A 72089-nucleotide genomic window follows, 5' to 3' on the forward strand; every position below is an offset into this window, starting at 1 on the left:
CAAATGTAACTACTAGATTGTGATAAAATACACTATTGGGTGAAGTTTGGTTGACTTCTGCGCAGCGGTTTGGGAGTTAACATCAAAATTACATTTCTCGGCCATATCGCATAGATCTCACTGTGAAAAGGCTTAAATGGCTTTTTTGACCTAAGTTTGAGGATTGCGCTCAAATCAAATGTCCTAAAACCAAATTTCCACATGTAACTACTAGATTGTGATACAATACACTAATGGGTGAAGTTTGGTTGACTTCTGCGCAGCGGTTTGGGAGTGAACATCAAAATTACATTTCTCGGCCATATCGCATAGATCTCACTGTGAAAAGGCTTAAATGGCTTTTTTGACCTAAGTTTGAGAATTGCGCTCAAATCAAATGTCCTAGAACCAAATTTCCACATGTAAATACTAGATTGTGATACAATACACTATTGGGTGAAGTTTGGTTGACTTCTGCGCAGCGGTTTGGGAGTTAACATCAAAATTACATTTCTCGGCCATATCGCATAGATCTCACTGTGAAAAGGCTTAAATGGCTTTTTTGACCTAAGTTTGATGATTGCGCTCAAACCAAATGTCCTAGAACTAAATTTCCAAATGTAACTACTAGATTGTGATAAAATACACTATTGGGTGAAGTTTGGTTGACTTCTGCGCAGCGGTTTGGGAGTTAACATCAAAATTACATTTCTCGGCCATATCGCATAGATCTCACTGTGAAAAGGCTTAAATGGCTTTTTTGACCTAAGTTTGAGAATTGCGCTCAAATCAAATGTCCTAGAACCAAATTTCCACATGTAACTACTAGATTGTGATACAATACACTATTGGGTGAAGTTTGGTTGACTTCTGCGCAGCGGTTTGGGAGTTAACATCAAAATTACATTTCTCGGCCATATCGCATAGATCTCACTGTGAAAAGGCTTAATAAATGGCTTTTTTGACCTAAGTTTGAAGATTGCGCTCAAACCAAATGTCCTAGAACTAAATTTCCAAATGTAACTACTAGATTGTGATAAAATACACTATTGGGTGAAGTTTGGTTGACTTCTGCGCAGCGGTTTGGGAGTTAACATCAAAATTACATTTCTCGGCCATATCGCATAGATCTCACTGTGAAAAGGCTTAAATGGCTTTTTTGACCTAAGTTTGAGAATTGCGCTCAAATCAAATGTCCTAGAACCAAATTTCCACATGTAACTACTAGATTGTGATACAATACACTATTGGGTGAAGTTTGGTTGACTTCTGCGCAGCGGTTTGGGAGTTAACATCAAAATTACATTTCTCGGCCATATCGCATAGATCTCACTGTGAAAAGGCTTAAATGACTTTTTTTAATTAAGTTTGAAGATTGCGCTCAAACCAAATGTCCTAGAACTAAATTTCCAAATGTAACTACTAGATTATGATCAAATACACTATTGGGTGAAGTTTGGTTGACTTCTGCGCAGCGGTTTGGGAGTTAAAATCAAAATTACATTTCTCAGCCATATCGCATAGATCTCACTGTGAAAAGGCTTAAATGGCTTTTTTGACCTAAGTTTGAGGATTGCGCTCAAATCAAATGTCCTAGACCCAAATTTCTACATGTAACTACTAGATTGTGATACAGTACACTAATGGGTGAAGTTTGGTTGACTTCTCCGCAGCGGTTTGGGAGTGAACATCAAAATTACATTTCTCGGCCATATCGCATAGATCTCACTGTGAAAAGGCTTAAATGGCTTTTTTGACCTAAGTTTGAAAATTGCGCTCAAACCAAATGTCCTAGAACCAAATTTCCACATGTAACTACTAGATTGTGATACAATACACTACTGGGTGAAGTTTGGTTGACTTCTGCGCAGCGGTTTGGGAGTTAACATCAAAATTACATTTCTCGGCCATTTCGCATAGATTTCACTGTGAAAAGGCTTAAATGACTTTTTTTAATTAAGTTTGAAGATTGCGCTCAAACCAAATGTCCTAGAACTAAATTTCCAAATGTAACTACTAGATTGTGATATAATACACTATTGGGTGAAGTTTGGTTGACTTCTGCGCAGCGGTTTGGGAGTTAACATCAAAATTACATTTCTCGGCCATATCGCATAGATCTCACTGTGAAAAGGCTTAAATGGCTTTTTTGACCTAAGTTTGAGGATTGCGCTCAAATCAAATGTCCTAAAACCAAATTTCCACATGTAACTACTAGATTGTGATACAATACACTAATGGGTGAAGTTTGGTTGACTTCTGCGCAGCGGTTTGGGAGTGAACATCAAAATTACATTTCTCGGCCATATCGCATAGATCTCACTGTGAAAAGGCTTAAATGACTTTTTTTAATTAAGTTTGAAAATTGCGCTCAAACCAAATGTCCTAAAACTAAATTTCCATATGTAACTACTAGATTGTGATAAAATACACTATTGGGTGAAGTTTGGTTGACTTCTGCGCAGCGGTTTGGGAGTTAACATCAAAATTACATTTCTCGGCCATATCGCATAGATCTCACTGTGAAAAGGCTTAAATGGCTTTTTTGACCTAAGTTTGAGAATTGCGCTCAAATCAAATGTCCTAGAACCAAATTTCCACATGTAACTACTAAATTGTGATACAATACACTATTGGGTGAAGTTTGGTTGACTTCTGCGCAGCGGTTTGGGAGTTAACATCAAAATTACATTTCTCGGCCATATCGCATAGATCTCACTGTGAAAAGGCTTAAATGGCTTTTTTGACCTAAGTTTGATGATTGCGCTCAAACCAAATGTCCTAGAACTAAATTTCCAAATGTAACTACTAGATTGTGATAAAATACACTATTGGGTGAAGTTTGGTTGACTTCTGCGCAGCGGTTTGGGAGTTAACATCAAAATTACATTTCTCGGCCATATCGCATAGATCTCACTGTGAAAAGGCTTAAATGACTTTTTTTAATTAAGTTTGAAGATTGCGCTCAAACCAAATGTCCTAGAACTAAATTTCCAAATGTAACTACTAGATTATGATAAAATACACTATTGGGTGAAGTTTGGTTGACTTCTGCGCAGCGGTTTGGGAGTTAAAATCAAAATTACATTTCTCGGCCATATCGCATAGATCTCACTGTGAAAAGGCTTAAATGGCTTTTTTGACCTAAGTTTGAGGATTTCGCTCAAATCAAATGTCCTAGACCCAAATTTCCACATGTAACTACTAGATTGTGATACAATACACTAATGGGTGAAGTTTGGTTGACTTCTCCGCAGCGGTTTGGGAGTGAACATCAAAATTACATTTCTCGGCCATATCGCATAGATCTCACTGTGAAAAGGCTTAAATGACTTTTTTTAATTAAGTTTGAAGAATGCGCTCAAATCAAATGTCCTAGACCCAAATTTCTACATGTAACTACTAGATTGTGATACAATACACTAATGGGTGAAGTTTGGTTGACTTCTCCGCAGCGGTTTGGGAGTGAACATCAAAATTACATTTCTCGGCCATATCGCATAGATCTCACTGTGAAAAGGCTTAAATGACTTTTTTTAATTAAGTTTGAAGAATGCGCTCAAACCAAATGTCCTAAAACTAAATTTCCAAATGTAACTACTAGATTGTGATAAAATACACTATTGGGTGAAGTTTGGTTGACTTCTGCGCAGCGGTTTGGGAGTTAACATAAAAATTACATTTCTCGGGCATATCGCATAGATCTCACTGTGAAAAGGCTTAAATGGCTTTTTTGACCTAAGTTTGAGGATTGCGCTCAAATCAAATGTCCTAGAACCAAATTTCCACATGTAACTACTAGATTGTGATACAATACACTATTGGGTGAAGTTTGGTTTACTTCTGCGCAGCGGTTTGGGAGTTAACATCAAAATTACATTTCTCGGCCATATCGCATAGATCTCACTGTGAAAAGGCTTAAATGGCTTTTTTGACCTAAGCTTGATGATTGCGCTCAAACCAAATGTCCTAACACTAAATTTCCAAATGTAACTACTAGATTGTGATAAAATACACTATTGGGTGAAGTTTGGTTGACTTCTGCGCAGCGGTTTGGGAGTTAACATCAAAATTACATTTCTCGGCCATATCGCATAGATCTCACTGTGAAAAGGCTTAAATGGCTTTTTTGACCTAAGTTTGAGAATTGCGCTCAAATCAAATGTCCTAGAACCAAATTTCCACATGTAACTACTAGATTGTGATACAATACACTACTGGGTGAAGTTTGGTTGACTTCTGCGCAGCGGTTTGGGAGTTAACATCAAAATTACATTTCTCGGCCATTTCGCATAGATCTCACTGTGAAAAGGCTTAAATGACTTTTTTTAATTAAGTTTGAAGATTGCGCTCAAACCAAATGTCCTAGAACTAAATTTCCAAATGTAACTACTAGATTGTGATATAATACACTATTGGGTGAAGTTTGGTTGACTTCTGCGCAGCGGTTTGGGAGTTAACATCAAAATTACATTTCTCGGCCATATCGCATAGATCTCACTGTGAAAAGGCTTAAATGGCTTTTTTGACCTAAGTTTGAGGATTGCGCTCAAATCAAATGTCCTAAAACCAAATTTCCACATGTAACTACTAGATTGTGATACAATACACTAATGGGTGAAGTTTGGTTGACTTCTGCGCAGCGGTTTGGGAGTGAACATCAAAATTACATTTCTCGGCCATATCGCATAGATCTCACTGTGAAAAGGCTTAAATGACTTTTTTTAATTAAGTTTGAAAATTGCGCTCAAACCAAATGTCCTAAAACTAAATTTCCATATGTAACTACTAGATTGTGATAAAATACACTATATGGTGAAGTTTGGTTGACTTCTGCGCAGCGGTTTGGGAGTTAACATCAAAATTACATTTCTCGGCCATATCGCATAGATCTCACTGTGAAAAGGCTTAAATGGCTTTTTTGACCTAAGTTTGAGAATTGCGCTCAAATCAAATGTCCTAGAACCAAATTTCCACATGTAACTACTAAATTGTGATACAATACACTATTGGGTGAAGTTTGGTTGACTTCTGCGCAGCGGTTTGGGAGTTAACATCAAAATTACATTTCTCGGCCATATCGCATAGATCTCACTGTGAAAAGGCTTAAATGGCTTTTTTGACCTAAGTTTGATGATTGCGCTCAAACCAAATGTCCTAGAACTAAATTTCCAAATGTAACTACTAGATTGTGATAAAATACACTATTGGGTGAAGTTTGGTTGACTTCTGCGCAGCGGTTTGGGAGTTAACATCAAAATTACATTTCTCGGCCATATCGCATAGATCTCACTGTGAAAAGGCTTAAATGGCTTTTTTGACCTAAGTTTGAGAATTGCGCTCAAATCAAATGTCCTAGAACCAAATTTCCACATGTAACTACTAGATTGTGATACAATACACTATTGGGTGAAGTTTGGTTGACTTCTGCGCAGCGGTTTGGGAGTTAACATCAAAATTACATTTCTCGGCCATATCGCATAGATCTCACTGTGAAAAGGCTTAATAAATGGCTTTTTTGACCTAAGTTTGAAGATTGCGCTCAAACCAAATGTCCTAGAACTAAATTTCCAAATGTAACTACTAGATTGTGATAAAATACACTATTGGGTGAAGTTTGGTTGACTTCTGCGCAGCGGTTTGGGAGTTAACATCAAAATTACATTTCTCGGCCATATCGCATAGATCTCACTGTGAAAAGGCTTAAATGGCTTTTTTGACCTAAGTTTGAGAATTGCGCTCAAATCAAATGTCCTAGAACCAAATTTCCACATGTAACTACTAGATTGTGATACAATACACTATTGGGTGAAGTTTGGTTGACTTCTGCGCAGCGGTTTGGGAGTTAACATCAAAATTACATTTCTCGGCCATATCGCATAGATCTCACTGTGAAAAGGCTTAAATGACTTTTTTTAATTAAGTTTGAAGATTGCGCTCAAACCAAATGTCCTAGAACTAAATTTCCAAATGTAACTACTAGATTATGATCAAATACACTATTGGGTGAAGTTTGGTTGACTTCTGCGCAGCGGTTTGGGAGTTAAAATCAAAATTACATTTCTCAGCCATATCGCATAGATCTCACTGTGAAAAGGCTTAAATGGCTTTTTTGACCTAAGTTTGAGGATTGCGCTCAAATCAAATGTCCTAGACCCAAATTTCTACATGTAACTACTAGATTGTGATACAGTACACTAATGGGTGAAGTTTGGTTGACTTCTCCGCAGCGGTTTGGGAGTGAACATCAAAATTACATTTCTCGGCCATATCGCATAGATCTCACTGTGAAAAGGCTTAAATGGCTTTTTTGACCTAAGTTTGAAAATTGCGCTCAAACCAAATGTCCTAGAACCAAATTTCCACATGTAACTACTAGATTGTGATACAATACACTACTGGGTGAAGTTTGGTTGACTTCTGCGCAGCGGTTTGGGAGTTAACATCAAAATTACATTTCTCGGCCATTTCGCATAGATTTCACTGTGAAAAGGCTTAAATGACTTTTTTTAATTAAGTTTGAAGATTGCGCTCAAACCAAATGTCCTAGAACTAAATTTCCAAATGTAACTACTAGATTGTGATATAATACACTATTGGGTGAAGTTTGGTTGACTTCTGCGCAGCGGTTTGGGAGTTAACATCAAAATTACATTTCTCGGCCATATCGCATAGATCTCACTGTGAAAAGGCTTAAATGGCTTTTTTGACCTAAGTTTGAGGATTGCGCTCAAATCAAATGTCCTAAAACCAAATTTCCACATGTAACTACTAGATTGTGATACAATACACTAATGGGTGAAGTTTGGTTGACTTCTGCGCAGCGGTTTGGGAGTGAACATCAAAATTACATTTCTCGGCCATATCGCATAGATCTCACTGTGAAAAGGCTTAAATGACTTTTTTTAATTAAGTTTGAAAATTGCGCTCAAACCAAATGTCCTAAAACTAAATTTCCATATGTAACTACTAGATTGTGATAAAATACACTATTGGGTGAAGTTTGGTTGACTTCTGCGCAGCGGTTTGGGAGTTAACATCAAAATTACATTTCTCGGCCATATCGCATAGATCTCACTGTGAAAAGGCTTAAATGGCTTTTTTGACCTAAGTTTGAGAATTGCGCTCAAATCAAATGTCCTAGAACCAAATTTCCACATGTAACTACTAAATTGTGATACAATACACTATTGGGTGAAGTTTGGTTGACTTCTGCGCAGCGGTTTGGGAGTTAACATCAAAATTACATTTCTCGGCCATATCGCATAGATCTCACTGTGAAAAGGCTTAAATGGCTTTTTTGACCTAAGTTTGATGATTGCGCTCAAACCAAATGTCCTAGAACTAAATTTCCAAATGTAACTACTAGATTGTGATAAAATACACTATTGGGTGAAGTTTGGTTGACTTCTGCGCAGCGGTTTGGGAGTTAACATCAAAATTACATTTCTCGGCCATATCGCATAGATCTCACTGTGAAAAGGCTTAAATGACTTTTTTTAATTAAGTTTGAAGATTGCGCTCAAACCAAATGTCCTAGAACTAAATTTCCAAATGTAACTACTAGATTATGATAAAATACACTATTGGGTGAAGTTTGGTTGACTTCTGCGCAGCGGTTTGGGAGTTAAAATCAAAATTACATTTCTCGGCCATATCGCATAGATCTCACTGTGAAAAGGCTTAAATGGCTTTTTTGACCTAAGTTTGAGGATTTCGCTCAAATCAAATGTCCTAGACCCAAATTTCCACATGTAACTACTAGATTGTGATACAATACACTAATGGGTGAAGTTTGGTTGACTTCTCCGCAGCGGTTTGGGAGTGAACATCAAAATTACATTTCTCGGCCATATCGCATAGATCTCACTGTGAAAAGGCTTAAATGACTTTTTTTAATTAAGTTTGAAGAATGCGCTCAAATCAAATGTCCTAGACCCAAATTTCTACATGTAACTACTAGATTGTGATACAATACACTAATGGGTGAAGTTTGGTTGACTTCTCCGCAGCGGTTTGGGAGTGAACATCAAAATTACATTTCTCGGCCATATCGCATAGATCTCACTGTGAAAAGGCTTAAATGACTTTTTTTAATTAAGTTTGAAGAATGCGCTCAAACCAAATGTCCTAAAACTAAATTTCCAAATGTAACTACTAGATTGTGATAAAATACACTATTGGGTGAAGTTTGGTTGACTTCTGCGCAGCGGTTTGGGAGTTAACATAAAAATTACATTTCTCGGGCATATCGCATAGATCTCACTGTGAAAAGGCTTAAATGGCTTTTTTGACCTAAGTTTGAGGATTGCGCTCAAATCAAATGTCCTAGAACCAAATTTCCACATGTAACTACTAGATTGTGATACAATACACTATTGGGTGAAGTTTGGTTTACTTCTGCGCAGCGGTTTGGGAGTTAACATCAAAATTACATTTCTCGGCCATATCGCATAGATCTCACTGTGAAAAGGCTTAAATGGCTTTTTTGACCTAAGCTTGATGATTGCGCTCAAACCAAATGTCCTAACACTAAATTTCCAAATGTAACTACTAGATTGTGATAAAATACACTATTGGGTGAAGTTTGGTTGACTTCTGCGCAGCGGTTTGGGAGTTAACATCAAAATTACATTTCTCGGCCATATCGCATAGATCTCACTGTGAAAAGGCTTAAATGGCTTTTTTGACCTAAGTTTGAGAATTGCGCTCAAATCAAATGTCCTAGAACCAAATTTCCACATGTAACTACTAGATTGTGATACAATACACTACTGGGTGAAGTTTGGTTGACTTCTGCGCAGCGGTTTGGGAGTTAACATCAAAATTACATTTCTCGGCCATTTCGCATAGATCTCACTGTGAAAAGGCTTAAATGACTTTTTTTAATTAAGTTTGAAGATTGCGCTCAAACCAAATGTCCTAGAACTAAATTTCCAAATGTAACTACTAGATTGTGATATAATACACTATTGGGTGAAGTTTGGTTGACTTCTGCGCAGCGGTTTGGGAGTTAACATCAAAATTACATTTCTCGGCCATATCGCATAGATCTCACTGTGAAAAGGCTTAAATGGCTTTTTTGACCTAAGTTTGAGGATTGCGCTCAAATCAAATGTCCTAAAACCAAATTTCCACATGTAACTACTAGATTGTGATACAATACACTAATGGGTGAAGTTTGGTTGACTTCTGCGCAGCGGTTTGGGAGTGAACATCAAAATTACATTTCTCGGCCATATCGCATAGATCTCACTGTGAAAAGGCTTAAATGACTTTTTTTAATTAAGTTTGAAAATTGCGCTCAAACCAAATGTCCTAAAACTAAATTTCCATATGTAACTACTAGATTGTGATAAAATACACTATATGGTGAAGTTTGGTTGACTTCTGCGCAGCGGTTTGGGAGTTAACATCAAAATTACATTTCTCGGCCATATCGCATAGATCTCACTGTGAAAAGGCTTAAATGGCTTTTTTGACCTAAGTTTGAGAATTGCGCTCAAATCAAATGTCCTAGAACCAAATTTCCACATGTAACTACTAAATTGTGATACAATACACTATTGGGTGAAGTTTGGTTGACTTCTGCGCAGCGGTTTGGGAGTTAACATCAAAATTACATTTCTCGGCCATATCGCATAGATCTCACTGTGAAAAGGCTTAAATGGCTTTTTTGACCTAAGTTTGATGATTGCGCTCAAACCAAATGTCCTAGAACTAAATTTCCAAATGTAACTACTAGATTGTGATAAAATACACTATTGGGTGAAGTTTGGTTGACTTCTGCGCAGCGGTTTGGGAGTTAACATCAAAATTACATTTCTCGGCCATATCGCATAGATCTCACTGTGAAAAGGCTTAAATGACTTTTTTTAATTAAGTTTGAAGATTGCGCTCAAACCAAATGTCCTAGAACTAAATTTCCAAATGTAACTACTAGATTATGATAAAATACACTATTGGGTGAAGTTTGGTTGACTTCTGCGCAGCGGTTTGGGAGTTAAAATCAAAATTACATTTCTCGGCCATATCGCATAGATCTCACTGTGAAAAGGCTTAAATGGCTTTTTTGACCTAAGTTTGAGGATTTCGCTCAAATCAAATGTCCTAGACCCAAATTTCCACATGTAACTACTAGATTGTGATACAATACACTAATGGGTGAAGTTTGGTTGACTTCTCCGCAGCGGTTTGGGAGTGAACATCAAAATTACGTTTCTCGGCCATATCGCATAGATCTCACTGTGAAAAGGCTTAAATGACTTTTTTTAATTAAGTTTGAAGAATGCGCTCAAACCAAATGTCCTAAAACTACATTTCCAAATGTAACTACTAGATTGTGATAAAATACACTATTGGGTGAAGTTTGGTTGACTTCTGCGCAGCGGTTTGGGAGTTAACATAAAAATTACATTTCTCGGCCATATCGCATAGATCTCACTGTGAAAAGGCTTAAATGGCTTTTTTGACCTAAGTTTGAGGATTGCGGTCAAATCAAATGTCCTAGAACCAAATTTCCACATGTAACTACTAGATTGTGATACAATACACTAATGGGTGAAGTTTGGTTGACTTCTGCGCAGCGGTTTGGGAGTGAACATCAAAATTACATTTCTCGGCCATATCGCATAGATCTCACTGTGAAAAGGCTTAAATGACTTTTTTTAATTAAGTTTGAAAATTGCGCTCAAACCAAATGTCCTAAAACTAAATTTCCATATGTAACTACTAGATTGTGATAAAATACACTATTGTGTGAAGTTTGGTTGACTTCTGCGCAGCGGTTTGGGAGTTAACATCAAAATTACATTTCTCGGCCATATCGCATAGATCTCACTGTGAAAAGACTTAAATGGCTTTTTTGACCTAAGTTTGAGAATTGCGCTCAAATCAAATGTCCTAGAACCAAATTTCCACATGTAACTACTAAATTGTGATACAATACACTATTGGGTGAAGTTTGGTTGACTTCTGCGCAGCGGTTTGGGAGTTAACATCAAAATTACATTTCTCGGCCATATCGCATAGATCTCACTGTGAAAAGGCTTAAATGGCTTTTTTGACCTAAGTTTGATGATTGCGCTCAAACCAAATGTCCTAGAACTAAATTTCCAAATGTAACTACTAGATTGTGATAAAATACACTATTGGGTGAAGTTTGGTTGACTTCTGCGCAGCGGTTTGGGAGTTAACATCAAAATTACATTTCTCGGCCATATCGCATAGATCTCACTGTGAAAAGGCTTAAATGGCTTTTTTGACCTAAGTTTGAGAATTGCGCTCAAATCAAATGTCCTAGAACCAAATTTCCACATGTAACTACTAGATTGTGATAAAATACACTATTGGGTGAAGTTTGGTTGACTTCTGCGCAGCGGTTTGGGAGTTAACATCAAAATTACATTTCTCGGCCATATCGCATAGATCTCACTGTGAAAAGGCTTAAATGACTTTTTTTAATTAAGTTTGAAGATTGCGCTCAAACCAAATGTCCTAGAACTAAATTTCCAAATGTAACTACTAGATTATGATAAAATACACTATTGGGTGAAGTTTGGTTGACTTCTGCGCAGCGGTTTGGGAGTTAAAATCAAAATTACATTTCTCGGCCATATCGCATAGATCTCACTGTGAAAAGGCTTAAATGGCTTTTTTGACCTAAGTTTGAGGATTTCGCTCAAATCAAATGTCCTAGACCCAAATTTCCACATGTAACTACTAGATTGTGATACAATACACTAATGGGTGAAGTTTGGTTGACTTCTCCGCAGCGGTTTGGGAGTGAACATCAAAATTACATTTCTCGGCCATATCGCATAGATCTCACTGTGAAAAGGCTTAAATGACTTTTTTTAATTAAGTTTGAAGAATGCGCTCAAATCAAATGTCCTAGACCCAAATTTCTACATGTAACTACTAGATTGTGATACAATACACTAATGGGTGAAGTTTGGTTGACTTCTCCGCAGCGGTTTGGGAGTGAACATCAAAATTACATTTCTCGGCCATATCGCATAGATCTCACTGTGAAAAGGCTTAAATGACTTTTTTTAATTAAGTTTGAAGAATGCGCTCAAACCAAATGTCCTAAAACTAAATTTCCAAATGTAACTACTAGATTGTGATAAAATACACTATTGGGTGAAGTTTGGTTGACTTCTGCGCAGCGGTTTGGGAGTTAACATAAAAATTACATTTCTCGGGCATATCGCATAGATCTCACTGTGAAAAGGCTTAAATGGCTTTTTTGACCTAAGTTTGAGGATTGCGCTCAAATCAAATGTCCTAGAACCAAATTTCCACATGTAACTACTAGATTGTGATACAATACACTATTGGGTGAAGTTTGGTTTACTTCTGCGCAGCGGTTTGGGAGTTAACATCAAAATTACATTTCTCGGCCATATCGCATAGATCTCACTGTGAAAAGGCTTAAATGGCTTTTTTGACCTAAGCTTGATGATTGCGCTCAAACCAAATGTCCTAAAACTAAATTTCCAAATGTAACTACTAGATTGTGATAAAATACACTATTGGGTGAAGTTTGGTTGACTTCTGCGCAGCGGTTTGGGAGTTAACATCAAAATTACATTTCTCGGCCATATCGCATAGATCTCACTGTGAAAAGGCTTAAATGGCTTTTTTGACCTAACTTTGAGGATTGCGCTCAAATCAAATGTCCTAGACCCAAATTTCCACATGTAACTACTAGATTGTGATACAATACACTAATGGGTGAAGTTTGGTTGACTTCTCCGCAGCGGTTTGGGAGTGAACATCAAAATTACGTTTCTCGGCCATATCGCATAGATCTCACTGTGAAAAGGCTTAAATGACTTTTTTTTAATTAAGTTTGAAGAATGCGCTCAAACCAAATGTCCTAAAACTACATTTCCAAATGTAACTACTAGATTGTGATAAAATACACTATTGGGTGAAGTTTGGTTGACTTCTGCGCAGCGGTTTGGGAGTTAACATAAAAATTACATTTCTCGGCCATATCGCATAGATCTCACTGTGAAAAGGCTTAAATGGCTTTTTTGACCTAAGTTTGAGGATTGCGGTCAAATCAAATGTCCTAGAACCAAATTTCCACATGTAACTACTAGATTGTGATACAATACACTAATGGGTGAAGTTTGGTTGACTTCTGCGCAGCGGTTTGGGAGTGAACATCAAAATTACATTTCTCGGCCATATCGCATAGATCTCACTGTGAAAAGGCTTAAATGACTTTTTTTAATTAAGTTTGAAAATTGCGCTCAAACCAAATGTCCTAAAACTAAATTTCCATATGTAACTACTAGATTGTGATAAAATACACTATTGGGTGAAGTTTGGTTGACTTCTGCGCAGCGGTTTGGGAGTTAACATCAAAATTACATTTCTCGGCCATATCGCATAGATCTCACTGTGAAAAGACTTAAATGGCTTTTTTGACCTAAGTTTGAGAATTGCGCTCAAATCAAATGTCCTAGAACCAAATTTCCACATGTAACTACTAAATTGTGATACAATACACTATTGGGTGAAGTTTGGTTGACTTCTGCGCAGCGGTTTGGGAGTTAACATCAAAATTACATTTCTCGGCCATATCGCATAGATCTCACTGTGAAAAGGCTTAAATGGCTTTTTTGACCTAAGTTTGATGATTGCGCTCAAACCAAATGTCCTAGAACTAAATTTCCAAATGTAACTACTAGATTGTGATAAAATACACTATTGGGTGAAGTTTGGTTGACTTCTGCGCAGCGGTTTGGGAGTTAACATCAAAATTACATTTCTCGGCCATATCGCATAGATCTCACTGTGAAAAGGCTTAAATGGCTTTTTTGACCTAAGTTTGAGAATTGCGCTCAAATCAAATGTCCTAGAACCAAATTTCCACATGTAACTACTAGATTGTGATACAATACACTACTGGGTGAAGTTTGGTTGACTTCTGCGCAGCGGTTTGGGAGTTAACATCAAAATTACATTTCTCGGCCATATCGCATAGATCTCACTGTGAAAAGGCTTAAATGACTTTTTTTAATTAAGTTTGAAGATTGCGCTCAAACCAAATGTCCTAGAACTAAATTTCCAAATGTAACTACTAGATTATGATAAAATACACTATTGGGTGAAGTTTGGTTGACTTCTGCGCAGGGGTTTGGGAGTTAACATCAAAATTACATTTCTCGGCCATATCGCATAGATCTCACTGTGAAAAGGCTTAAATGACTTTTTTGACCTAAGTTTGAGAATTGCGCTCAAATCAAATGTCCTAGAACCAAATTTCCACATGTAACTACTAGATTGTGATACAATACACTATTGGGTGAAGTTTGGTTGACTTCTGCGCAGCGGTTTGGGAGTTAACATCAAAATTACATTTCTCGGCCATATCGCATAGATCTCACTGTGAAAAGGCTTAAATGACTTTTTTTAATTAAGTTTGAAGATTGCGCTCAAACCAAATGTCCTAGAACTAAATTTCCAAATGTAACTACTAGATTATGATAAAATACACTATTGGGTGAAGTTTGGTTGACTTTTGCGCAGCGGTTTGGGAGTTAAAATCAAAATTACATTTCTCGGCCATATCGCATAGATCTCACTGTGAAAAGGCTTAAATGGCTTTTTTGACCTAAGTTTGAGGATTGCGCTCAAATCAAATGTCCTAGACCCAAATTTCCACATGTAACTACTAGATTGTGATACAATACACTAATGGGTGAAGTTTGGTTGACTTCTCCGCAGCGGTTTGGGAGTGAACATCAAAATTACATTTCTCGGCCATATCGCAAAGATCTCACTGTGAAAAGGCTTAAATGACTTTTTTTAATTAAGTTTGAAGAATGCGATCAAACCAAATGTCCTAAAACTAAATTTCCAAATGTAACTACTAGATTGTGATAAAATACACTATTGGGTGAAGTTTGGTTGACTTCTGCGCAGCGGTTTGGGAGTTAACATCAAAATTACATTTCTCGGGCATATCGCATAGATCTCACTGTGAAAAGGCTTAAATGGCTTTTTTGACCTAAGTTTGAGGATTGCGCTCAAATCAAATGTCCTAAAACCAAATTTCCACATGTAACTACTAGATTGTGATACAATACACTAATGGGTGAAGTTTGGTTGACTTCTGCGCAGCGGTTTGGGAGTGAACATCAAAATTACATTTCTCGGCCATATCGCATAGATCTCACTGTGAAAAGGCTTAAATGACTTTTTTTAATTAAGTTTGAAAATTGCGCTCAAACCAAATGTCCTAAAACTAAATTTCCAAATGTAACTACTAGATTGTGATAAAATACACTATTGGGTGAAGTTTGGTTGACTTCTGCGCAGCGGTTTGGGAGTTAACATCAAAATTACATTTCTCGGCCATATCGCATAGATCTCACTGTGAAAAGGCTTAAATGGATTTTTTGACCTAAGTTTGAGAATTGCGCTCAAATCAAATGTCCTAGAACCAAATTTCCACATGTAAATACTAGATTGTGATACAATACACTATTGGGTGAAGTTTGGTTGACTTCTGCGCAGCGGTTTGGGAGTTAACATCAAAATTACATTTCTCGGCCATATCGCATAGATCTCACTGTGAAAAGGCTTAAATGGCTTTTTTGACCTAAGTTTGAGGATTGCGCTCAAATCAAATGTCCTAGAACCAAATTTCCACATGTAACTACTAGATTGTGATACAATACACTATTGGGTGAAGTTTGGTTGACTTCTGCGCAGCGGTTTGGGAGTGAACATCAAAATTACATTTCTCGGCCATATCGCATAGATCTCACTGTGAAAAGGCTTAAATGACTTTTTTAATTAAGTTTGATGATTGCGCTCAAACCAAATGTCCTAGAACGAAATTTCCAAATGTAACTACTAGATTGTGATACAATACACTATTGGGTGAAGTTTGGTTGACTTCTGCGCAGCGGTTTGGGAGTTAACATCAAAATTACATTTCTCAGCCATATCGCGTAGATCTCACTGTGAAAAGGCTTAAATGGCTTTTTTGACCTAAGTTTGAGGATTGCGCTCAAATCAAATGTCCTAGAACCAAATTTCCACATGTAACTACTAGATTGTGATACAATACACTATTGGGTGAAGTTTGGTTGACTTCTGCGCAGCGGTTTGGGAGTTAACATCAAAATTACATTTCTCGGCCATATCGCGTAGATCTCACTGTGAAAAGGCTTAAATGACTTTTTTAATTAAGTTTGATGATTGCGCTCAAACCAAATGTCCTAGAACTAAATTTCCACATGTAACTACTAAATTGTGATACAATACACTATTGGGTGAAGTTTGGTTGACTTCTGCGCAGCGGTTTGGGAGTTAACATCAAAATTACATTTCTCGGCCATATCGCATAGATCTCACTGTGAAAAGGCTTAAATGGCTTTTTTGACCTAAGTTTGAGGATTGCGCTCAAATCAAATGTCCTAGAACCAAATTTCCACATGTAACTACTAGATTGTGATACAATACACTATTGGGTGAAGTTTGGTTTACTTCTGCGCAGCGGTTTGGGAGTTAACATCAAAATTACATTTCTCGGCCATATCGCATAGATCTCACTGTGAAAAGGCTTAAATGACTTTTTTTAATTAAGTTTGAAGATTGCGCTCAAACCAAATGTCCTAGAACTAAATTTCTAAATGTAACTACTAGATTGTGATAAAATACACTATTGGGTGAAGTTTGGTTGACTTCTGCGCAGCGGTTTGGGAGTTAACATCAAAATTACATTTCTCAGCCATATCGCATAGATCTCACTGTGAAAAGGCTTAAATGGCTTTTTTGACCTAAGTTTGATGATTGCGCTCAAACCAAATGTCCTAGAACTAAATTTTCAAATGTAACTACTAGATTGTGATAAAATACACTATTGGGTGAAGTTTGGTTGACTTCTGCGCAGCGGTTTGGGAGTTAACATCAAAATTACATTTCTCGGCCATATCGCATAGATCTCACTGTGAAAAGGCTTAAATGGCTTTTTTGACCTAAGTTTGAGAATTGCGCTCAAATCAAATGTCCTCGAACCAAATTTCCACATGTAACTACTAGATTGTGATACAATACACTATTGGGTGAAGTTTGGTTGACTTCTGCGCAGCGGTTTGGGAGTTAACATCAAAATTACATTTCTCGGCCATATCGCATAGATCTCACTGTGAAAAGGCTTAAATGACTTTTTTTAATTAAGTTTGAAGATTGCGCTCAAACCAAATGTCCTAGAACGAAATTTCCAAATGTACTACTAGATTATGATAAAATACACTATTGGGTGAAGTTTGGTTTACTTCTGCGCAGCGGTTTGGGAGTTAACATCAAAATTACATTTCTCGGCCATATCGCGTAGATCTCACTGTGAAAAGGCTTAAATGACTTTTTTAATTAAGTTTGATGATTGCGCTCAAACCAAATGTCCTAGAACTAAATTTCTAAATGTAACTACTAGATTGTGATAAAATACACTATTGGGTGAAGTTTGGTTGATTTCTGCGCAGCGGTTTGGGAGTTAACATCAAAATTACATTTCTCGGCAATATCGCATAGATCTCACTGTGAAAAGGCTGAAATGACTTTTTTAATTAAGTTTGAAAATTGCGCTCAAACCAAATGTCCTAAAACTAAATTTCCATATGTAACTACTAGATTGTGATAAAATACACTATTGGGTGAAGTTTGGTTGACTTCTGCGCAGCGGTTTGGGAGTTAACATCAAAATTACATTTCTCGGCCATATCGCATAGATCTCACTGTGAAAAGACTTAAATGGCTTTTTTGACCTAAGTTTGAGAATTGCGCTCAAATCAAATGTCCTAGAACCAAATTTCCACATGTAACTACTAAATTGTGATACAATACACTATTGGGTGAAGTTTGGTTGACTTCTGCGCAGCGGTTTGGGAGTTAACATCAAAATTACATTTCTCGGCCATATCGCATAGATCTCACTGTGAAAAGGCTTAAATGGCTTTTTTGACCTAAGTTTGATGATTGCGCTCAAACCAAATGTCCTAGAACTAAATTTCCAAATGTAACTACTAGATTGTGATAAAATACACTATTGGGTGAAGTTTGGTTGACTTCTGCGCAGCGGTTTGGGAGTTAACATCAAAATTACATTTCTCGGCCATATCGCATAGATCTCACTGTGAAAAGGCTTAAATGGCTTTTTTGACCTAAGTTTGAGAATTGCGCTCAAATCAAATGTCCTAGAACCAAATTTCCACATGTAACTACTAGATTGTGATACAATACACTACTGGGTGAAGTTTGGTTGACTTCTGCGCAGCGGTTTGGGAGTTAACATCAAAATTACATTTCTCGGCCATATCGCATAGATCTCACTGTGAAAAGGCTTAAATGACTTTTTTTAATTAAGTTTGAAGATTGCGCTCAAACCAAATGTCCTAGAACTAAATTTCCAAATGTAACTACTAGATTATGATAAAATACACTATTGGGTGAAGTTTGGTTGACTTCTGCGCAGGGGTTTGGGAGTTAACATCAAAATTACATTTCTCGGCCATATCGCATAGATCTCACTGTGAAAAGGCTTAAATGACTTTTTTGACCTAAGTTTGAGAATTGCGCTCAAATCAAATGTCCTAGAACCAAATTTCCACATGTAACTACTAGATTGTGATACAATACACTATTGGGTGAAGTTTGGTTGACTTCTGCGCAGCGGTTTGGGAGTTAACATCAAAATTACATTTCTCGGCCATATCGCATAGATCTCACTGTGAAAAGGCTTAAATGACTTTTTTTAATTAAGTTTGAAGATTGCGCTCAAACCAAATGTCCTAGAACTAAATTTCCAAATGTAACTACTAGATTATGATAAAATACACTATTGGGTGAAGTTTGGTTGACTTTTGCGCAGCGGTTTGGGAGTTAAAATCAAAATTACATTTCTCGGCCATATCGCATAGATCTCACTGTGAAAAGGCTTAAATGGCTTTTTTGACCTAAGTTTGAGGATTGCGCTCAAATCAAATGTCCTAGACCCAAATTTCCACATGTAACTACTAGATTGTGATACAATACACTAATGGGTGAAGTTTGGTTGACTTCTCCGCAGCGGTTTGGGAGTGAACATCAAAATTACATTTCTCGGCCATATCGCAAAGATCTCACTGTGAAAAGGCTTAAATGACTTTTTTTTAATTAAGTTTGAAGAATGCGATCAAACCAAATGTCCTAAAACTAAATTTCCAAATGTAACTACTAGATTGTGATAAAATACACTACTGGGTGAAGTTTGGTTGACTTCTGCGCAGCGGTTTGGGAGTTAACATCAAAATTACATTTCTCGGGCATATCGCATAGATCTCACTGTGAAAAGGCTTAAATGGCTTTTTTGACCTAAGTTTGAGGATTGCGCTCAAATCAAATGTCCTAAAACCAAATTTCCACATGTAACTACTAGATTGTGATACAATACACTAATGGGTGAAGTTTGGTTGACTTCTGCGCAGCGGTTTGGGAGTGAACATCAAAATTACATTTCTCGGCCATATCGCATAGATCTCACTGTGAAAAGGCTTAAATGACTTTTTTTAATTAAGTTTGAAAATTGCGCTCAAACCAAATGTCCTAAAACTAAATTTCCAAATGTAACTACTAGATTGTGATAAAATACACTATTGGGTGAAGTTTGGTTGACTTCTGCGCAGCGGTTTGGGAGTTAACATCAAAATTACATTTCTCGGCCATATCGCATAGATCTCACTGTGAAAAGGCTTAAATGGCTTTTTTGACCTAAGTTTGAGAATTGCGCTCAAATCAAATGTCCTAGAACCAAATTTCCACATGTAAATACTAGATTGTGATACAATACACTATTGGGTGAAGTTTGGTTGACTTCTGCGCAGCGGTTTGGGAGTTAACATCAAAATTACATTTCTCGGCCATATCGCATAGATCTCACTGTGAAAAGGCTTAAATGGCTTTTTTGACCTAAGTTTGAGGATTGCGCTCAAATCAAATGTCCTAGAACCAAATTTCCACATGTAACTACTAGATTGTGATACAATACACTATTGGGTGAAGTTTGGTTGACTTCTGCGCAGCGGTTTGGGAGTGAACATCAAAATTACATTTCTCGGCCATATCGCATAGATCTCACTGTGAAAAGGCTTAAATGACTTTTTTAATTAAGTTTGATGATTGCGCTCAAACCAAATGTCCTAGAACGAAATTTCCAAATGTAACTACTAGATTGTGATACAATACACTATTGGGTGAAGTTTGGTTGACTTCTGCGCAGCGGTTTGGGAGTTAACATCAAAATTACATTTCTCAGCCATATCGCGTAGATCTCACTGTGAAAAGGCTTAAATGGCTTTTTTGACCTAAGTTTGAGGATTGCGCTCAAATCAAATGTCCTAGAACCAAATTTCCACATGTAACTACTAGATTGTGATACAATACACTATTGGGTGAAGTTTGGTTGACTTCTGCGCAGCGGTTTGGGAGTTAACATCAAAATTACATTTCTCGGCCATATCGCGTAGATCTCACTGTGAAAAGGCTTAAATGACTTTTTTAATTAAGTTTGATGATTGCGCTCAAACCAAATGTCCTAGAACTAAATTTCCACATGTAACTACTAAATTGTGATACAATACACTATTGGGTGAAGTTTGGTTGACTTCTGCGCAGCGGTTTGGGAGTTAACATCAAAATTACATTTCTCGGCCATATCGCATAGATCTCACTGTGAAAAGGCTTAAATGGCTTTTTTGACCTAAGTTTGAGGATTGCGCTCAAATCAAATGTCCTAGAACCAAATTTCCACATGTAACTACTAGATTGTGATACAATACACTATTGGGTGAAGTTTGGTTTACTTCTGCGCAGCGGTTTGGGAGTTAACATCAAAATTACATTTCTCGGCCATATCGCATAGATCTCACTGTGAAAAGGCTTAAATGACTTTTTTTAATTAAGTTTGAAGATTGCGCTCAAACCAAATGTCCTAGAACTAAATTTCTAAATGTAACTACTAGATTGTGATAAAATACACTATTGGGTGAAGTTTGGTTGACTTCTGCGCAGCGGTTTGGGAGTTAACATCAAAATTACATTTCTCAGCCATATCGCATAGATCTCACTGTGAAAAGGCTTAAATGGCTTTTTTGACCTAAGTTTGATGATTGCGCTCAAACCAAATGTCCTAGAACTAAATTTTCAAATGTAACTACTAGATTGTGATAAAATACACTATTGGGTGAAGTTTGGTTGACTTCTGCGCAGCGGTTTGGGAGTTAACATCAAAATTACATTTCTCGGCCATATCGCATAGATCTCACTGTGAAAAGGCTTAAATGGCTTTTTTGACCTAAGTTTGAGAATTGCGCTCAAATCAAATGTCCTAGAACCAAATTTCCACATGTAACTACTAGATTGTGATACAATACACTATTGGGTGAAGTTTGGTTGACTTCTGCGCAGCGGTTTGGGAGTTAACATCAAAATTACATTTCTCGGCCATATCGCATAGATCTCACTGTGAAAAGGCTTAAATGACTTTTTTTAATTAAGTTTGAAGATTGCGCTCAAACCAAATGTCCTAGAACGAAATTTCCAAATGTACTACTAGATTATGATAAAATACACTATTGGGTGAAGTTTGGTTTACTTCTGCGCAGCGGTTTGGGAGTTAACATCAAAATTACATTTCTCGGCCATATCGCGTAGATCTCACTGTGAAAAGGCTTAAATGACTTTTTTAATTAAGTTTGATGATTGCGCTCAAACCAAATGTCCTAGAACTAAATTTCTAAATGTAACTACTAGATTGTGATAAAATACACTATTGGGTGAAGTTTGGTTGATTTCTGCGCAGCGGTTTGGGAGTTAACATCAAAATTACATTTCTCGGCAATATCGCATAGATCTCACTGTGAAAAGGCTGAAATGACTTTTTTAATTAAGTTTGATGATTGCGCTCAAACCAAATGTCCTAGAACGAAATTTCCAAATGTAACTACTAGATTGTGATACAATACACTATTGGGTGAAGTTTGGTTGACTTCTGCGCAGCGGTTTGGGAGTTAACATCAAAATTACATTTCTCAGCCATATCGCGTAGATCTCACTGTGAAAAGGCTTAAATGGCTTTTTTGACCTAAGTTTGAGGATTGCGCTCAAATCAAATGTCCTAGAACCAAATTTCCACATGTAACTACTAGATTGTGATACAATACACTATTGGGTGAAGTTTGGTTTACTTCTGCGCAGTGGTTTGGGAGTTAACTTCAAAATTACATTTCTCGGCCATATCGCATAGATCTCATTGTGAAAAGGCTTAAATGGCTTTTTTGACCTAAGTTTGAAGATTGCGCTCAAATCAAATGTCCTAGAACCAAATTTCCACATGTAACTACTAGATTGTGATACAATACACTATTGGGTGAAGTTTGGTTTACTTCTGCGCAGCGGTTTGGGAGTTAACATCAAAATTACATTTCTCGGCCATATCGCATAGATCTCACTGTGAAAGGCTTAAATGACTTTTTTTAATTAAGTTTGAAGATTGCGCTCAAACCAAATGTCCTAGAACTAAATTTCTAAATGTAACTACTAGATTGTGATAAAATACACTATTGGGTGAAGTTTGGTTGACTTCTGCGCAGCGGTTTGGGAGTTAACATCAAAATTACATTTCTCAGCCATATCGCATAGATCTCACTGTGAAAAGGCTTAAATGGCTTTTTTGACCTAAGTTTGATGATTGCGCTCAAACCAAATGTCCTAGAACTAAATTTCCAAATGTAACTACTAGATTGTGATAAAATACACTATTGGGTGAAGTTTGGTTGACTTCTGCGCAGCGGTTTGGGAGTTAACATCAAAATTACATTTCTCGGCCATATCGCATAGATCTCACTGTGAAAAGGCTTAAATGACTTTTTTTAATTAAGTTTGAAGATTGCGCTCAAACCAAATGTCCTAGAACTAAATTTCCAAATGTACTACTAGATTATGATAAAATACACTATTGGGTGAAGTTTGGTTGACTTCTGCGCACCGGTTTGGGAGTTAACATCAAAATTACATTTCTCGGCAATATCGCATAGATCTCACTGTGAAAAGGCTGAAATGACTTTTTTAATTAAGTTTGATGATTGCGCTCAAACCAAATGTCCTAGAACGAAATTTCCAAATGTAACTACTAGATTGTGATACAATACACTATTGGGTGAAGTTTGGTTGACTTCTGCGCAGCGGTTTGGGAGTTAACATCAAAATTACATTTCTCAGCCATATCGCGTAGATCTCACTGTGAAAAGGCTTAAATGGCTTTTTTGACCTAAGTTTGAGGATTGCGCTCAAATCAAATGTCCTAGAACCAAATTTCCACATGTAACTACTAGATTGTGATACAATACACTATTGGGTGAAGTTTGGTTTACTTCTGCGCAGCGGTTTGGGAGTTAACATCAAAATTACATTTCTCGGCCATATCGCATAGATCTCACTGTGAAAAGGCTTAAATGGCTTTTTTGACCTAAGTTTGAGAATTGCGCTCAAATCAAATGTCCTAGAACCAAATTTCCACATGTAACTACTAGATTGTGATACAATACACTATTGGGTGAAGTTTGGTTGACTTCTGCGCAGCGGTTTGGGAGTTAACATCAAAATTACATTTCTCGGCCATATCGCATAGATCTCACTGTGAAAAGGCTTAAATGACTTTTTTTAATTAAGTTTGAAGATTGCGCTCAAACCAAATGTCCTAGAACTAAATTTCCAAATGTACTACTAGATTATGATAAAATACACTATTGGGTGAAGTTTGGTTTACTTCTGCGCAGCGGTTTGGGAGTTAACATCAAAATTACATTTCTCGGCCATATAGCATAGATCTCACTGTGAAAAGGCTTAAATGGCTTTTTTGACCTAAGTTTAAGGATTGCGCTCAAATCAAATGTCCTAGAACCAAATTTCCACATGTAACTACTATATTGTGATACAATACACTAATGGGTGAAGTTTGGTTGACTTCTGCGCAGCGGTTTGGGAGTGAACATCAAAATTACATTTCTCGGCCATATCACATAGATCTCACTGTGAAAAGGCTTAAATGACTTTTTTTAATTAAGTTTGAAGATTGCGCTCAAACCAAATGTCCTAAAACTAAATTTCTAAATGTAACTACTAGATTGTGATAAAATACACTATTGGGTGAAGTTTGGTTGACTTCTGCGCAGCGGTTTAGGAGTTAACATCAAAATTACATTTCTCGGCCATATCGCATAGATCTCACTGTGAAAAGGCTTAAATGGCTTTTTTGACCTAAGTTTGAGGATTGCGCTCAAATCAAATGTCCTAGAACCAAATTTCCACATGTAACTACTAGATTGTGATACAATACACTAATGGGTGAAGTTTGGTTGACTTCTGCGCAGCGGTTTGGGAGTGAACATCAAAATTACATTTCTCGGCCATATCGCATAGATCTCACTGTGAAAAGGCTTAAATGACTTTTTTTAATTAAGTTTGAAGATTGCGCTCAAATCAAATGTCCTAAAACTAACTTTCCAAATGTAACTACTAGATTGTGATAAAATACATTATTGGGTGAAGTTTGGTTGACTTCTGCGCAGCGGTTTGGGAGTTAACATCAAAATTACATTTCTCGGCCATATCGCATAGATCTCACTGTGAAAAGGCTTAAATGGCTTTTTTGACCTAAGTTTGAGAATTGCGCTCAAATCAAATGTCCTAGAACCAAATTTCCACATGTAACTACTAAATTGTGATACAATACACTATTGGGTGAAGTTTGGTTGACTTCTGCGCAGCGGTTTGGGAGTTAACATCAAAATTACATTTCTCGGCCATATCGCATAGATCTCACTGTGAAAAGGCTTAAATGGCTTTTTTGACCTAAGTTTGAGGATTGCGCTCAAATCAAATGTCCTAGAACCAAATTTCCACATGTAACTACTAGATTGTGATACAATACACTATTGGGTGAAGTTTGGTTGACTTCTGCGCAGCGGTTTGGGAGTGAACATCAAAATTACATTTCTCGGCCATATCGCATAGATCTCACTGTGAAAAGGCTTAAATGACTTTTTTAATTAAGTTTGATGATTGCGCTCAAACCAAATGTCCTAGAACGAAATTTCCAAATGTAACTACTAGATTGTGATACAATACACTATTGGGTGAAGTTTGGTTGACTTCTGCGCAGCGGTTTGGGAGTTAACATCAAAATTACATTTCTCAGCCATATCGCGTAGATCTCACTGTGAAAAGGCTTAAATGGCTTTTTTGACCTAAGTTTGAGGATTGCGCTCAAATCAAATGTCCTAGAACCAAATTTCCACATGTAACTACTAGATTGTGATACAATACACTATTGGGTGAAGTTTGGTTGACTTCTGCGCAGCGGTTTGGGAGTTAACATCAAAATTACATTTCTCGGCCATATCGCGTAGATCTCACTGTGAAAAGGCTTAAATGACTTTTTTAATTAAGTTTGATGATTGCGCTCAAACCAAATGTCCTAGAACTAAATTTCCACATGTAACTACTAAATTGTGATACAATACACTATTGGGTGAAGTTTGGTTGACTTCTGCGCAGCGGTTTGGGAGTTAACATCAAAATTACATTTCTCGGCCATATCGCATAGATCTCACTGTGAAAAGGCTTAAATGGCTTTTTTGACCTAAGTTTGAGGATTGCGCTCAAATCAAATGTCCTAGAACCAAATTTCCACATGTAACTACTAGATTGTGATACAATACACTATTGGGTGAAGTTTGGTTTACTTCTGCGCAGCGGTTTGGGAGTTAACATCAAAATTACATTTCTCGGCCATATCGCATAGATCTCACTGTGAAAAGGCTTAAATGACTTTTTTTAATTAAGTTTGAAGATTGCGCTCAAACCAAATGTCCTAGAACTAAATTTCTAAATGTAACTACTAGATTGTGATAAAATACACTATTGGGTGAAGTTTGGTTGACTTCTGCGCAGCGGTTTGGGAGTTAACATCAAAATTACATTTCTCAGCTATATCGCATAGATCTCACTGTGAAAAGGCTTAAATGGCTTTTTTGACCTAAGTTTGATGATTGCGCTCAAACCAAATGTCCTAGAACTAAATTTTCAAATGTAACTACTAGATTGTGATAAAATACACTATTGGGTGAAGTTTGGTTGACTTCTGCGCAGCGGTTTGGGAGTTAACATCAAAATTACATTTCTCGGCCATATCGCATAGATCTCACTGTGAAAAGGCTTAAATGGCTTTTTTGACCTAAGTTTGAGAATTGCGCTCAAATCAAATGTCCTAGAACCAAATTTCCACATGTAACTACTAGATTGTGATACAATACACTATTGGGTGAAGTTTGGTTGACTTCTGCGCAGCGGTTTGGGAGTTAACATCAAAATTACATTTCTCGGCCATATCGCATAGATCTCACTGTGAAAAGGCTTAAATGACTTTTTTTTAATTAAGTTTGAAGATTGCGCTCAAACCAAATGTCCTAGAACGAAATTTCCAAATGTACTACTAGATTATGATAAAATACACTATTGGGTGAAGTTTGGTTGACTTCTGCGCAGCGGTTTGGGAGTGAACATCAAAATTACATTTCTCGGCCATATCGCATAGATCTCACTGTGAAAAGGCTTAAATGACTTTTTTTAATTAAGTTTGAAGATTGCGCTCAAACCAAATGTCCTAAAACTAAATTTCCAAATGTAACTACTAGATTGTGATAAAATACATTATTGGGTGAAGTTTGGTTGACTTCTGCGCAGCGGTTTGGGAGTTAACATCAAAATTACATTTCTCGGCCATATCGCATAGATCTCACTGTGAAAAGGCTTAAATGGCTTTTTTGACCTAAGTTTGAGAATTGCGCTCAAATCAAATGTCCTAGAACCAAATTTCCACATGTAACTACTAAATTGTGATACAATACACTATTGGGTGAAGTTTGGTTGACTTCTGCGCAGCGGTTTGGGAGTTAACATCAAAATTACATTTCTCGGCCATATCGCATAGATCTCACTGTGAAAAGGCTTAAATGGCTTTTTTGACCTAAGTTTGAGGATTGCGCTCAAATCAAATGTCCTAGAACAAAATTTCCACATGTAACTACTAGATTGTGATACAATACACTATTGGGTGAAGTTTGGTTGACTTCTGCGCAGCGGTTTGGGAGTGAACATCAAAATTACATTTCTCGGCCATATCGCATAGATCTCACTGTGAAAAGGCTTAAATGACTTTTTTAATTAAGTTTGATGATTGCGCTCAAACCAAATGTCCTAGAACGAAATTTCCAAATGTAACTACTAGATTGTGATACAATACACTATTGGGTGAAGTTTGGTTGACTTCTGCGCAGCGGTTTGGGAGTTAACATCAAAATTACATTTCTCAGCCATATCGCGTAGATCTCACTGTGAAAAGGCTTAAATGGCTTTTTTGACCTAAGTTTGAGGATTGCGCTCAAATCAAATGTCCTAGAACCAAATTTCCACATGTAACTACTAGATTGTGATACAATACACTATTGGGTGAAGTTTGGTTGACTTCTGCGCAGCGGTTTGGGAGTTAACATCAAAATTACATTTCTCGGCCATATCGCATAGATCTCACTGTGAAAAGGCTTAAATGACTTTTTTAATTAAGTTTGATGATTGCGCTCAAACCAAATGTCCTAGAACTAAATTTCCACATGTAACTACTAAATTGTGATACAATACACTATTGGGTGAAGTTTGGTTGACTTCTGCGCAGCGGTTTGGGAGTTAACATCAAAATTACATTTCTCGGCCATATCGCATAGATCTCACTGTGAAAAGGCTTAAATGGCTTTTTTGACCTAAGTTTGAGGATTGCGCTCAAATCAAATGTCCTAGAACCAAATTTCCACATGTAACTACTAGATTGTGATACAATACACTATTGGGTGAAGTTTGGTTTACTTCTGCGCAGCGGTTTGGGAGTTAACATCAAAATTACATTTCTCGGCCATATCGCATAGATCTCACTGTGAAAAGGCTTAAATGACTTTTTTTAATTAAGTTTGAAGATTGCGCTCAAACCAAATGTCCTAGAACTAAATTTCTAAATGTAACTACTAGATTGTGATAAAATACACTATTGGGTGAAGTTTGGTTGACTTCTGCGCAGCGGTTTGGGAGTTAACATCAAAATTACATTTCTCGGCCATATCGCGTAGATCTCACTGTGAAAAGGCTTAAATGGCTTTTTTGACCTAAGTTTGATGATTGCGCTCAAACCAAATGTCCTAGAACTAAATTTTCAAATGTAACTACTAGATTGTGATAAAATACACTAATGGGTGAAGTTTGGTTGACTTCTCCGCAGCGGTTTGGGAGTGAACATCAAAATTACATTTCTCGGCCATATCGCAAAGATCTCACTGTGAAAAGGCTTAAATGACTTTTTTTAATTAAGTTTGAAGAATGCGATCAAACCAAATGTCCTAAAACTAAATTTCCAAATGTAACTACTAGATTGTGATAAAATACACTATTGGGTGAAGTTTGGTTGACTTCTGCGCAGCGGTTTGGGAGTTAACATCAAAATTACATTTCTCGGGCATATCGCATAGATCTCACTGTGAAAAGGCTTAAATGGCTTTTTTGACCTAAGTTTGAGGATTGCGCTCAAATCAAATGTCCTAAAACCAAATTTCCACATGTAACTACTAGATTGTGATACAATACACTAATGGGTGAAGTTTGGTTGACTTCTGCGCAGCGGTTTGGGAGTGAACATCAAAATTACATTTCTCGGCCATATCGCATAGATCTCACTGTGAAAAGGCTTAAATGACTTTTTTTAATTAAGTTTGAAAATTGCGCTCAAACCAAATGTCCTAAAACTAAATTTCCAAATGTAACTACTAGATTGTGATAAAATACACTATTGGGTGAAGTTTGGTTGACTTCTGCGCAGCGGTTTGGGAGTTAACATCAAAATTACATTTCTCGGCCATATCGCATAGATCTCACTGTGAAAAGGCTTAAATGGCTTTTTTGACCTAAGTTTGAGAATTGCGCTCAAATCAAATGTCCTAGAACCAAATTTCCACATGTAAATACTAGATTGTGATACAATACACTATTGGGTGAAGTTTGGTTGACTTCTGCGCAGCGGTTTGGGAGTTAACATCAAAATTACATTTCTCGGCCATATCGCATAGATCTCACTGTGAAAAGGCTTAAATGGCTTTTTTGACCTAAGTTTGAGGATTGCGCTCAAATCAAATGTCCTAGAACCAAATTTCCACATGTAACTACTAGATTGTGATACAATACACTATTGGGTGAAGTTTGGTTGACTTCTGCGCAGCGGTTTGGGAGTGAACATCAAAATTACATTTCTCGGCCATATCGCATAGATCTCACTGTGAAAAGGCTTAAATGACTTTTTTAATTAAGTTTGATGATTGCGCTCAAACCAAATGTCCTAGAACGAAATTTCCAAATGTAACTACTAGATTGTGATACAATACACTATTGGGTGAAGTTTGGTTGACTTCTGCGCAGCGGTTTGGGAGTTAACATCAAAATTACATTTCTCAGCCATATCGCGTAGATCTCACTGTGAAAAGGCTTAAATGGCTTTTTTGACCTAAGTTTGAGGATTGCGCTCAAATCAAATGTCCTAGAACCAAATTTCCACATGTAACTACTAGATTGTGATACAATACACTATTGGGTGAAGTTTGGTTGACTTCTGCGCAGCGGTTTGGGAGTTAACATCAAAATTACATTTCTCGGCCATATCGCGTAGATCTCACTGTGAAAAGGCTTAAATGACTTTTTTAATTAAGTTTGATGATTGCGCTCAAACCAAATGTCCTAGAACTAAATTTCCACATGTAACTACTAAATTGTGATACAATACACTATTGGGTGAAGTTTGGTTGACTTCTGCGCAGCGGTTTGGGAGTTAACATCAAAATTACATTTCTCGGCCATATCGCATAGATCTCACTGTGAAAAGGCTTAAATGGCTTTTTTGACCTAAGTTTGAGGATTGCGCTCAAATCAAATGTCCTAGAACCAAATTTCCACATGTAACTACTAGATTGTGATACAATACACTATTGGGTGAAGTTTGGTTTACTTCTGCGCAGCGGTTTGGGAGTTAACATCAAAATTACATTTCTCGGCCATATCGCATAGATCTCACTGTGAAAAGGCTTAAATGACTTTTTTTAATTAAGTTTGAAGATTGCGCTCAAACCAAATGTCCTAGAACTAAATTTCTAAATGTAACTACTAGATTGTGATAAAATACACTATTGGGTGAAGTTTGGTTGACTTCTGCGCAGCGGTTTGGGAGTTAACATCAAAATTACATTTCTCAGCCATATCGCATAGATCTCACTGTGAAAAGGCTTAAATGGCTTTTTTGACCTAAGTTTGATGATTGCGCTCAAACCAAATGTCCTAGAACTAAATTTTCGAATGTAACTACTAGATTGTGATAAAATACACTATTGGGTGAAGTTTGGTTGACTTCTGCGCAGCGGTTTGGGAGTTAACATCAAAATTACATTTCTCGGCCATATCGCATAGATCTCACTGTGAAAAGGCTTAAATGGCTTTTTTGACCTAAGTTTGAGAATTGCGCTCAAATCAAATGTCCTAGAACCAAATTTCCACATGTAACTACTAGATTGTGATACAATACACTATTGGGTGAAGTTTGGTTGACTTCTGCGCAGCGGTTTGGGAGTTAACATCAAAATTACATTTCTCGGCCATATCGCATAGATCTCACTGTGAAAAGGCTTAAATGACTTTTTTTTAATTAAGTTTGAAGATTGCGCTCAAACCAAATGTCCTAGAACGAAATTTCCAAATGTACTACTAGATTATGATAAAATACACTATTGGGTGAAGTTTGGTTGACTTCTGGACAGCGGTTTGGGAGTGAACATCAAAATTACATTTCTCGGCCATATCGCATAGATCTCACTGTGAAAAGGCTTAAATGACTTTTTTTAATTAAGTTTGAAGATTGCGCTCAAACCAAATGTCCTAAAACTAAATTTCCAAATGTAACTACTAGATTGTGATAAAATACATTATTGGGTGAAGTTTGGTTGACTTCTGCGCAGCGGTTTGGGAGTTAACATCAAAATTACATTTCTCGGCCATATCGCATAGATCTCACTGTGAAAAGGCTTAAATGGCTTTTTTGACCTAAGTTTGAGAATTGCGCTCAAATCAAATGTCCTAGAACCAAATTTCCACATGTAACTACTAAATTGTGATACAATACACTATTGGGTGAAGTTTGGTTGACTTCTGCGCAGCGGTTTGGGAGTTAACATCAAAATTACATTTCTCGGCCATATCGCATAGATCTCACTGTGAAAAGGCTTAAATGGCTTTTTTGACCTAAGTTTGAGGATTGCGCTCAAATCAAATGTCCTAGAACCAAATTTCCACATGTAACTACTAGATTGTGATACAATACACTATTGGGTGAAGTTTGGTTGACTTCTGCGCAGCGGTTTGGGAGTGAACATCAAAATTACATTTCTCGGCCATATCGCATAGATCTCACTGTGAAAAGGCTTAAATGACTTTTTTAATTAAGTTTGATGATTGCGCTCAAACCAAATGTCCTAGAACGAAATTTCCAAATGTAACTACTAGATTGTGATACAATACACTATTGGGTGAAGTTTGGTTGACTTCTGCGCAGCGGTTTGGGAGTTAACATCAAAATTACATTTCTCAGCCATATCGCGTAGATCTCACTGTGAAAAGGCTTAAATGGCTTTTTTGACCTAAGTTTGAGGATTGCGCTCAAATCAAATGTCCTAGAACCAAATTTCCACATGTAACTACTAGATTGTGATACAATACACTATTGGGTGAAGTTTGGTTGACTTCTGCGCAGCGGTTTGGGAGTTAACATCAAAATTACATTTCTCGGCCATATCGCGTAGATCTCACTGTGAAAAGGCTTAAATGACTTTTTTAATTAAGTTTGATGATTGCGCTCAAACCAAATGTCCTAGAACTAAATTTCCACATGTAACTACTAAATTGTGATACAATACACTATTGGGTGAAGTTTGGTTGACTTCTGCGCAGCGGTTTGGGAGTTAACATCAAAATTACATTTCTCGGCCATATCGCATAGATCTCACTGTGAAAAGGCTTAAATGGCTTTTTTGACCTAAGTTTGAGGATTGCGCTCAAATCAAATGTCCTAGAACCAAATTTCCACATGTAACTACTAGATTGTGATACAATACACTATTGGGTGAAGTTTGGTTTACTTCTGCGCAGCGGTTTGGGAGTTAACATCAAAATTACATTTCTCGGCCATATCGCATAGATCTCACTGTGAAAAGGCTTAAATGACTTTTTTTAATTAAGTTTGAAGATTGCGCTCAAACCAAATGTCCTAGAACTAAATTTCTAAATGTAACTACTAGATTGTGATAAAATACACTATTGGGTGAAGTTTGGTTGACTTCTGCGCAGCGGTTTGGGAGTTAACATCAAAATTACATTTCTCAGCCATATCGCATAGATCTCACTGTGAAAAGGCTTAAATGGCTTTTTTGACCTAAGTTTGATGATTGCGCTCAAACCAAATGTCCTAGAACTAAATTTTCAAATGTAACTACTAGATTGTGATAAAATACACTATTGGGTGAAGTTTGGTTGACTTCTGCGCAGCGGTTTGGGAGTTAACATCAAAATTACATTTCTCGGCCATATCGCATAGATCTCACTGTGAAAAGGCTTAAATGGCTTTTTTGACCTAAGTTTGAGAATTGCGCTCAAATCAAATGTCCTAGAACCAAATTTCCACATGTAACTACTAGATTGTGATACAATACACTATTGGGTGAAGTTTGGTTGACTTCTGCGCAGCGGTTTGGGAGTTAACATCAAAATTACATTTCTCGGCCATATCGCATAGATCTCACTGTGAAAAGGCTTAAATGACTTTTTTTTAATTAAGTTTGAAGATTGCGCTCAAACCAAATGTCCTAGAACGAAATTTCCAAATGTACTACTAGATTATGATAAAATACACTATTGGGTGAAGTTTGGTTGACTTCTGCGCAGCGGTTTGGGAGTGAACATCAAAATTACATTTCTCGGCCATATCGCATAGATCTCACTGTGAAAAGGCTTAAATGACTTTTTTTAATTAAGTTTGAAGATTGCGCTCAAACCAAATGTCCTAAAACTAAATTTCCAAATGTAACTACTAGATTGTGATAAAATACATTATTGGGTGAAGTTTGGTTGACTTCTGCGCAGCGGTTTGGGAGTTAACATCAAAATTACATTTCTCGGCCATATCGCATAGATCTCACTGTGAAAAGGCTTAAATGGCTTTTTTGACCTAAGTTTGAGAATTGCGCTCAAATCAAATGTCCTAGAACCAAATTTCCACATGTAACTACTAAATTGTGATACAATACACTATTGGGTGAAGTTTGGTTGACTTCTGCGCAGCGGTTTGGGAGTTAACATCAAAATTACATTTCTCGGCCATATCGCATAGATCTCACTGTGAAAAGGCTTAAATGGCTTTTTTGACCTAAGTTTGAGGATTGCGCTCAAATCAAATGTCCTAGAACCAAATTTCCACATGTAACTACTAGATTGTGATACAATACACTATTGGGTGAAGTTTGGTTGACTTCTGCGCAGCGGTTTGGGAGTGAACATCAAAATTACATTTCTCGGCCATATCGCATAGATCTCACTGTGAAAAGGCTTAAATGACTTTTTTAATTAAGTTTGATGATTGCGCTCAAACCAAATGTCCTAGAACGAAATTTCCAAATGTAACTACTAGATTGTGATACAATACACTATTGGGTGAAGTTTGGTTGACTTCTGCGCAGCGGTTTGGGAGTTAACATCAAAATTACATTTCTCAGCCATATCGCGTAGATCTCACTGTGAAAAGGCTTAAATGGCTTTTTTGACCTAAGTTTGAGGATTGCGCTCAAATCAAATGTCCTAGAACCAAATTTCCACATGTAACTACTAGATTGTGATACAATACACTATTGGGTGAAGTTTGGTTGACTTCTGCGCAGCGGTTTGGGAGTTAACATCAAAATTACATTTCTCGGCCATATCGCGTAGATCTCACTGTGAAAAGGCTTAAATGACTTTTTTAATTAAGTTTGATGATTGCGCTCAAACCAAATGTCCTAGAACTAAATTTCCACATGTAACTACTAAATTGTGATACAATACACTATTGGGTGAAGTTTGGTTGACTTCTGCGCAGCGGTTTGGGAGTTAACATCAAAATTACATTTCTCGGCCATATCGCATAGATCTCACTGTGAAAAGGCTTAAATGGCTTTTTTGACCTAAGTTTGAGGATTGCGCTCAAATCAAATGTCCTAGAACCAAATTTCCACATGTAACTACTAGATTGTGATACAATACACTATTGGGTGAAGTTTGGTTTACTTCTGCGCAGCGGTTTGGGAGTTAACATCAAAATTACATTTCTCGGCCATATCGCATAGATCTCACTGTGAAAAGGCTTAAATGACTTTTTTTAATTAAGTTTGAAGATTGCGCTCAAACCAAATGTCCTAGAACTAAATTTCTAAATGTAACTACTAGATTGTGATAAAATACACTATTGGGTGAAGTTTGGTTGACTTCTGCGCAGCGGTTTGGGAGTTAACATCAAAATTACATTTCTCGGCCATATCGCGTAGATCTCACTGTGAAAAGGCTTAAATGGCTTTTTTGACCTAAGTTTGATGATTGCGCTCAAACCAAATGTCCTAGAACTAAATTTTCAAATGTAACTACTAGATTGTGATAAAATACACTAATGGGTGAAGTTTGGTTGACTTCTCCGCAGCGGTTTGGGAGTGAACATCAAAATTACATTTCTCGGCCATATCGCAAAGATCTCACTGTGAAAAGGCTTAAATGACTTTTTTTAATTAAGTTTGAAGAATGCGATCAAACCAAATGTCCTAAAACTAAATTTCCAAATGTAACTACTAGATTGTGATAAAATACACTATTGGGTGAAGTTTGGTTGACTTCTGCGCAGCGGTTTGGGAGTTAACATCAAAATTACATTTCTCGGCCATATCGCGTAGATCTCACTGTGAAAAGGCTTAAATGGCTTTTTTGACCTAAGTTTGAGGATTGCGCTCAAAACAAATGTCCTAGAACCAAATTTCCACATGTAACTACTAGATTGTGATACAATACACTATTGGGTGAAGTTTGGTTGACTTCTGCGCAGCGGTTTGGGAGTTAACATCAAAATTACATTTCTCGGCCATATCGCGTAGATCTCACTGTGAAAAGGCTTAAATGGCTTTTTTGACCTAAGTTTGAGGATTGCGCTCAAAACAAATGTCCTAGAACCAAATTTCCACATGTAACTACTAGATTGTGATACAATACACTATTGGGTGAAGTTTGGTTGACTTCTGCGCAGCGGTTTGGGAGTTAACATCAAAATTACATTTCTCGGCCATATCGCGTAGATCTCACTTTGAAAAGGCTTAAATGGCTTTTTTGACCTAAGTTTGAGGATTGCGCTCAAATCAAATGTCCTAGAACCAAATTTCCACATGTAACTACTAGATTGTGATACAATACACTATTGGGTGAAGTTTGGTTGACTTCTGCGCAGCGGTTTGGGAGTTAACATGAAAATTACATTTCTCGGCCATATCACGTAGATCTCACTGTGAAAAGGCTTAAATGACTTTTTAAATTAAGTTTGATGATTGCGCTCAAACCAAATGTCCTAGAACTAAATTTCCACATGTAATTATTAAATTGTGATACAATACACTATTGGGTGAAGTTTGGTTGACTTCTGCGCAGCGGTTTGGGAGTTAACATCAAAATTACATTTCTCGGCCATATCGCATAGATCTCACTGTGAAAAGGCTTAAATGGCTTTTTTGACCTAAGTTTGAGGATTGCGCTCAAATCAAATGTCCTAGAACCAAATTTCCACATGTAACTACTAGATTGTGATACAATACACTATTGGGTGAAGTTTGGTTTACTTCTGCGCAGCGGTTTGGGAGTTAACATCAAAATTACATTTCTCGGCCATATCGCATAGATCTCACTGTGAAAAGGCTTAAATGACTTTTTTTAATTAAGTTTGAAGATTGCGCTCAAACCAAATGTCCTAGAACTAAATTTCTAAATGTAACTACTAGATTGTGATAAAATACACTATTGGGTGAAGTTTGGTTGACTTCTGCGCAGCGGTTTGGGAGTTAACATAAAAAATTACATTTCTCAGCCATATCGCATAGATCTCACTGTGAAAAGGCTTAAATGGCTTTTTTGACCTAAGTTTGATGATTGCGCTCAAACCAAATGTCCTAGAACTAAATTTCCAAATGTAACTACTAGATTGTGATAAAATACACTATTGGGTGAAGTTTGGTTGACTTCTGCGCAGCGGTTTGGGAGTTAACATCAAAATTACATTTCTCGGCCATATCGCATAGATCTCACTGTGAAAAGGCTTAAATGGCTTTTTTGACCTAAGTTTGAGAATTGCGCTCAAATCAAATGTCCTAGAACCAAATTTCCACATGTAACTACTAGACTGTGATACAATACACTATTGGGTGAAGTTTGGTTGACTTCTGCGCAGCGGTTTGGGAGTTAACATCAAAATTACATTTCTCGGCCATATCGCATAGATCTCACTGTGAAAAGGCTTAAATGACTTTTTTTAATTAAGTTTGAAGATTGCGCTCAAACCAAATGTCCTAGAACGAAATTTCCAAATGTACTACTAGATTATGATAAAATACACTATTGGGTGAAGTTTGGTTTACTTCTGCGCAGCGGTTTGGGAGTTAACATCAAAATTACATTTCTCGGCCATATAGCATAGATCTCACTGTGAAAAGGCTTAAATGGCTTTTTTGACCTAAGTTTAAGGATTGCGCTCAAATCAAATGTCCTAGAACCAAATTTCCACATGTAACTACTAGATTGTGATACAATACACTAATGGGTGAAGTTTGGTTGACTTCTGCGCAGCGGTTTGGGAGTGAACATCAAAATTACATTTCTCGGCCATATCACATAGATCTCACTGTGAAAAGGCTTAAATGACTTTTTTTAATTAAGTTTGAAGATTGCGCTCAAACCAAATGTCCTAGAACGAAATTTCCAAATGTAACTACTAGATTGTGATACAATACACTATTGGGTGAAGTTTGGTTGACTTCTGCGCAGCGGTTTGGGAGTTAACATCAAAATTACATTTCTCAGCCATATCGCGTAGATCTCACTGTGAAAAGGCTTAAATGGCTTTTTTGACCTAAGTTTGAGGATTGCGCTCAAGTCAAATGTCCTAGAACCAAATTTCCACATGTAACTACTAGATTGTGATACAATACACTATTGGGTGAAGTTTGGTTTACTTCTGCGCAGTGGTTTGGGAGTTAACTTCAAAATTACATTTCTCGGCCATATCGCATAGATCTCACTGTGAAAAGGCTTAAATGGCTTTTTTGACCTAAGTTTGAAGATTGCGCTCAAATCAAATGTCCTAGAACCAAATTTCCACATGTAACTACTAGATTGTGATACAATACACTATTGGGTGAAGTTTGGTTGACTTCTGCGCAGCGGTTTGGGAGTTAACATCAAAATTACATTTCTCGGCCATATCGCATAGATCTCACTGTGAAAAGGCTTAAATGACTTTTTTAAATTAAGTTTGAAGATTGCGCTCAAACCAAATGTCCTAGAACTAAATTTCTAAATGTAACTACTAGATTGTGATAAAATACACTATTGGGTGAAGTTTGGTTGACTTCTGCGCAGCGGTTTGGGAGTTAACATCAAAATTACATTTCTCAGCCATATCGCATAGATCTCACTGTGAAAAGGCTTAAATGGCTTTTTTGACCTAAGTTTGATGATTGCGCTCAAACCAAATGTCCTAGAACTAAATTTCCAAATGTAACTACTAGATTGTGATAAAATACACTATTGGGTGAAGTTTGGTTGACTTCTGCGCAGCGGTTTGGGAGTTAACATCAAAATTACATTTCTCGGCCATATCGCATAGATCTCACTGTGAAAAGGCTTAAATGACTTTTTTTAATTAAGTTTGAAGATTGCGCTCAAACCAAATGTCCTAGAACTAAATTTCCAAATGTACTACTAGATTATTATAAAATACACTATTGGGTGAAGTTTGGTTTACTTCTGCGCAGCGGTTTGGGAGTTAACATCAAAATTACATTTCTCGGCCATATAGCATAGATCTCACTGTGAAAAGGCTTAAATGGCTTTTTTGACCTAAGTTTGAGCATTGCGCTCAAATCAAATGTCCTAGAACCAAATTTCCACATGTAACTACTAGATTGTGATACAATACACTAATGGGTGAAGTTTGGTTGACTTCTGCGCAGCGGTTTGGGAGTGAACATCAAAATTACATTTCTCGGCCATATCGCATAGATCTCACTGTGAAAAGGCTTAAATGACTTTTTTTAATTAAGTTTGAAGATTGCGCTCAAACCAAATGTCCTAAAACTAAATTTCTAAATGTAACTACTAGATTGTGATAAAATACACTATTGGGTGAAGTTTGGTTGACTTCTGCGCAGCGGTTTGGGAGTTAACATCAAAATTACATTTCTCGGCCATATCGCATAGATCTCACTGTGAAAAGGCTTAAATGGCTTTTTTGATCTAAGTTTGAGGATTGCGCTCAAATCAAATGTCCTAGAACCAAATTTCCACATGTAACTACTAGATTGTGATACAATACACTAATGGGTGAAGTTTGGTTGACTTCTGCGCAGCGGTTTGGGAGTGAACATCAAAATTACATTTCTCGGCCATATCGCATAGATCTCACTGTGAAAAGACTTAAATGACTTTTTTTAATTAAGTTTGAAGATTGCGCTCAAACCAAATGTCCTAAAACTAAATTTCCAAATGTAACTACTAGATTGTGATAAAATACATTATTGGGTGAAGTTTGGTTGACTTCTGCGCAGCGGTTTGGGAGTTAACATCAAAATTACATTTCTCGGCCATATCGCATAGATCTCACTGTGAAAAGGCTTAAATGGCTTTTTTGACCTAAGTTTGAGAATTGCGCTCAAATCAAATGTCCTAGAACCAAATTTCCACATGTAACTACTAAATTGTGATACAATACACTATTGGGTGAAGTTTGGTTGACTTCTGCGCAGCGGTTTGGGAGTTAACATCAAAATTACATTTCTCGGCCATATCGCATAGATCTCACTGTGAAAAGGCTTAAATGGCTTTTTTGACCTAAGTTTGAGGATTGCGCTCAAATCAAATGTCCTAGAACCAAATTTCCACATGTAACTACTAGATTGTGATACAATACACTATTGGGTGAAGTTTGGTTGACTTCTGCGCAGCGGTTTGGGAGTTAACATCAAAATTACATTTCTCGGCCATATCGCGTAGATCTCACTGTGAAAAGGCTTAAATGGCTTTTTTGACCTAAGTTTGAGGATTGCGCTCAAAACAAATGTCCTAGAACCAAATTTCCACATGTAACTACTAGATTGTGATACAATACACTATTGGGTGAAGTTTGGTTGACTTCTGCGCAGCGGTTTGGGAGTTAACATCAAAATTACATTTCTCGGCCATATCGCGTAGATCTCACTGTGAAAAGGCTTAAATGGCTTTTTTGACCTAAGTTTGAGGATTGCGCTCAAAACAAATGTCCTAGAACCAAATTTCCACATGTAACTACTAGATTGTGATACAATACACTATTGGGTGAAGTTTGGTTGACTTCTGCGCAGCGGTTTGGGAGTTAACATCAAAATTACATTTCTCGGCCATATCGCGTAGATCTCACTGTGAAAAGGCTTAAATGGCTTTTTTGACCTAAGTTTGAGGATTGCGCTCAAATCAAATGTCCTAGAACCAAATTTCCACATGTAACTACTAGATTGTGATACAATACACTATTGGGTGAAGTTTGGTTGACTTCTGCGCAGCGGTTTGGGAGTTAACATGAAAATTACATTTCTCGGCCATATCACGTAGATCTCACTGTGAAAAGGCTTAAATGACTTTTTAATTAAGTTTGATGATTGCGCTCAAACCAAATGTCCTAGAACTAAATTTCCACATGTAATTATTAAATTGTGATACAATACACTATTGGGTGAAGTTTGGTTGACTTCTGCGCAGCGGTTTGGGAGTTAACATCAAAATTACATTTCTCGGCCATATCGCATAGATCTCACTGTGAAAAGGCTTAAATGGCTTTTTTGACCTAAGTTTGAGGATTGCGCTCAAATCAAATGTCCTAGAACCAAATTTCCACATGTAACTACTAGATTGTGATACAATACACTATTGGGTGAAGTTTGGTTGACTTCTGCGCAGCGGTTTGGGAGTTAACATCAAAATTACATTTCTCGGCCATATCGCATAGATCTCACTGTGAAAAGGCTTAAATGACTTTTTTTAATTAAGTTTGAAGATTGCGCTCAAACCAAATGTCCTAGAACTAAATTTCTAAATGTAACTACTAGATTGTGATAAAATACACTATTGGGTGAAGTTTGGTTGACTTCTGCGCAGCGGTTTGGGAGTGAACATCAAAATTACATTTCTCGGCCATATCGCATAGATCTCACTGTGAAAAGGCTTAAATGGCTTTTTTGACCTAAGTTTGATGATTGCGCTCAAACCAAATGTCCTAGAACTAAATTTCCAAATGTAACTACTAGATTGTGATAAAATACACTATTGGGTGAAGTTTGGTTGACTTCTGCGCAGCGGTTTGGGAGTTAACATCAAAATTACATTTCTCGGCCATATCGCATAGATCTCACTGTGAAAAGGCTTAAATGGCTTTTTTGACCTAAGTTTGAGAATTGCGCTCAAATCAAATGTCCTAGAACCAAATTTCCACATGTAACTACTAGACTGTGATACAATACACTATTGGGTGAAGTTTGGTTGACTTCTGCGCAGCGGTTTGGGAGTTAACATCAAAATTACATTTCTCGGCCATATCGCATAGATCTCACTGTGAAAAGGCTTAAATGACTTTTTTTAATTAAGTTTGAAGATTGCGCTCAAACCAAATGTCCTAGAACGAAATTTCCAAATGTACTACTAGATTATGATAAAATACACTATTGGGTGAAGTTTGGTTTACTTCTGCGCAGCGGTTTGGGAGTTAACATTAAAATTACATTTCTCGGCCATATCGCGTAGATCTCACTGTGAAAAGGCTTAAATGACTTTTTTAATTAAGTTTGATGATTGCGCTCAAACCAAATATCCTAGAACTAAATTTCTAAATGTAACTACTAGATTGTGATAAAATACACTATTGGGTGAAGTTTGGTTGACTTCTGCGCAGCGGTTTGGGAGTTAACATCAAAATTACATTTCTCGGCAATATCGCATAGATCTCACTGTGAAAAGGCTGAAATGACTTTTTTAATTAAGTTTTATGATTGCGCTCAAACCAAATGTCCTAGAACGAAATTTCCAAATTTAACTACGAGATTGTGATACAATACACTATTGGGTGAAGTTTGGTTGACTTCTGCGCAGCGGTTTGGGAGTGAACATCAAAATTACATTTCTCGGCCATATCGCATAGATCTCACTGTGAAAAGGCTTAAATGACTTTTTTTAATTAAGTTTGAAGATTGCGCTCAAACCAAATGTCCTAGAACTAAATTTCTAAATGTAACTACTAGATTGTGATAAAATACACTATTGGGTGAAGTTTGGTTGACTTCTGCGCAGCGGTTTGGGAGTTAACATTAAAATTACATTTCTCAGCCATATCGCATAGATCTCACTGTGAAAAGGCTTAAATGGCTTTTTTGACCTAAGTTTGATGATTGCGCTCAAACCAAATGTCCTAGAACTAAATTTCCAAATGTAACTACTAGATTGTGATAAAATACACTATTGGGTGAAGTTTGGTTGACTTCTGCGCAGCGGTTTGGGAGTTAACATCAAAATTACATTTCTCGGCCATATCGCATAGATCTCACTGTGAAAAGGCTTAAATGGCTTTTTTGACCTAAGTTTGAGAATTGCGGTCAAATCAAATGTCCTAGAACCACATTTCCACATGTAACTACTAGACTGTGATACAATACACTATTGGGTGAAGTTTGGTTGACTTCTGCGCAGCGGTTTGGGAGTTAACATCAAAATTACATTTCTCGGCCATATCGCATAGATCTCACTGTGAAAAGGCTTAAATGACTTTTTTTAATTAAGTTTGAAGATTGCGCTCAAACCAAATGTCCTAGAACGAAATTTCCAAATGTACTACTAGATTATGATAAAATACACTATTGGGTGAAGTTTGGTTTACTTCTGCGCAGCGGTTTGGGAGTTAACATCAAAATTACATTTCTCGGCCATATAGCATAGATCTCACTGTGAAAAGGCTTAAATGGCTTTTTTGACCTAAGTTTAAGGATTGCGCTCAAATCAAATGTCCTAGAACCAAATTTCCACATGTAACTACTAGATTGTGATACAATACACTAATGGGTGAAGTTTGGTTGACTTCTGCGCAGCGGTTTGGGAGTGAACATCAAAATTACATTTCTCGGCCATATCACATAGATCTCACTGTGAAAAGGCTTAAATGACTTTTTTTAATTAAGTTTGAAGATTGCGCTCAAACCAAATGTCCTAGAACGAAATTTCCAAATGTAACTACTAGATTGTGATACAATACACTATTGGGTGAAGTTTGGTTGACTTCTGCGCAGCGGTTTGGGAGTTAACATCAAAATTACATTTCTCAGCCATATCGCGTAGATCTCACTGTGAAAAGGCTTAAATGGCTTTTTTGACCTAAGTTTGAGGATTGCGCTCAAGTCAAATGTCCTAGAACCAAATTTCCACATGTAACTACTAGATTGTGATACAATACACTATTGGGTGAAGTTTGGTTTACTTCTGCGCAGTGGTTTGGGAGTTAACTTCAAAATTACATTTCTCGGCCATATCGCATAGATCTCACTGTGAAAAGGCTTAAATGGCTTTTTTGACCTAAGTTTGAAGATTGCGCTCAAATCAAATGTCCTAGAACCAAATTTCCACATGTAACTACTAGATTGTGATACAATACACTATTGGGTGAAGTTTGGTTGACTTCTGCGCAGCGGTTTGGGAGTTAACATCAAAATTACATTTCTCGGCCATATCGCATAGATCTCACTGTGAAAAGGCTTAAATGACTTTTTTAAATTAAGTTTGAAGATTGCGCTCAAACCAAATGTCCTAGAACTAAATTTCTAAATGTAACTACTAGATTGTGATAAAATACACTATTGGGTGAAGTTTGGTTGACTTCTGCGCAGCGGTTTGGGAGTTAACATCAAAATTACATTTCTCAGCCATATCGCATAGATCTCACTGTGAAAAGGCTTAAATGGCTTTTTTGACCTAAGTTTGATGATTGCGCTCAAACCAAATGTCCTAGAACTAAATTTCCAAATGTAACTACTAGATTGTGATAAAATACACTATTGGGTGAAGTTTGGTTGACTTCTGCGCAGCGGTTTGGGAGTTAACATCAAAATTACATTTCTCGGCCATATCGCATAGATCTCACTGTGAAAAGGCTTAAATGACTTTTTTTAATTAAGTTTGAAGATTGCGCTCAAACCAAATGTCCTAGAACTAAATTTCCAAATGTACTACTAGATTATGATAAAATACACTATTGGGTGAAGTTTGGTTTACTTCTGCGCAGCGGTTTGGGAGTTAACATCAAAATTACATTTCTCGGCCATATAGCATAGATCTCACTGTGAAAAGGCTTAAATGGCTTTTTTGACCTAAGTTTGAGCATTGCGCTCAAATCAAATGTCCTAGAACCAAATTTCCACATGTAACTACTAGATTGTGATACAATACACTAATGGGTGAAGTTTGGTTGACTTCTGCGCAGCGGTTTGGGAGTGAACATCAAAATTACATTTCTCGGCCATATCGCATAGATCTCACTGTGAAAAGGCTTAAATGACTTTTTTTAATTAAGTTTGAAGATTGCGCTCAAACCAAATGTCCTAAAACTAAATTTCTAAATGTAACTACTAGATTGTGATAAAATACACTATTGGGTGAAGTTTGGTTGACTTCTGCGCAGCGGTTTGGGAGTTAACATCAAAATTACATTTCTCGGCCATATCGCATAGATCTCACTGTGAAAAGGCTTAAATGGCTTTTTTGATCTAAGTTTGAGGATTGCGCTCAAATCAAATGTCCTAGAACCAAATTTCCACATGTAACTACTAGATTGTGATACAATACACTAATGGGTGAAGTTTGGTTGACTTCTGCGCAGCGGTTTGGGAGTGAACATCAAAATTACATTTCTCGGCCATATCGCATAGATCTCACTGTGAAAAGACTTAAATGACTTTTTTTAATTAAGTTTGAAGATTGCGCTCAAACCAAATGTCCTAAAACTAAATTTCCAAATGTAACTACTAGATTGTGATAAAATACATTATTGGGTGAAGTTTGGTTGACTTCTGCGCAGCGGTTTGGGAGTTAACATCAAAATTACATTTCTCGGCCATATCGCATAGATCTCACTGTGAAAAGGCTTAAATGGCTTTTTTGACCTAAGTTTGAGAATTGCGCTCAAATCAAATGTCCTAGAACCAAATTTCCACATGTAACTACTAAATTGTGATACAATACACTATTGGGTGAAGTTTGGTTGACTTCTGCGCAGCGGTTTGGGAGTTAACATCAAAATTACATTTCTCGGCCATATCGCATAGATCTCACTGTGAAAAGGCTTAAATGGCTTTTTTGACCTAAGTTTGAGGATTGCGCTCAAATCAAATGTCCTAGAACCAAATTTCCACATGTAACTACTAGATTGTGATACAATACACTATTGGGTGAAGTTTGGTTGACTTCTGCGCAGCGGTTTGGGAGTTAACATCAAAATTACATTTCTCGGCCATATCGCGTAGATCTCACTGTGAAAAGGCTTAAATGGCTTTTTTGACCTAAGTTTGAGGATTGCGCTCAAAACAAATGTCCTAGAACCAAATTTCCACATGTAACTACTAGATTGTGATACAATACACTATTGGGTGAAGTTTGGTTGACTTCTGCGCAGCGGTTTGGGAGTTAACATCAAAATTACATTTCTCGGCCATATCGCGTAGATCTCACTGTGAAAAGGCTTAAATGGCTTTTTTGACCTAAGTTTGAGGATTGCGCTCAAAACAAATGTCCTAGAACCAAATTTCCACATGTAACTACTAGATTGTGATACAATACACTATTGGGTGAAGTTTGGTTGACTTCTGCGCAGCGGTTTGGGAGTTAACATCAAAATTACATTTCTCGGCCATATCGCGTAGATCTCACTGTGAAAAGGCTTAAATGGCTTTTTTGACCTAAGTTTGAGGATTGCGCTCAAATCAAATGTCCTAGAACCAAATTTCCACATGTAACTACTAGATTGTGATACAATACACTATTGGGTGAAGTTTGGTTGACTTCTGCGCAGCGGTTTGGGAGTTAACATGAAAATTACATTTCTCGGCCATATCACGTAGATCTCACTGTGAAAAGGCTTAAATGACTTTTTAATTAAGTTTGATGATTGCGCTCAAACCAAATGTCCTAGAACTAAATTTCCACATGTAATTATTAAATTGTGATACAATACACTATTGGGTGAAGTTTGGTTGACTTCTGCGCAGCGGTTTGGGAGTTAACATCAAAATTACATTTCTCGGCCATATCGCATAGATCTCACTGTGAAAAGGCTTAAATGGCTTTTTTGACCTAAGTTTGAGGATTGCGCTCAAATCAAATGTCCTAGAACCAAATTTCCACATGTAACTACTAGATTGTGATACAATACACTATTGGGTGAAGTTTGGTTGACTTCTGCGCAGCGGTTTGGGAGTTAACATCAAAATTACATTTCTCGGCCATATCGCATAGATCTCACTGTGAAAAGGCTTAAATGACTTTTTTTAATTAAGTTTGAAGATTGCGCTCAAACCAAATGTCCTAGAACTAAATTTCTAAATGTAACTACTAGATTGTGATAAAATACACTATTGGGTGAAGTTTGGTTGACTTCTGCGCAGCGGTTTGGGAGTGAACATCAAAATTACATTTCTCGGCCATATCGCATAGATCTCACTGTGAAAAGGCTTAAATGGCTTTTTTGACCTAAGTTTGATGATTGCGCTCAAACCAAATGTCCTAGAACTAAATTTCCAAATGTAACTACTAGATTGTGATAAAATACACTATTGGGTGAAGTTTGGTTGACTTCTGCGCAGCGGTTTGGGAGTTAACATCAAAATTACATTTCTCGGCCATATCGCATAGATCTCACTGTGAAAAGGCTTAAATGGCTTTTTTGACCTAAGTTTGAGAATTGCGCTCAAATCAAATGTCCTAGAACCAAATTTCCACATGTAACTACTAGACTGTGATACAATACACTATTGGGTGAAGTTTGGTTGACTTCTGCGCAGCGGTTTGGGAGTTAACATCAAAATTACATTTCTCGGCCATATCGCATAGATCTCACTGTGAAAAGGCTTAAATGACTTTTTTTAATTAAGTTTGAAGATTGCGCTCAAACCAAATGTCCTAGAACGAAATTTCCAAATGTACTACTAGATTATGATAAAATACACTATTGGGTGAAGTTTGGTTTACTTCTGCGCAGCGGTTTGGGAGTTAACATTAAAATTACATTTCTCGGCCATATCGCGTAGATCTCACTGTGAAAAGGCTTAAATGACTTTTTTAATTAAGTTTGATGATTGCGCTCAAACCAAATATCCTAGAACTAAATTTCTAAATGTAACTACTAGATTGTGATAAAATACACTATTGGGTGAAGTTTGGTTGACTTCTGCGCAGCGGTTTGGGAGTTAACATCAAAATTACATTTCTCGGCAATATCGCATAGATCTCACTGTGAAAAGGCTGAAATGACTTTTTTAATTAAGTTTTATGATTGCGCTCAAACCAAATGTCCTAGAACGAAATTTCCAAATTTAACTACGAGATTGTGATACAATACACTATTGGGTGAAGTTTGGTTGACTTCTGCGCAGCGGTTTGGGAGTGAACATCAAAATTACATTTCTCGGCCATATCGCATAGATCTCACTGTGAAAAGGCTTAAATGACTTTTTTTAATTAAGTTTGAAGATTGCGCTCAAACCAAATGTCCTAGAACTAAATTTCTAAATGTAACTACTAGATTGTGATAAAATACACTATTGGGTGAAGTTTGGTTGACTTCTGCGCAGCGGTTTGGGAGTTAACATTAAAATTACATTTCTCAGCCATATCGCATAGATCTCACTGTGAAAAGGCTTAAATGGCTTTTTTGACCTAAGTTTGATGATTGCGCTCAAACCAAATGTCCTAGAACTAAATTTCCAAATGTAACTACTAGATTGTGATAAAATACACTATTGGGTGAAGTTTGGTTGACTTCTGCGCAGCGGTTTGGGAGTTAACATCAAAATTACATTTCTCGGCCATATCGCATAGATCTCACTGTGAAAAGGCTTAAATGGCTTTTTTGACCTAAGTTTGAGAATTGCGGTCAAATCAAATGTCCTAGAACCACATTTCCACATGTAACTACTAGATTGTTATACAATACACTATTGGGTGAAGTTTGGTTGACTTCTGCGCAGCGGTTTGGGAGTTAACATCAAAATTACATTTCTCGGCCATATCGCATAGATCTCACTGTGAAAAGGCTTAAATGACTTTTTTTAATTAAGTTTGAAGATTGCGCTCAAACCAAATGTCCTAGAACTAAATTTCCAAATGTACTACTAGATTATGATAAAATACACTATTGGGTGATGTTTGGTTTACTTCTGCGCAGCGGTTTGGGAGTTAACATCAAAATTACATTTCTCGGCCATATCGCATAGATCTCACTGTGAAAAGGCTTAAATGGCTTTTTTGACCTAAGTTTGAGGATTGCGCTCAAATCAAATGTCCTAGAACCAAATTTCCACATGTAACTACTAGATTGTGATAAATTACACTAATGGGTGAAGTTTGGTTGACTTCTGCGCAGCGGTTTGGGAGTGAACATCAAAATTACATTTCTCGGCCATATCGCATAGATCTCACTGTGAAAAGGCTTAAATGACTTTTTTTAATTAAGTTTGAAGATTGCGCTCAAACCAAATGTCCTAAAACTAAATTTCCAAATGTAACTACTAGATTGTGATAAAATACACTATTGGGTGAAGTTTGGTTGACTTCTGCGCAGCGGTTTGGGAGTTAACATCAAAATTACATTTCTCGGCCATATCGCATAGATCTCACTGTGAAAAGGCTTAAATGGCTTTTTTGACCTAAGTTTGAGGATTGCGCTCAAATCAAATGTCCTAGAACCAAATATTCACATGTAACTACTAGATTGTGATACAATACACTAATGGGTGAAGTTTGGTTGACTTCTGCGCAGCGGTTTGGGAGTGAACATCAAAATTACATTTCTCGGCCAAATCGCATAGATCTCACTGTGAAAAGGCTTAAATGACTTTTTTTAATTAAGTTTGAAGATTGCGCTCAAACCAAATGTCCTAAAACTAAATTTCCAAATGTAACTACTAGATTGTGATAAAATACACTATTGGGTGAAGTTTGGTTGACTTCTGCGCAGCGGTTTGGGAGTTAACATCAAAATTACATTTCTCGGCCATATCGCATAGATCTCACTGTGAAAAGGCTTAAATGGCTTTTTTGACTTAAGTTTGAGAATTGCGCTCAAATCAAATGTCCTAGAACCAAATTTCCACATGTAACTACTAAATTGTGATACAATACACTATTGGGTGAAGTTTGGTTGACTTCTGCGCAGCGGTTTGGGAGTTAACATCAAAATTACATTTCTCGGCCATATCGCATAGATCTCCCTGTGAAAAGGCTTAAATGGCTTTTTTGATCTAAGTTTGAGGATTGCGCTCAAATCAAATGTCCTAGAACCAAATTTCCACATGTAACTACTAGATTGTGATACAATACACTAATGGGTGAAGTTTGGTTGACTTCTGCGCAGCGGTTTGGGAGTGAACATCAAAATTACATTTCTCGGCCATATCGCATAGATCTCACTGTGAAAAGACTTAAATGACTTTTTTTAATTAAGTTTGAAGATTGCGCTCAAACCAAATGTCCTAAAACTAAATTTCCAAATGTAACTACTAGATTGTGATAAAATACATTATTGGGTGAAGTTTGGTTGACTTCTGCGCAGCGGTTTGGGAGTTAACATCAAAATTACATTTCTCGGCCATATCGCATAGATCTCACTGTGAAAAGGCTTAAATGGCTTTTTTGACCTAAGTTTGAGAATTGCGCTCAAATCAAATGTCCTAGAACCAAATTTCCACATGTAACTACTAAATTGTGATACAATACACTATTGGGTGAAGTTTGGTTGACTTCTGCGCAGCGGTTTGGGAGTTAACATCAAAATTACATTTCTCGGCCATATCGCATAGATTTCACTGTGAAAAGGCTTAAATGGCTTTTTTGACCTAAGTTTGAGGATTGCGCTCAAATCAAATGTCCTAGAACCAAATTTCCACATGTAACTACTAGATTGTGATACAATACACTATTGGGTGAAGTTTGGTTGACTTCTGCGCAGCGGTTTGGGAGTTAACATCAAAATTACATTTCTCGGCCATATCGCGTAGATCTCACTGTGAAAAGGCTTAAATGGCTTTTTTGACCTAAGTTTGAGGATTGCGCTCAAAACAAATGTCCTAGAACCAAATTTCCACATGTAACTACTAGATTGTGATACAATACACTATTGGGTGAAGTTTGGTTGACTTCTGCGCAGCGGTTTGGGAGTTAACATCAAAATTACATTTCTCGGCCATATCGCGTAGATCTCACTGTGAAAAGGCTTAAATGGCTTTTTTGACCTAAGTTTGAGGATTGCGCTCAAAACAAATGTCCTAGAACCAAATTTCCACATGTAACTACTAGATTGTGATACAATACACTATTGGGTGAAGTTTGGTTGACTTCTGCGCAGCGGTTTGGGAGTTAACATCAAAATTACATTTCTCGGCCATATCGCGTAGATCTCACTGTGAAAAGGCTTAAATGGCTTTTTTGACCTAAGTTTGAGGATTGCGCTCAAATCAAATGTCCTAGAACCAAATTTCCACATGTAACTACTAGATTGTGATACAATACACTATTGGGTGAAGTTTGGTTGACTTCTGCGCAGCGGTTTGGGAGTTAACATGAAAATTACATTTCTCGGCCATATCACGTAGATCTCACTGTGAAAAGGCTTAAATGACTTTTTAATTAAGTTTGATGATTGCGCTCAAACCAAATGTCCTAGAACTAAATTTCCACATGTAATTATTAAATTGTGATACAATACACTATTGGGTGAAGTTTGGTTGACTTCTGCGCAGCGGTTTGGGAGTTAACATCAAAATTACATTTCTCGGCCATATCGCATAGATCTCACTGTGAAAAGGCTTAAATGGCTTTTTTGACCTAAGTTTGAGGATTGCGCTCAAATCAAATGTCCTAGAACCAAATTTCCACATGTAACTACTAGATTGTGATACAATACACTATTGGGTGAAGTTTGGTTTACTTCTGCGCAGCGGTTTGGGAGTTAACATCAAAATTACATTTCTCGGCCATATCGCATAGATCTCACTGTGAAAAGGCTTAAATGACTTTTTTTAATTAAGTTTGAAGATTGCGCTCAAACCAAATGTCCTAGAACTAAATTTCTAAATGTAACTACTAGATTGTGATAAAATACACTATTGGGTGAAGTTTGGTTGACTTCTGCGCAGCGGTTTGGGAGTTAACATCAAAATTACATTTCTCAGCCATATCGCATAGATCTCACTGTGAAAAGGCTTAAATGGCTTTTTTGACCTAAGTTTGATGATTGCGCTCAAACCAAATGTCCTAGAACTAAATTTCCAAATGTAACTACTAGATTGTGATAAAATACACTATTGGGTGAAGTTTGGTTGACTTCTGCGCAGCGGTTTGGGAGTTAACATCAAAATTACATTTCTCGGCCATATCGCATAGATCTCACTGTGAAAAGGCTTAAATGGCTTTTTTGACCTAAGTTTGAGAATTGCGCTCAAATCAAATGTCCTAGAACCAAATTTCCACATGTAACTACTAGACTGTGATACAATACACTATTGGGTGAAGTTTGGTTGACTTCTGCGCAGCGGTTTGGGAGTTAACATCAAAATTACATTTCTCGGCCATATCGCATAGATCTCACTGTGAAAAGGCTTAAATGACTTTTTTTAATTAAGTTTGAAGATTGCGCTCAAACCAAATGTCCTAGAACGAAATTTCCAAATGTACTACTAGATTATGATAAAATACACTATTGGGTGAAGTTTGGTTTACTTCTGCGCAGCGGTTTGGGAGTTAACATCAAAATTACATTTCTCGGCCATATCGCGTAGATCTCACTGTGAAAAGGCTTAAATGACTTTTTTAATTAAGTTTGATGATTGCGCTCAAACCAAATATCCTAGAACTAAATTTCTAAATGTAACTACTAGATTGTGATAAAATACACTATTGGGTGAAGTTTGGTTGACTTCTGCGCAGCGGTTTGGGAGTTAACATCAAAATTACATTTCTCGGCAATATCGCATAGATCTCACTGTGAAAAGGCTGAAATGACTTTTTTAATTAAGTTTTATGATTGCGCTCAAACCAAATGTCCTAGAACGAAATTTCCAAATTTAACTACGAGATTGTGATACAATACACTATTGGGTGAAGTTTGGTTGACTTCTGCGCAGCGGTTTGGGAGTGAACATCAAAATTACATTTCTCGGCCATATCGCATAGATCTCACTGTGAAAAGGCTTAAATGACTTTTTTTAATTAAGTTTGAAGATTGCGCTCAAACCAAATGTCCTAGAACTAAATTTCTAAATGTAACTACTAGATTGTGATAAAATACACTATTGGGTGAAGTTTGGTTGACTTCTGCGCAGCGGTTTGGGAGTTAACATTAAAATTACATTTCTCAGCCATATCGCATAGATCTCACTGTGAAAAGGCTTAAATGGCTTTTTTGACCTAAGTTTGATGATTGCGCTCAAACCAAATGTCCTAGAACTAAATTTCCAAATGTAACTACTAGATTGTGATAAAATACACTATTGGGTGAAGTTTGGTTGACTTCTGCGCAGCGGTTTGGGAGTTAACATCAAAATTACATTTCTCGGCCATATCGCATAGATCTCACTGTGAAAAGGCTTAAATGACTTTTTTGACCTAAGTTTGAGAATTGCGGTCAAATCAAATGTCCTAGAACCACATTTCCACATGTAACTACTAGATTGTTATACAATACACTATTGGGTGAAGTTTGGTTGACTTCTGCGCAGCGGTTTGGGAGTTAACATCAAAATTACATTTCTCGGCCATATCGCATAGATCTCACTGTGAAAAGGCTTAAATGACTTTTTTTAATTAAGTTTGAAGATTGCGCTCAAACCAAATGTCCTAGAACTAAATTTCCAAATGTACTACTAGATTATGATAAAATACACTATTGGGTGATGTTTGGTTTACTTCTGCGCAGCGGTTTGGGAGTTAACATCAAAATTACATTTCTCGGCCATATCGCATAGATCTCACTGTGAAAAGGCTTAAATGGCTTTTTTGACCTAAGTTTGAGGATTGCGCTCAAATCAAATGTCCTAGAACCAAATTTCCACATGTAACTACTAGATTGTGATAAATTACACTAATGGGTGAAGTTTGGTTGACTTCTGCGCAGCGGTTTGGGAGTGAACATCAAAATTACATTTCTCGGCCATATCGCATAGATCTCACTGTGAAAAGGCTTAAATGACTTTTTTTAATTAAGTTTGAAGATTGCGCTCAAACCAAATGTCCTAAAACTAAATTTCCAAATGTAACTACTAGATTGTGATAAAATACACTATTGGGTGAAGTTTGGTTGACTTCTGCGCAGCGGTTTGGGAGTTAACATCAAAATTACATTTCTCGGCCATATCGCATAGATCTCACTGTGAAAAGGCTTAAATGGCTTTTTTGACCTAAGTTTGAGGATTGCGCTCAAATCAAATGTCCTAGAACCAAATATTCACATGTAACTACTAGATTGTGATACAATACACTAATGGGTGAAGTTTGGTTGACTTCTGCGCAGCGGTTTGGGAGTGAACATCAAAATTACATTTCTCGGCCAAATCGCATAGATCTCACTGTGAAAAGGCTTAAATGACTTTTTTTAATTAAGTTTGAAGATTGCGCTCAAACCAAATGTCCTAAAACTAAATTTCCAAATGTAACTACTAGATTGTGATAAAATACACTATTGGGTGAAGTTTGGTTGACTTCTGCGCAGCGGTTTGGGAGTTAACATCAAAATTACATTTCTCGGCCATATCGCATAGATCTCACTGTGAAAAGGCTTAAATGGCTTTTTTGACTTAAGTTTGAGAATTGCGCTCAAATCAAATGTCCTAGAACCAAATTTCCACATGTAACTACTAAATTGTGATACAATACACTATTGGGTGAAGTTTGGTTGACTTCTGCGCAGCGGTTTGGGAGTTAACATCAAAATTACATTTCTCGGCCATATCGCATAGATCTCCCTGTGAAAAGGCTTAAATGGCTTTTTTGACCTAAGTTTGAGGATTGCGCTCAAATCAAATGTCCTAGAACCAAATTTCCACATGTAACTACTAGATTGTGATACAATAGACTATTGGGTGAAGTTTGGTTGACTTCTGCGCAGCGGTTTGGGAGTGAACATCAAAATTACATTTCTCGGCCATATCGCATAGATCTCACTGTGAAAAGGCTTAAATGACTTTTTTAATTAAGTTTGATGATTGCGCTCAAACCAAATGTCCTAGAACGAAATTTCCAAATGTAATACTAGATTATGATAAAATACACTATTGGGTGAAGTTTGGTTTACTTCTGCGCAGCGGTTTGGGAGTAAACATCAAAACTACATTTCTCGGCCGTTTTGCGTAGATCTCACCGTCAAAAGGCTTAAATGGCTTTTTGGAACTAAGTTGGAGGATTGCGCTCAAACCAAATGTCCTAGAACCAAATTTCCAAATGTAACTACTAGATTGTGACACAATACACTATTGGGTGAAGTTTGGTTGACTTCTGCGCAGCGGTTTGGGAGTTTACATCAAAACTACATTTCTCGGCCGTTTTGCGTAGATCTCACCGTCAAAAGGCTTAAATGGCTTTTTGGAACTAAGTTGGAGGATTGCGCTCAAACCAAATGTCCTAGAACCAAATTTCCAAATGTAACTACTAGATTGTGACACAATACACTATTGGGTGAAGTTTGGTTGACTTCTGCGCAGCGGTTTGGGAGTTTACATCAAAACTACATTTCTGGGCCGTTTTGCGTAGATCTCACCGTCAAAAGGCTTAAATGGCTTTTTGGAGCTAAGTTGGAGGATTGCGCTCAAACCAAATGTCCTAGAACAAAATTTCCAAATGTAACTACTAGAGTGTGACACAATACACTATTGGGTGAAGTTTTGTTGACTTCTGCGCAGCGGTTTGGGAGTTTACATCAAAACTAGATTTCTCGGCCGTTTTGCGTAGATCTCACCGTCAAAAGGCTTAAATGGCTTTTTGGAAATAAGTTTGAGGATTGCGCTCAAACCAAATGTCCTAGAACCAAATTTCCAAATGTAACTACTAGATTGTAACACAATACACTATTGGGTGAAGTTTGGTTGACTTCTGCGCAGCGGTTTGGGAGTTTACATCAAAACTACATTTCTCGGCCGTTTTGCGTAGATCTCACCGTCAAAAGGCTTAAATGGCTTTTTGGAACTAAGTTGGAGGATTGCGCTCAAACCAAATGTCCTAGAACCAAATTTCCAAATGTAAATACTAGATTGTGACACAATACACTATTGGGTGAAGTTTGGTTGACTTCTGCGCAGCGGTTTGGGAGTTTACATCAAAACTAGATTTCTCGGCCGTTTTGCGTAGATCTCACCGTCAAAAGGCTTAAATGGCTTTTTGGAACTAAGTTTGAGGATTGCGCTCAAACCAAATGTCCTAGAACCAAATTTCCAAATGTAACTACTAGATTGTGACACAATACACTATTGGGTGAAGTTTGGTTGACTTCTGCGCAGCGGTTTGGGAGTTAACATCAAAATTACATTTCTCGGCCATATCGCGTAGATCTCACTGTGAAAAGGCTTAAATGGCTTTTTTGACCTAAGTTTGAGGATTGCGCTCAAAACAAATGTCCTAGAACCAAATTTCCACATGTAACTACTAGATTGTGATACAATACACTATTGGGTGAAGTTTGGTTGACTTCTGCGCAGCGGTTTGGGAGTTAACATCAAAATTACATTTCTCGGCCATATCGCGTAGATCTCACTGTGAAAAGGCTTAAATGGCTTTTTTGACCTAAGTTTGAGGATTGCGCTCAAATCAAATGTCCTAGAACCAAATTTCCACATGTAACTACTAGATTGTGATACAATACACTATTGGGTGAAGTTTGGTTGACTTCTGCGCAGCGGTTTGGGAGTTAACATCAAAATTACATTTCTCGGCCATATCGCATAGATCTCACTGTGAAAAGGCTTAAATGGCTTTTTTGACCTAAGTTTGAGGATTGCGCTCAAATCAAATGTCCTAGAACCAAATTTCCACATGTAACTACTAGATTGTGATACAATACACTATTGGGTGAAGTTTGGTTGACTTCTGCGCAGCGGTTTGGGAGTTAACATCAAAATTACATTTCTCGGCCATATCGCATAGATCTCACTGTGAAAAGGCTTAAATGACTTTTTTTAATTAAGTTTGAAGATTGCGCTCAAACCAAATGTCCTAGAACTAAATTTCTAAATGTAACTACTAGATTATGATAAAATACACTATTGGGTGAAGTTTGGTTGACTTCTGCGCAGCGGTTTGGGAGTTAACATCAAAATGACATTTCTCAGCCATATCGCATAGATCTCACTGTGAAAAGGCTTAAATGGCTTTTTTGACCTAAGTTTGATGATTGCGCTCAAACCAAATGTCCTAGAACTAAATTTCCAAATGTAACTACTAGATTGTGATAAAATACACTATTGGGTGAAGTTTGGTTGACTTCTGCGCAGCGGTTTGGGAGTTAACATCAAAATTACATTTCTCGGCCATATCGCATAGATCTCACTGTGAAAAGGCTTAAATGGCTTTTTTGACCTAAGTTTGAGAATTGCGCTCAAATCAAATGTCCTAGAACCAAATTTCCACATGTAACTACTAGATTGTGATACAATACACTATTGGGTGAAGTTTGGTTGACTTCTGCGCAGCGGTTTGGGAGTTTACATCAAAACTAGATTTCTCGGCCGTTTTGCGTAGATCTCACCGTCAAAAGGCTTAAATGGCTTTTTGGAAATAAGTTTGAGGATTGCGCTCAAACCAAATGTCCTAGAACCAAATTTCCAAATCTAACTACTAGATTGTAACACAATACACTATTGGGTGAAGTTTGGTTGACTTCTGCGCAGCGGTTTGGGAGTTTACATCAAAACTACATTTCTCGGCCGTTTTGCGTAGATCTCACCGTCAAAAGGCTTAAATGGCTTTTTGGAACTAAGTTTGAGGATTGCGCTCAAACCAAATGTCTTAGAACCAAATTTCCAAATGTAACTACTAGATTGTGACACAATACACTATTGGGTGAAGTTTGGTTGACTTCCGCGCAGCGGTTTGGGAGTCAACATCAAAACTACATTTCTCGGCCATTTTGCGTAGATCTCACCGTCAAAAGGCTTAAATGGCTTTTTGGAACTAAGTTGGAGGATTGCGCTCAAACCAAATGTCCTAGAACCAAATTTCCAAATGTAACTACTAGATTGTGACACAATACACTATTGGGTGAAGTTTGGTTGACTTCTGCGCAGCGGTTTGGGAGTTTACATCAAAACTACATTTCTCGGCCGTTTTGCGTATATCTCACCGTCAAAAGGCTTAAATGGCTTTTTGGAATTAAGTTGGAGGATTGCGCTCAAACCAAATGTCCTAGAACCAAATTTCCAAATGTGACTACTAGATTGTGACACAATACACTATTGGGTGAAGTTTGGTTGACTTCTGCGCAGCGGTTTGGGAGTTTACATCAAAACTACATTTCTGGGCCGTTTTGCGTAGATCTCACCGTCAAAAGGCTTAAATGGCTTTTTGGAGCTAAGTTGGAGGATTGCGCTCAAACCAAATGTCCTAGAACAAAATTTCCAAATGTAACTACTAGAGTGTGACACAATACACTATTGGGTGAAGTTTTGTTGACTTCTGCGCAGCGGTTTGGGAGTTTACATCAAAACTAGATTTCTCGGCCGTTTTGCGTAGATCTCACCGTCAAAAGGCTTAAATGGCTTTTTGGAAATAAGTTTGAGGATTGCGCTCAAACCAAATGTCCTAGAACCAAATTTCCAAATGTAACTACTAGATTGTAACACAATACACTATTGGGTGAAGTTTGGTTGACTTCTGCGCAGCGGTTTGGGAGTTTACATCAAAACTAGATTTCTCGGCCGTTTTGCGTAGATCTCACCGTCAAAAGGCTTAAATGGCTTTTTGGAAATAAGTTTGAGGATTGCGCTCAAACCAAATGTCCTAGAACCAAATTTCCAAATGTAACTACTAGATTGTAACACAATACACTATTGGGTGAAGTTTGGTTGACTTCTGCGCAGCGGTTTGGGAGTTTACATCAAAACTACATTTCTCGGCCGTTTTGCGTAGATCTCACCGTCAAAAGGCTTAAATGGCTTTTTGGAACTAAGTTGGAGGATTGCGCTCAAACCAAATGTCCTAGAACCAAATTTCCAAATGTAAATACTAGATTGTGACGCAATACACTATTGGGTGAAGTTTGCTTGACTTCTGCGCAGCGGTTTGGGAGTTTACATCAAAACTAGATTTCATGGCCGTTTTGCGTAGATCTCACCGTCAAAAGGCTTAAATGGCTTTTTGGAACTAAGTTTGAGGATTGCGCTCAAACCAAATGTCCTAGAACCAAATTTCCAAATGTAACTACTAGATTGTGACACAATACACTATTGGGTGAAGTTTGGTTGACTTCTGCGCAGCGGTTTGGGAGTTAACATCAAAATTACATTTCTCGGCCATATCGCGTAGATCTCACTGTGAAAAGGCTTAAATGGCTTTTTTGACCTAAGTTTGAGGATTGCGCTCAAAACAAATGTCCTAGAACCAAATTTCCACATGTAACTACTAGATTGTGATACAATACACTATTGGGTGAAGTTTGGTTGACTTCTGCGCAGCGGTTTGGGAGTTAACATCAAAATTACATTTCTCGGCCATATCGCGTAGATCTCACTGTGAAAAGGCTTAAATGGCTTTTTTGACCTAAGTTTGAGGATTGCGCTCAAATCAAATGTCCTAGAACCAAATTTCCACATGTAACTACTAGATTGTGATACAATACACTATTGGGTGAAGTTTGGTTGACTTCTGCGCAGCGGTTTGGGAGTTAACATGAAAATTACATTTCTCGGCCATATCACGTAGATCTCACTGTGAAAAGGCTTAAATGACTTTTCTAATTAAGTTTGATGATTGCGCTCAAACCAAATGTCCTAGAACTAAATTTCCACATGTAACTATTAAATTGTGATACAATACACTATTGGGTGAAGTTTGGTTGACTTCTGCGCAGCGGTTTGGGAGTTAACATCAAAATTACATTTCTCGGCCATATCGCATAGATCTCACTGTGAAAAGGCTTAAATGGCTTTTTTGACCTAAGTTTGAGGATTGCGCTCAAATCAAATGTCCTAGAACCAAATTTCCACATGTAACTACTAGATTGTGATACAATACACTATTGGGTGAAGTTTGGTTTACTTCTGCGCAGCGGTTTGGGAGTTAACATCAAAATTACATTTCTCGGCCATATCGCATAGATCTCACTGTGAAAAGGCTTAAATGACTTTTTTTAATTAAGTTTGAAGATTGCGCTCAAACCAAATGTCCTAGAACTAAATTTCTAAATGTAACTACTAGATTGTGATAAAATACACTATTGGGTGAAGTTTGGTTGACTTCTGCGCAGCGGTTTGGGAGTTAACATCAAAATGACATTTCTCAGCCATATCGCATAGATCTCACTGTGAAAAGGCTTAAATGGCTTTTTTGACCTAAGTTTGATGATTGCGCTCAAACCAAATGTCCTAGAACTAAATTTCCAAATGTAACTACTAGATTGTGATAAAATACACTATTGGGTGAAGTTTGGTTGACTTCTGCGCAGCGGTTTGGGAGTTAACATCAAAATTACATTTCTCGGCCATATCGCATAGATCTCACTGTGAAAAGGCTTAAATGGCTTTTTTGACCTAAGTTTGAGAATTGCGCTCAAATCAAATGTCCTAGAACCAAATTTCCACATGTAACTACTAGATTGTGATACAATACACTATTGGGTGAAGTTTGGTTGACTTCTGCGCAGCGGTTTGGGAGTTTACATCAAAACTAGATTTCTCGGCCGTTTTGCGTAGATCTCACCGTCAAAAGGCTTAAATGGCTTTTTGGAAATAAGTTTGAGGATTGCGCTCAAACCAAATGTCCTAGAACCAAATTTCCAAATCTAACTACTAGATTGTAACACAATACACTATTGGGTGAAGTTTGGTTGACTTCTGCGCAGCGGTTTGGGAGTTTACATCAAAACTACATTTCTCGGCCGTTTTGCGTAGATCTCACCGTCAAAAGGCTTAAATGGCTTTTTGGAACTAAGTTTGAGGATTGCGCTCAAACCAAATGTCTTAGAACCAAATTTCCAAATGTAACTACTAGATTGTGACACAATACACTATTGGGTGAAGTTTGGTTGACTTCCGCGCAGCGGTTTGGGAGTCAACATCAAAACTACATTTCTCGGCCATTTTGCGTAGATCTCACCGTCAAAAGGCTTAAATGGCTTTTTGGAGCTAAGTTGGAGGATTGCGCTCAAACCAAATGTCCTAGAACAAAATTTCCAAATGTAACTACTAGAGTGTGACACAATACACTATTGGGTGAAGTTTTGTTGACTTCTGCGCAGCGGTTTGGGAGTTTACATCAAAACTAGATTTCTCGGCCGTTTTGCGTAGATCTCACCGTCAAAAGGCTTAAATGGCTTTTTGGAAATAAGTTTGAGGATTGCGCTCAAACCAAATGTCCTAGAACCAAATTTCCAAATGTAACTACTAGATTGTAACACAATACACTATTGGGTGAAGTTTGGTTGACTTCTGCGCAGCGGTTTGGGAGTTTACATCAAAACTACATTTCTCGGCCGTTTTGCGTAGATCTCACCGTCAAAAGGCTTAAATGGCTTTTTGGAACTAAGTTGGAGGATTGCGCTCAAACCAAATGTCCTAGAACCAAATTTCCAAATGTAAATACTAGATTGTGACACAATACACTATTGGGTGAAGTTTGGTTGACTTCTGCGCAGCGGTTTGGGAGTTTACATCAAAACAACATTTCTCGGCCGTTTTGCGTAGATCTCACCGTCAAAAGGCTTAAATGGCTTTTTGGAGCTAAGTTGGAGGATTGCGCTCAAACCAAATGTCCTAGAACAAAATTTCCAAATGTAACTACTAGAGTGTGACACAATACACTATTGGGTGAAGTTTTGTTGACTTCTGCGCAGCGGTTTGGGAGTTTACATCAAAACTAGATTTCTCGGCCGTTTTGCGTAGATCTCACCGTCAAAAGGCTTAAATGGCTTTTTGGAAATAAGTTTGAGGATTGCGCTCAAACCAAATGTCCTAGAACCAAATTTCCAAATGTAACTACTAGATTGTAACACAATACACTATTGGGTGAAGTTTGGTTGACTTCTGCGCAGCGGTTTGGGAGTTTACATCAAAACTACATTTCTCGGCCGTTTTGCGTAGATCTCACCGTCAAAAGGCTTAAATGGCTTTTTGGAACTAAGTTGGAGGATTGCGCTCAAACCAAATGTCCTAGAACCAAATTTCCAAATGTAAATACTAGATTGTGACACAATACACTATTGGGTGAAGTTTGGTTGACTTCTGCGCAGCGGTTTGGGAGTTTACATCAAAACAACATTTCTCGGCCGTTTTGCGTAGATCTCACCGTCAAAAGGCTTAAATGGCTTTTTGGAACTAAGTTTGAGGATTGCGCTCAAACCAAATGTCCTAGAACCAAATTTCCAAATGTAACTACTAGATTGTGACGCAATACACTATTGGGTGAAGTTTGGTTGACTTCTGCGCAGCGGTTTGGGAGTTTACATCAAAACTACATTTCTCGGCCGTTTTGCGTAGATCTCACCGTCAATTGGCTTAAATGGCTTTTTGGAACTAAGTTTGAGGATTGCGCTCAAACCAAATGTCCTAGAACCAAATTTCCAAATGTAACTAATAGATTGTGACACAATACACTATTGGGTGAAGTTTGGTTGACTTCTGCGCAGCGGTTTGGGAGTTAACATCAAAACTACATTTCTCGGCCGTTTTGCGTAGATCTCACCGTCAAAAGGCTTAAATGGCTTTTTGGAACTAAGTTGGAGGATTGCGCTCAAACCAAATGTCCTAGAACCAAATTTCCAAATGTAACTACTAGATTGTGACACAATACACTATTGGGTGAAGTTTGGTTGACTTCTGCGCAGCGGTTTGGGAGTTTACATCAAAACTACATTTCTGGGCCGTTTTGCGTAGATCTCACCGTCAAAAGGCTTAAATGGCTTTTTGGAACTAAGTTTGAGGATTGCGCTCAAACCAAATGTCCTAGAACCAAATTTCCAAATGTAACTACTAGATTGTGACACAATACACTATTGGGTGAAGTTTGGTTGACTTCTGCGCAGCGGTTTGGGAGTTTACATCAAAACTACATTTCTGGGCCGTTTTGCGTAGATCTCACCGTCAATTGGCTTAAATGGCTTTTTGGAACTAAGTTTGAGGATTGCGCTCAAACCAAATGTCCTAGAACCAAATTTCCAAATGTAACTACTAGATTGTGACACAATACACTATTGGGTGAAGTTTTGTTGACTTCTGCCTGCGGTTTGGGAGTTTACATCAAAACTAGATTTCTCGGCTGTTTTGCGTAGATCTCACCGTCAAAAGGCTTAAATGGCTTTTTGGAAATAAGTTTGAGGATTGCGCTCAAACCAAATGTCCTAGAACCAAATTTCCAAATGTAACTACTAGATTGTAACACAATACACTATTGGGTGAAGTTTGGTTGACTTCTGCGCAGCGGTTTGGGAGTTTACATCAAAACTACATTTCTCGGCCGTTTTGCGTAGATCTCACCGTCAAAAGGCTTAAATGGCTTTTTGGAACTAAGTTGGAGGATTGCGCTCAAACCAAATGTCCTAGAACCAAATTTCCAAATGTAAATACTAGATTGTGACACAATACACTATTGGGTGAAGTTTGGTTGACTTCTGCGCAGCGGTTTGGGAGTTTACATCAAAACTAGATTTCTCGGCCGTTTTGCGTAGATCTCACCGTCAAAAGGCTTAAATGGCTTTTTGGAACTAAGTTTGAGGATTGCGCTCAAACCAAATGTCCTAGAACCAAATTTCCAAATGTAACTACTAGATTGTGACACAATACACTATTGGGTGAAGTTTGGTTGACTTCTGCGCAGCGGTTTGGGAGTTAACATCAAAATTACATTTCTCGGCCATATCGCGTAGATCTCACTGTGAAAAGGCTTAAATGGCTTTTTTGACCTAAGTTTGAGGATTGCGCTCAAAACAAATGTCCTAGAACCAAATTTCCACATGTAACTACTAGATTGTGATACAATACACTATTGGGTGAAGTTTGGTTGACTTCTGCGCAGCGGTTTGGGAGTTAACATCAAAATTACATTTCTCGGCCATATCGCGTAGATCTCACTGTGAAAAGGCTTAAATGGCTTTTTTGACCTAAGTTTGAGGATTGCGCTCAAAACAAATGTCCTAGAACCAAATTTCCACATGTAACTACTAGATTGTGATACAATACACTATTGGGTGAAGTTTGGTTGACTTCTGCGCAGCGGTTTGGGAGTTAACATCAAAATTACATTTCTCGGCCATATCGCGTAGATCTCACTGTGAAAAGGCTTAAATGGCTTTTTTGACCTAAGTTTGAGGATTGCGCTCAAATCAAATGTCCTAGAACCAAATTTCCACATGTAACTACTAGATTGTGATACAATACACTATTGGGTGAAGTTTGGTTGACTTCTGCGCAGCGGTTTGGGAGTTAACATGAAAATTACATTTCTCGGCCATATCACGTAGATCTCACTGTGAAAAGGCTTAAATGACTTTTTTAATTAAGTTTGATGATTGCGCTCAAACCAAATGTCCTAGAACTAAATTTCCACATGTAACTATTAAATTGTGATACAATACACTATTGGGTGAAGTTTGGTTGACTTCTGCGCAGCGGTTTGGGAGTTAACATCAAAATTACATTTCTCGGCCATATCGCATAGATCTCACTGTGAAAAGGCTTAAATGGCTTTTTTGACCTAAGTTTGAGGATTGCGCTCAAATCAAATGTCCTAGAACCAAATTTCCACATGTAACTACTAGATTGTGATACAATACACTATTGGGTGAAGTTTGGTTTACTTCTGCGCAGCGGTTTGGGAGTTAACATCAAAATTACATTTCTCGGCCATATCGCATAGATCTCACTGTGAAAAGGCTTAAATGACTTTTTTTAATTAAGTTTGAAGATTGCGCTCAAACCAAATGTCCTAGAACTAAATTTCTAAATGTAACTACTAGATTGTGATAAAATACACTATTGGGTGAAGTTTGGTTGACTTCTGCGCAGCGGTTTGGGAGTTAACATCAAAATTACATTTCTCAGCCATATCGCATAGATCTCACTGTGAAAAGGCTTAAATGGCTTTTTTGACCTAAGTTTGATGATTGCGCTCAAACCAAATGTCCTAGAACTAAATTTCCAAATGTAACTACTAGATTGTGATAAAATACACTATTGGGTGAAGTTTGGTTGACTTCTGCGCAGCGGTTTGGGAGTTAACATCAAAATTACATTTCTCGGCCATATCGCATAGATCTCACTGTGAAAAGGCTTAAATGGCTTTTTTGACCTAAGTTTGAGAATTGCGCTCAAATCAAATGTCCTAGAACAAAATTTCCACATGTAACTACTAGATTGTGATACAATACACTATTGGGTGAAGTTTGGTTGACTTCTGCGCAGCGGTTTGGGAGTTTACATCAAAACTAGATTTCTCGGCCGTTTTGCGTAGATCTCACCGTCAAAAGGCTTAAATGGCTTTTTGGAAATAAGTTTGAGGATTGCGCTCAAACCAAATGTCCTAGAACCAAATTTCCAAATGTAACTACTAGATTGTAACACAATACACTATTGGGTGAAGTTTGGTTGACTTCTGCGCAGCGGTTTGGGAGTTTACATCAAAACTACATTTCTCGGCCGTTTTGCGTAGATCTCACCGTCAAAAGGCTTAAATGGCTTTTTGGAACTAAGTTGGAGGATTGCGCTCAAACCAAATGTCCTAGAACCAAATTTCCAAATGTAAATACTAGATTGTGACACAATACACTATTGGGTGAAGTTTGGTTGACTTCTGCGCAGCGGTTTGGGAGTTTACATCAAAACAACATTTCTCGGCCGTTTTGCGTAGATCTCACCGTCAAAAGGCTTAAATGGCTTTTTGGAACTAAGTTTGAGGATTGCGCTCAAACCAAATGTCCTAGAACCAAATTTCCAAATGTAACTACTAGATTGTGACGCAATACACTATTGGGTGAAGTTTGGTTGACTTCTGCGCAGCGGTTTGGGAGTTTACATCAAAACTACATTTCTCGGCCGTTTTGCGTAGATCTCACCGTCAATTGGCTTAAATGGCTTTTTGGAACTAAGTTTGAGGATTGCGCTCAAACCAAATGTCCTAGAACCAAATTTCCAAATGTAACTAATAGATTGTGACACAATACACTATTGGGTGAAGTTTGGTTGACTTCTGCGCAGCGGTTTGGGAGTTAACATCAAAACTACATTTCTCGGCCGTTTTGCGTAGATCTCACCGTCAAAAGGCTTAAATGGCTTTTTGGAACTAAGTTGGAGGATTGCGCTCAGACCAAATGTCCTAGAACCAAATTTCCAAATGTAACTACTAGATTGTGACACAATACACTATTGGGTGAAGTTTGGTTGACTTCTGCGCAGCGGTTTGGGAGTTTACATCAAAACTACATTTCTGGGCCGTTTTGCGTAGATCTCACCGTCAAAAGGCTTAAATGGCTTTTTGGAACTAAGTTTGAGGATTGCGCTCAAACCAAATGTCCTAGAACCAAATTTCCAAATGTAACTACTAGATTGTGACACAATACACTATTGGGTGAAGTTTGGTTGACTTCTGCGCAGCGGTTTGGGAGTTTACATCAAAACTACATTTCTGGGCTGTTTTGCGTAGATCTCACCGTCAATTGGCTTAAATGGCTTTTTGGAACTAAGTTTGAGGATTGCGCTCAAACCAAATGTCCTAGAACCAAATTTCCAAATGTAACTACTAGATTGTGACACAATACACTATTGGGTGAAGTTTTGTTGACTTCTGCCTGCGGTTTGGGAGTTTACATCAAAACTAGATTTCTCGGCTGTTTTGCGTAGATCTCACCGTCAAAAGGCTTAAATGGCTTTTTGGAAATAAGTTTGAGGATTGCGCTCAAATCAAATGTCCTAGAACCAAATTTCCAAATGTAACTACTAGATTTTAACACAATACACTATTGGGTGAAGTTTGGTTGACTTCTGCGCAGCGGTTTGGGAGTTTACATCAAAACTATATTTCTCGGCCGTTTTGCGTAGATCTCACCGTCAAAAGGCTTAAATGGCTTTTTGGAACTAAGTTGGAGGATTGCGCTCAAACCAAATGTCCTAGAACCAAATTTCCAAATGTAAATACTAGATTGTGACACAATACACTATTGGGTGAAGTTTGGTTGACTTCTGCGCAGCGGTTTGGGAGTTTACATCAAAACTAGATTTCTCGGCCGTTTTGCGTAGATCTCACCGTCAAAAGGCTTAAATGGCTTTTTGGAACTAAGTTTGAGGATTGCGCTCAAACCAAATGTCCTAGAACCAAATTTCCAAATGTAACTACTAGATTGTGACACAATACACTATTGGGTGAAGTTTGGTTGACTTCTGCGCAGCGGTTTGGGAGTTAACATCAAAATTACATTTCTCGGCCATATCGCGTTGATCTCACTGTGAAAAGGCTTAAATGGCTTTTTTGACCTAAGTTTGAGGATTGCGCTCAAACCAAATGTCCTAGAACCAAATTTCCACATGTAACTACTAGATTGTGATACAATACACTATTGGGTGAAGTTTGGTTGACTTCTGCGCAGCGGTTTGGGAGTTAACATCAAAATTACATTTCTCGGCCATATCGCGTAGATCTCACTGTGAAAAGGCTTAAATGGCTTTTTTGACCTAAGTTTGAGGATTGCGCTCAAAACAAATGTCCTAGAACCAAATTTCCACATGTAACTACTAGATTGTGATACAATACACTATTGGTTGAAGTTTGGTTGACTTCTGCGCAGCGGTTTGGGAGTTAACATCAAAATTACATTTCTCGGCCATATCGCGTAGATCTCACTGTGAAAAGGCTTAAATGGCTTTTTTGACCTAAGTTTGAGGATTGCGCTCAAAACAAATGTCCTAGAACCAAATTTCCACATGTAACTACTAGATTGTGATACAATACACTATTGGGTGAAGTTTGGTTGACTTCTGCGCAGCGGTTTGGGAGTTTACATCAAAACTACATTTCTCGGCCGTTTTGCGTAGATCTCACCGTCAATTGGCTTAAATGGCTTTTTGGAACTAAGTTTGAGGATTGCGCTCAAACCAAATGTCCTAGAACCAAATTTCCAAATGTAACTACTAGATTGTGACACAATACACTATTGGGTGAAGTTTGGTTGACTTCTGCGCAGCGGTTTGGGAGTTAACATCAAAACTACATTTCTCGGCCGTTTTGCGTAGATCTCACCGTCAAAAGGCTTAAATGGCTTTTTGGAACTAAGTTGGAGGATTGCGCTCAAACCAAATGTCCTAGAACCAAATTTCCAAATGTAACTACTAGATTGTGACACAATACACTATTGGGTGAAGTTTGGTTGACGTCTGCGCAGCGGTTTGGGAGTTTACATCAAAACTACATTTCTGGGCCGTTTTGCGTAGATCTCACCGTCAAAAGGCTTAAATGGCTTTTTGGAACTAAGTTGGAGGATTGCGCTCAAACCAAATGTCCTAGAACCAAATTTCCAAATGTAACTACTAGATTGTGACACAATACACTATTGGGTGAAGTTTGGTTGACTTCTGCGCAGCGGTTTGGGAGTTTACATCAAAACTACATTTCTGGGCCGTTTTGCGTAGATCTCACCGTCAATTGGCTTAAATGGCTTTTTGGAACTAAGTTTGAGGATTGCGCTCAAACCAAATGTCCTAGAACCAAATTTCCAAATGTAACTACTAGATTGTGACACAATACACTATTGGGTGAAGTTTGGTTGACGTCTGCGCAGCGGTTTGGGAGTTTACATCAAAACTACATTTCTGGGCCGTTTTGCGTAGATCTCACCGTCAAAAGGCTTAAATGGCTTTTTGGAACTAAGTTGGAGGATTGCGCTCAAACCAAATGTCCTAGAACCAAATTTCCAAATGTAACTACTAGATTGTGACACAATACACTATTGGGTGAAGTTTGGTTGACTTCTGCGCAGCGGTTTGGGAGTTAACATCAAAATTACATTTCTCGGCCATATCGCGTAGATCTCACTGTGAAAAGGCTTAAATGGCTTTTTTGACCTAAGTTTGAGGATTGCGCTCAAAACAAATGTCCTAGAACCAAATTTCCACATGTAACTACTAGATTGTGATACAATACACTATTGGGTGAAGTTTGGTTGACTTCTGCGCAGCGGTTTGGGAGTTAACATCAAAATTACATTTCTCGGCCATATCGCGTAGATCTCACTGTGAAAAGGCTTAAATGGCTTTTTTGACCTAAGTTTGAGGATTGCGCTCAAAACAAATGTCCTAGAACCAAATTTCCACATGTAACTACTAGATTGTGATACAATACACTATTGGGTGAAGTTTGGTTGACTTCTGCGCAGCGGTTTGGGAGTTAACATCAAAATTACATTTCTCGGCCATATCGCGTAGATCTCACTGTGAAAAGGCTTAAATGGCTTTTTTGACCTAAGTTTGAGGATTGCGCTCAAATCAAATGTCCTAGAACCAAATTTCCACATGTAACTACTAGATTGTGATACAATACACTATTGGGTGAAGTTTGGTTGACTTCTGCGCAGCGGTTTGGGAGTTAACATGAAAATTACATTTCTCGGCCATATCACGTAGATCTCACTGTGAAAAGGCTTAAATGACTTTTTTAATTAAGTTTGATGATTGCGCTCAAACCAAATGTCCTAGAACTAAATTTCCACATGTAACTATTAAATTGTGATACAATACACTATTGGGTGAAGTTTGGTTGACTTCTGCGCAGCGGTTTGGGAGTTAACATCAAAATTACATTTCTCGGCCATATCGCATAGATCTCACTGTGAAAAGGCTTAAATGGCTTTTTTGACCTAAGTTTGAGGATTGCGCTCAAATCAAATGTCCTAGAACCAAATTTCCACATGTAACTACTAGATTGTGATACAATACACTATTGGGTGAAGTTTGGTTTACTTCTGCGCAGCGGTTTGGGAGTTAACATCAAAATTACATTTCTCGGCCATATCGCATAGATCTCACTGTGAAAAGGCTTAAATGACTTTTTTTAATTAAGTTTGAAGATTGCGCTCAAACCAAATGTCCTAGAACTAAATTTCTAAATGTAACTACTAGATTGTGATAAAATACACTATTGGGTGAAGTTTGGTTGACTTCTGCGCAGCGGTTTGGGAGTTAACATCAAAATTACATTTCTCAGCCATATCGCATAGATCTCACTGTGAAAAGGCTTAAATGGCTTTTTTGACCTAAGTTTGATGATTGCGCTCAAACCAAATGTCCTAGAACTAAATTTCCAAATGTAACTACTAGATTGTGATAAAATACACTATTGGGTGAAGTTTGGTTGACTTCTGCGCAGCGGTTTGGGAGTTAACATCAAAATTACATTTCTCGGCCATATCGCATAGATCTCACTGTGAAAAGGCTTAAATGGCTTTTTTGACCTAAGTTTGAGAATTGCGCTCAAATCAAATGTCCTAGAACAAAATTTCCACATGTAACTACTAGATTGTGATACAATACACTATTGGGTGAAGTTTGGTTGACTTCTGCGCAGCGGTTTGGGAGTTTACATCAAAACTAGATTTCTCGGCCGTTTTGCGTAGATCTCACCGTCAAAAGGCTTAAATGGCTTTTTGGAAATAAGTTTGAGGATTGCGCTCAAACCAAATGTCCTAGAACCAAATTTCCAAATGTAACTACTAGATTGTAACACAATACACTATTGGGTGAAGTTTGGTTGACTTCTGCGCAGCGGTTTGGGAGTTTACATCAAAACTACATTTCTCGGCCGTTTTGCGTAGATCTCACCGTCAAAAGGCTTAAATGGCTTTTTGGAACTAAGTTGGAGGATTGCGCTCAAACCAAATGTCCTAGAACCAAATTTCCAAATGTAAATACTAGATTGTGACACAATACACTATTGGGTGAAGTTTGGTTGACTTCTGCGCAGCGGTTTGGGAGTTTACATCAAAACAACATTTCTCGGCCGTTTTGCGTAGATCTCACCGTCAAAAGGCTTAAATGGCTTTTTGGAACTAAGTTTGAGGATTGCGCTCAAACCAAATGTCCTAGAACCAAATTTCCAAATGTAACTACTAGATTGTGACGCAATACACTATTGGGTGAAGTTTGGTTGACTTCTGCGCAGCGGTTTGGGAGTTTACATCAAAACTACATTTCTCGGCCGTTTTGCGTAGATCTCACCGTCAATTGGCTTAAATGGCTTTTTGGAACTAAGTTTGAGGATTGCGCTCAAACCAAATGTCCTAGAACCAAATTTCCAAATGTAACTAATAGATTGTGACACAATACACTATTGGGTGAAGTTTGGTTGACTTCTGCGCAGCGGTTTGGGAGTTAACATCAAAACTACATTTCTCGGCCGTTTTGCGTAGATCTCACCGTCAAAAGGCTTAAATGGCTTTTTGGAACTAAGTTGGAGGATTGCGCTCAAACCAAATGTCCTAGAACCAAATTTCCAAATGTAACTACTAGATTGTGACACAATACACTATTGGGTGAAGTTTGGTTGACTTCTGCGCAGCGGTTTGGGAGTTTACATCAAAACTACATTTCTGGGCCGTTTTGCGTAGATCTCACCGTCAAAAGGCTTAAATGGCTTTTTGGAACTAAGTTTGAGGATTGCGCTCAAACCAAATGTCCTAGAACCAAATTTCCAAATGTAACTACTAGATTGTGACACAATACACTATTGGGTGAAGTTTGGTTGACTTCTGCGCAGCGGTTTGGGAGTTTACATCAAAACTACATTTCTGGGCCGTTTTGCGTAGATCTCACCGTCAATTGGCTTAAATGGCTTTTTGGAACTAAGTTTGAGGATTGCGCTCAAACCAAATGTCCTAGAACCAAATTTCCAAATGTAACTACTAGATTGTGACACAATACACTATTGGGTGAAGTTTTGTTGACTTCTGCCTGCGGTTTGGGAGTTTACATCAAAACTAGATTTCTCGGCTGTTTTGCGTAGATCTCACCGTCAAAAGGCTTAAATGGCTTTTTGGAAATAAGTTTGAGGATTGCGCTCAAATCAAATGTCCTAGAACCAAATTTCCAAATGTAACTACTAGATTTTAACACAATACACTATTGGGTGAAGTTTGGTTGACTTCTGCGCAGCGGTTTGGGAGTTTACATCAAAACTATATTTCTCGGCCGTTTTGCGTAGATCTCACCGTCAAAAGGCTTAAATGGCTTTTTGGAACTAAGTTGGAGGATTGCGCTCAAACCAAATGTCCTAGAACCAAATTTCCAAATGTAAATACTAGATTGTGACACAATACACTATTGGGTGAAGTTTGGTTGACTTCTGCGCAGCGGTTTGGGAGTTTACATCAAAACTAGATTTCTCGGCCGTTTTGCGTAGATCTCACCGTCAAAAGGCTTAAATGGCTTTTTGGAACTAAGTTTGAGGATTGCGCTCAAACCAAATGTCCTAGAACCAAATTTCCAAATGTAACTACTAGATTGTGACACAATACACTATTGGGTGAAGTTTGGTTGACTTCTGCGCAGCGGTTTGGGAGTTAACATCAAAATTACATTTCTCGGCCATATCGCGTTGATCTCACTGTGAAAAGGCTTAAATGGCTTTTTTGACCTAAGTTTGAGGATTGCGCTCAAACCAAATGTCCTAGAACCAAATTTCCACATGTAACTACTAGATTGTGATACAATACACTATTGGGTGAAGTTTGGTTGACTTCTGCGCAGCGGTTTGGGAGTTAACATCAAAATTACATTTCTCGGCCATATCGCGTAGATCTCACTGTGAAAAGGCTTAAATGGCTTTTTTGACCTAAGTTTGAGGATTGCGCTCAAAACAAATGTCCTAGAACCAAATTTCCACATGTAACTACTAGATTGTGATACAATACACTATTGGGTGAAGTTTGGTTGACTTCTGCGCAGCGGTTTGGGAGTTAACATCAAAATTACATTTCTCGGCCATATCGCGTAGATCTCACTGTGAAAAGGCTTAAATGGCTTTTTTGACCTAAGTTTGAGGATTGCGCTCAAAACAAATGTCCTAGAACCAAATTTCCACATGTAACTACTAGATTGTGATACAATACACTATTGGGTGAAGTTTGGTTGACTTCTGCG

Source organism: Corythoichthys intestinalis, chromosome 1 (genome assembly GCF_030265065.1).
Source record: "Corythoichthys intestinalis isolate RoL2023-P3 chromosome 1, ASM3026506v1, whole genome shotgun sequence".
In the NCBI taxonomy this organism is placed as follows: Eukaryota; Metazoa; Chordata; class Actinopteri; order Syngnathiformes; family Syngnathidae; genus Corythoichthys; species Corythoichthys intestinalis.